Raw genomic sequence first — 72,089 nt, 5'->3', positions numbered from 1 at the left:
AGAGAACTATCCACAATGACTCCAAGATCTTTTTCTTGAGTGGTAACAGCTAATTTAGACCCCATAATTGTATATGTATAGTTAGGATTATGTTTTCCAATCTGTATTACTTTGCATTTATCAACATTAAATTTCATCTGCCACTTTGTTGCCAAGTCACCCAGTTTTGTGAGATCCTTTTGTAGCACTTTGCAGTCTGCCGGGACTTAACTATCTTGAGTAGTTTTGTATCATCTGAAAATTTTGTCACCTCACTGTTTACTCCTTTTTCCAGATCATTTATGAATATGTTAAATGGGACTGGGCCCAGTACAGATCCCTGGGGAACACCACTATTTATCTCTTTCCATTCTGAAAGCTGACCATTTATTCCTACCCTTTGTTTTCTATCTTTTAACCAGTTACCAATTCATGAGAGAATCTTCCCTCTTATCCCATGACAGCTTATTTTGCTTAAGAGCCTTTGGTGAGGGACCTAGTCAAAGGCTTTCTGAAAGTCTAAATATACTATATGCACTGGATCTCCTTTGTCCGCATGCTTGTTGACCCCTTCAGAGAATTCTAGTAGATTGGTGAGGCATGATTTCCCTTTACAAAAACCATGTTGACTATTTCTCAACAAATTATGTTCATCTATGTGTCTGACAATTTTGTTCTTTAGGATAGTTTCAACCGATTTGCCCAGTACTGAAGTGAGGCTTACTGGCTTGTAGTTGCCAGGGTCACCTCTGGAGCCCTCTTTAAAAATTGGCATCACATTAGCTATCCTCCAGTCATTTGGTACAGAAGCTGATTTAAATGATAGGTTTAAATGATGACAGTTAGTAGTCCTGCAATTTCACATTTGAGTTCCTTTGGAACTCTTGGGTGAATCCTATCAGGTCCTGGAGACTTATTACTGTTCAGTTTATCAATTTGTTCCAAAACCTCCTATAATGACACCTCAGTCTGGGACAGTTCCTCAGATCTGTCACCCAAAAAGAATGGCTCAGGTTTGGGAATCTCCCTCACATCCTCAACAGTGAAGACCGATGCAAAGAATTCATTTAGTTTCTCCGTGCTGGCCTTATCGTTAGATGGCCCGCTGTAGGTACATCTACACAGCAGGTGGGAGGTGTGAGTCCCAGCTTGGGCAGATGTACAGATGCTCGAGCCACGGGCATCTAAAAACAGCAGAGTGGCCACAGCAGCTCAGGCTAGCTATGCCTGACCCCTGGGCACATACTCGTGCGGCTAGCCCATGCTGCTCTTGCCAGCACACTGCTATTTATAGGCACTAGCCTGAGCAGAGCTATGCGCATGTACATCTACCCAAGCTGCAAATGATGCCTCCCGGTTGCCATATAGACATCTCTTGTGCTAGCTGGAGCCACGTAAGCAGCATATTGAATTAAAGTAGCTTTAGCGTGGTTAAAGAACAAGGAGGCTAAAATGCTGGCAGCTCATTGACACCGGGCTTGTGTCGCTGCTCACATTGGTGGAGCTGATCCTGTGTTAGCAACTGTGGTTAATGCTTCCCTAGTGAAGACAGGGCAATAGATAGGAGTACTCTGCGTGGGAGAATAAAGAGGAAGGATGATCTTTTGGCCAATTTACGGGCCTAGGCATCTGGTCTATTTCTAGCTCCACCATTCACTGCCAGAAGCTAGGTATGAGCGACAGGGAATGGATCACTTGAAGATTACCTGTTCTGTTCATTCCCTCTGGGGCACCTGGCACTGGCCACTGTCGGTAGACAGGATACTAGGCTAGATGGACCTTGGTCTGACCCAGTAGGGCCATTCTTATGTTCTTACGTTCTTAGTGCATGGTTGTGGGCAACTCACTTTACCCTCCCTATGACCTATAAGATAGAAATCAGAACAAATACCTTCCCGCGCTGGCTTTTGTGAGGCTCCACTCAGGAGTTGTAAGGCATTTTGGGCTCTTTGGATACACAGTGCTACAGAGTTGTTGCAAAGTCTTGTGATTGAAAGGAAACCCCTTAGCCCCACTCCTTCAGCCCTGCATCCTGCCTCAACAGAGGACCTGCTTCCACTGCTTGCAAACTGGGCTCTAAATTCTTTTGCTGGTGAATCTGCCTTGTCTTTCCTGGCTGTCCATTTCCAGTGTATTTTAATTTATTTCTTCAGATCTGTTTCCAAAACTGAATGGTGACCTCCAAAGTGACTTTAACAAATTCTATGTATGCCTCCCCCTTTCGTTTCCTCCTTTTTTTGTCACACAAAGAAGGCCTGAAAGGATATTTTTTAATTCTGCTTGTTTTTATTTAGGAAATACCAGGAATTGTCAAGTCTGATCTTTCTTGGTTTTGTTGGAGTCCTTCGTAGAGGTCATAAATTCATAAAAGCCAGACGGGACCATTGTAATCATCTAGTCTGGCCTCCTGTATAATAAAGGCTACAGAACTTCCCTAAAACAATTCGTGTTTGAACTAGAACATATCGTTTTTTAAAAAGTAATCCAATTATGTATGATTGTAGGATGTAGGACTGGACTGGAAGGGACCTCAATGGATCATCTAATCCAGTCCCCTGGACTGAGGCAGGACTAACTATTATCTAGACCATCCCTGATAAGTGTTTGTCTAACCTGTTCCTAAAAACTTTCTATCTTATTTTAAAAATTGCCAGTGATGAAGAATCCACCCCAACCTTGGTAAATTGTTCCGATGGTTCATTACCCTCGCTGTTAAAAATGTACACCATATTTGCAGGCTGAATTGGTCCAGCTTCTCTCTGGTCACAGAGACGTATATTGTAAGCTCCCAAACTTCTTGCCAGCACAACCCCATTTTAATTGTTTATTTCCTTTCCTGACCCCAGACAGCATGCTGGGTGCCGTTTTATTCTTCAAAATGCCATTCTCCGCAAAGCATCACTTTTACGTATGGTGCATAGGAGGTCACGCTGTGCAGAGGGTGCCATTTAGTAGAGCAAAATGGTGTCCTCCATGCATCATTATCTTGCACATACTGTGCGTGTAAGGTCATGCTGTGCAGAGCAAAATGGCCTCTTCTGCCCACTACGGATTGTTGTGACCCCATCTGCTGATGGGGTGACCCCATTTGATGTTCTGACCCACACTTTGGGAATAGCTGCCTTGCTAGAAGGAACGCTGACTGTTTTAAAAAGATGTCCTTTTCCACAAGTTTTCATTAGGCATTGGCGGTTCAATAGAAGTTAATTTTAAAAAAAGAATTGTAAAGAATATGACTGAAAATTCCTTTTCCTTTGAGTTGAAATTAATGAACAGATGCAACCACCAGCAGGTGACCCACCAGGTAACGACAGCCTGTAGACCTTATAGTATAGGTATTTCCATTGGCTTGACCCACTGTCTCTGCCCTCCCATGCATATCTCAAGCAGTAAAGTTTATCGCCTGCTGTTTCTCCCCAATTCCCTGAAGCACCCATGGCTAAGTGATGTCCTTGGGTGCAAGTGCAGGGTGCCCATTGGCCCTAGTGCGAGCCAAGAGCAAACCTTGGTGCCTGGAGATGTCGAGGGATGACTGGACTTGAGACTGAGCACAGGCTGAAAACAAACCTTCATCTGCTAGCAGCAGCCCTGGTTAGCCAGGATCTTTTTAGCCATTCAGCTCAAAACAGTTAATCTGAAGGACAGTGTTCAGTGTTTGTTATTGTTCTCTTTGTTCCTTGCTAGAGGCAAAGAACCCGGTGATATCCGCCCTCCTAACGCAGGCAGGGAGATTTCTGCCATCTGTTGGACTTGGCCCAGAGCTGCTATTTCATAGGGAAAGTGGAGCAAGATAGAAAAGGCTTTGGGGACCAGCAAGCTTGCCCTGCCTCCTTTGGATCGAAGGGGCAACAGCCCTTGTTCTAATGGCCCGGCCCTGCCATGCAGTGCTAAAAGCTCTGATCATTAACAAATTGGCATGGGGAGTGGCGCTGCTCTTCAGGAGAGGAGGCTGGCTCCGGGCACGACGGAACTACAACAGCAGAGTGGGAAAATACAGACAGGGTATCTCACATCCTGATGCTAGTGCTGTGGACCCCCAGAATGACCAAAGATGTCAGCAGCCCCCATTTAATCCCGGGGAATGAAACTAACAAGGGAGCCAGCTCAAAGGAAGCTATTCAGTCTGGCAGAGGCAGTGTGAAACCATCACCGACATTTATGAATATGCCGAACAGGCACATACATCTCTGCTCCTAATCTAAAGACAACCAGGGCCAAATGCTGCCCTGGGTTACACCGGTGTAAACCCAGAGTGACTTCACTGATTTCAATGGAATTGCTCTGGATTTACATGGGGGTAACAGAGAGTGGAATCTGGCCCTGAAGGTATAACATTTAGCTATGCATATGTTCAATCTGCCATTCGAAGGAGTGCGGCTCATACTCGATTTCTGCCGCCCCCAAATTCCATTAAAAATAGCCCATTTGCTGGAACCACAAAAAGAGATTAAATGTCCTTTGTGTGTGAACGTATCTGTTCCCTGCAGGAAAGTCTGGGACTCAGCAAGCTAGAACAGCATCTTGTCCTGTACGGAGGAGCCGGCTGCTGTTGCCAGCAATACTTTAATTGTATTTCTCCTTCAGAGAGCACTTCAGAAGTTTAGTAACTGGGACTCTCTGATCACACCGGGCAACATTTTCACTGATTTTGGTCAAATTGAGCTAACTGGGGCCAGCCCCTCAGCTGGCATAAGCAGTCAGAGCTCCATTGACTTAAAGGAATGACGCCCATGCCTGATTTGTGAGAGCTGCTGAAGGGGCCCCTTTCTTAATGGTCTCCCATTACTCCTAGCTCCGCCTCCTTGTAGATAATGCCTCTCCTTCCTTTGTGTTTACACCACTCTGGTGTTTGTAGCCTCTTGTGGTGGCATCCCTCTTTTAGTTGTTTCTTAACCAGCAGAGAGAGCTCTTCTAATCTTTCTTCATAAATCCATCACTCCAGCCCCTTGAATATTTGTGTTGCTCTTTTCTGAATCCCTCCATTTTTTTCTGGTAACGAGGTGCAGAGGAATGAATGTGGATCCCAGCTGTGGAATGCAGACCTCCAGCTGTGGATGCCCTGGAACCATGTAGAGAAGGACTGTAATAACCTCTTTACTCTGTGTGGCAATGCCTCTTGCCTATGCAACCTCTTTTTGCTCATCTCGCATCTTTGCAAACTCCTGTCTCATTTACTGCACACACATCCCTAGGTCTCTTTCAGCACCACTGCTGCTCAGGTCTCTCCTCCCCATTGAATATCTGTGCTGGAGATTATTGCCTTCCCCAGACATCTTTTCGAATGAGAGCCTCATTTGGTTATTTTCTGCCTATGTTTAAAACTTTTCTGGATTCCCTGGTGTCATGTCTGTGTCTTCACTGTGTCATGTCTGTGTCTGTGTCCTCCACTATTATCCACTGATCCCTGTATTACCCTCCCTCCGTTCACTACATTGCCGAAGGGGCTGCTGAGTTCCATGCACCCGGGTCGCATCTGTGCCCCGTTTCTCGTGTCACTCCCCTAACAAAGCTGCTGCATACCGACTTTGGGCTGGGTCCAAATCCCATTGAGAGTTTTTTCATGGACTACACTGGGAGTTGGATCAGTCCCCCTTTATGCAGGGCGAGAGAGTGTCCCCCTGAACGACTCAGCACCACAGTGGACTATTTTTGGATGACCATTCAAAGCAATTCCAAAGAAGGCCCAGTGGGAATGTTCGTGCTTCGTGTGAAAGCGGGGCTGGATTCACCCATTTTAGACTGGAGTCACCCTCTTGATTTCAATGGAGTGACACTGGTGTAAAAGTGGAGTAAGCCAGTGGTGAATCAGACCCTTAGCGTGCAAAAGGGCTGACATTTTCCACCCGTGGTCCTGATCAGCTGTAATTGGGATGAGATTCGGCAGCTCAGACCTATCGTGTCAGCAGGGGAACAAAAGCAATCACATAACGTAGCTGAGACCAACATGAACCATCAGGAGACTCTAATCAGACAGAACTCAGACACTCCATGTCAGGTCCTGTCAGGGAACTAATCCCTTAGTGACAGGCAGGGAAAGCAATGGAACAGCACAGAATGTGTCCCTAATGAGACCCCGTCGATAGATTAGTAAATAGACGGCTGTGGAGGGAATAAGTCAGAGACACCTTTGTCACAAGTAATCATCCCACTCCTATTTCAACTTTGATTCACCCGGCACCAGATCTAGGCCCCACTTAACGCATGGGTCAGTCCCAAGGGCCAGATTTTCAAAAGTGCTCAGCATCCCCTGTTGTTCTCACTTAGGACAAAATTGGAGGTTAGCTCTTGTGAAAACTGGGTCCCAATTGGGGGTGCTGGGCCTTGTTGAAAATCTGGTTTTAAGAGATTTAATGGTTCTTAGGCCTCATTCTGTCCTACTGCACAGGAGTGAATTTCACCTGCATCTTCTGGGGGACTGGGGAAAAAAAAGGCACAGCTGAGATAACCCCCTCCTCTCCCCCATTTCTGCACTTAGAAAGTCTTACTAATAGAACCTGAGATTAGTGAAATGGACTGAATTTTTAAAAGCCAATTTGCTCTATCTGTTTACCGACCCACCCTTCCAAAAGCACCAGTCGCTTTTGAAAGTCATGGCCCTGGGTTTTTACACCATGTCCATTGCTGAGCTCCCACCAAATCTGTTTAAAGCTCCATAGCTAAACACAGCTGCTCATCCCTGCTTCTGCTCCCAATTTGAATGAGTTTTGAGTATGGGGGCAGCTTATGGTGGCCAAGGGATGCTGTAGATTCTCATGGTTTTGATCCTTTCAAAACTGTGGATTTAGAGTAGATTAGACTAGACTAGACTGCAGTGGTAAACAAGGGGATGGATGGATAGATTTGGGGGTAGGTATATAGGTAGGGGCCCAAAACCATACCCCACACTGGAACAGCCCTGAGTGTTCCAAGTATTCAAAATATAAACCTGAGGCCAGATCCAGATTTTCCAGTTGACCCTTATCTGGGTATTACCAAACCCCCAGCCCCACACACACTTGAATACTGGGATGTTCAAAATCCAGATATCGATGCTAACGGCAACCTGAGCTCCTCTCGGATAACAGACAGACGCTGTCCATCCTCTTCCTCATTTATTTTGCTGGCAGTCAGTCTGCAGACTGCCCATGCTGGAAGGTTAAGAGAAGTCACAGTAAACTGGTTCCAGGGCTGCTTTGCATGGATGCTGTGGGGGAAGGAGACAAGGGGAGGAATTTCAAACTGGCCTTTAATTAGGCAGCCCATATTGGCCTCCTCCGCAAACCAACCTGCTCTACACGAAGTCTGGCTCCTGGCAGGGACGCTCTGCATCCTTCTTCCCCCTCCTCTGCTTTTCCTTTTCTGATGGTGTTACAGACTCGCAACAGCACATGCCTGGAAGCTTATTAACCTTTATTAATTTTCCCAGGGTTCCCAGGACCGGATTTGTCACCACTCTCAGCCCTTGGCAGCACGCGTGCTGTTTTGAAAGGGCAAGAGGCTGTTGTGTCTCCTCAGGCAGAACGACCCTCTGTCCGGGATATTCTGTTTGGAAACAAACTGGTTGCCCAATCTTAGATTGCAAGGGCCAACTTCTGTTCTCCCTTACACCATATAACTCTGATAGAGTCAGTGGAGTTATCATAGAATCATAGAATCATAGAATATCAGGGTTGGAAGGGACCCCTGAAGGTCATCTAGTCCAACCCCCTGCTCGAAGCAGGACCAATTCCCAGTTAAATGATCCCAGCTAGGGCTTTGTCAAGCCTGACCTTAAAAACCTCTAAGGAAGGAGATTCTACCACCTCCCTAGGTAACACATTCCAGTGTTTCACCACCCTCTTAGTGAAAAAGTTTTTCCTAATATCCAATCTAAACCTCCCCCACTGCAACTTGAGACCATTACTCCTCGTTCTGTCATCTGCTACCATTGAGAACAGTCTAGAGCCATCCTCTTTGGAACCCCCTTTCAGGTAGTTGAAAGCAGCTATCAAATCCCCCCTCATTCTTCTCTTCTGCAGGCTAAACAATCCCAGCTCCCTCAGCCTCTCCTCATAAGTCATGTGTTCTAGACCCCTAATCATTTTTGTTGCCCTTCGCTGGACTCTCTCCAATTTATCCACATCCTTCTTGTAGTGTGGGCCCCAAAACTGGACACAGTACTCCAGATGAGGCCTCACCAATGTCGCATAGAGGGGAACGATCACGTCCCTCGATCTGCTCGCTATGCCCCTACTTATACATCCCAAAATGCCATTGGCCTTCTTGGCAACAAGGGCACACTGCTGACTCATATCCAGCTTCTCGTCCACTGTCACCCCTAGGTCCTTTTCCGCAGAACTGCTGCCTAGCCATTCGGTCCCTAGTCTGTAGCGGTGCATTGGATTCTTCCGTCCTAAGTGCAGGACCCTGCACTTATCCTTATTGAACCTCATCAGATTTCTTTTGGCCCAATCCTCCAATTTGTCTAGGTCCTTCTGTATCCTATCCCTGCCCTCCAGCGTATCTACCACTCCTCCCAGTTTAGTATCGTCCGCAAATTTGCTGAGAGTGCAATCCACACCATCCTCCAGATCATTTATGAAGATATTGAACAAAACCGGCCCCAGGACCGACCCTTGGGGCACTCCACTTGATACCGGCTGCCAACTAGACATGGAGCCATTGATCACTACCCGTTATTTCAGTTTTACCCCAAGGTAACTGAAAGCAGAATTTAGATCCTAGCAAGTCTCTCTTCCATTGTTTGTTCCTCTCTCAGGGCATTTGCAAGTAGAAACCACTGTTCTGGGTGTGCCACCCACTGGATGCCACAGAGGGTATGAATCTACTTCAGGTGACAGCCAGCGTGCTCGGGGCTTAACATGGGAAGTTAAAAATGAGTTAAGCTACAGTGAACCAAGGCCACTTTCTTCTGAATAAGAGCATCCACACATGGATTAAATGCATTTTAACTAACCTGCACTTTAAATTAGTTAATTTGGCATAACTTTCCTGCATGTCCCCATGTAGACAAGGCCTGATCCAGAGCCCACTGAACTCAATGGGAGCATTTACTGGTTTCAGTGTGCTTTGGATCAGGATTTTTGTGCTTCAGCTGAAGCAGTAGAGACTGGGGCTCTTAGCTCTGGAGCTCCTGGGTTCGATGACCGGATGTCTGGTGGTCTCTACCCTTAGCCAGTCATGTGATGGAGGCTGACAATGTTGTGTCTTCCCCTTCTCTGATCCTGAAGAATCCCCTTCCTTTGCAAATTCCCCTCTGCCCTTCCCATCTCCACAATGCCCTGTAGATAGCTGCAGACCAAAAGCAGCTCAGAAAATAACCCAGGCAAGGTGGAGTTTTAGGCTAATACTACACTATCTAGCTCCTATATCGGACTTTCCATCGTAAAGCTCAAAGTGCCTTACCGAGCGAGGTGAGACTCATTGCCAATGCATCTCAAAGGTCAGCAGAACCCTAATGTGTACAAGGAAAGCCACAGAAACTGGCTTGTCTGAGGAACCTAATATGAAGGTGCCTATAGTTCGCAAACCCTTTTCTAGTGTGCCTAGTATTAAACTGCCCTGTATCTGTTGCTATCTGTTGATACCTCCTGGGGGTTTCCTAGAGAAGGCCATGAGAGCCCCACTACTTCACTGAAAGCTATTAAGAGAAGCTTAGGGGATGGATGAAACGGGTCCCAGTGCCTCTAAATGCTCAAGCCCCTGGTTCGACGGCAGCCCAGGCCAATGATCTGGCTCAGGAGCTAACACTGACAGGGGAGGGGTGTGATGTCTGTGAAGCAAATCAGCGGTGCTGGGACTCTGAGATCCATGCTCCCGAACTGGGCTTTGCTGTTGGTTGTTGTTATCTCAAATGTAATTTTGTAGTGAAAGATCTTACTGCGTGAACCCAGGTTTATTTACGTGACCCATTGCCTTGCCATAGCCAATGGACGCTATAATTCCAGAAGCCAGTCGCTGAGGTCCACAGATAACAGAAAGCGAGAGGATGTTGACGAACTGCAGCAGTATGGATACCCTGCACCTCAAATAGGTAAGCTCCGAACTAAGGCAAAAATCTCCAGTTCCTTTGGTGGGGCTGGGACCTGGATTTCCAGGCAGAGTTGGGGTCAGCATAACCCCATCCCACTGTTTCTAAGGGGTTTGTACTGCCACCCATCACCATAGTATCAGGGCATTTCAGTAAACATGCAGTCAACCAAACTCAGTCTGTGTTGCTCACAATCCGCTCTTCAGCAGGAGTGATGTCTGCTTCTGAATCACTGGCTAGAGATCTGACACTAGGCAATGATTCTGATCAGCAGTGGGTCCATTAAGCCAAAGCTGGCCTGACAGTGACATAAAGGGGCCCAACGTGCAGCTGATGTACATGCCAGGCATTCCCATTGACCTCAGAGGACAGGCGAGGGTAGGGGTGGGGGAGAGCAGTATATCAGTGTGGGCATTGCCCTTAGGCATTCACTTCTGTGTGGGAAGGCATGTATGAGCAGGTTAGGTGGCACTGAGATGACAGGTTTTTCCACCCGTATCTTCCAGCAGTCAGGAAAGAATACTGGCAACAACAGATCACATGCTCTAGGAACACAGGAGTTCACTAGAGCTGACACATGCCTCTTTGCCCTGCCACCGCCTTTTGCCCATGTTGTTGTAGGATTCAGGACTTTTGTATCCCACGCACTGCAGCTCTGGGTTTGACCCAGATAGCAGGACAGGGACGATCAACGATTCTGCATCCGATTTTGCATTAGGGCCTGGGTGGTTCTGAGCTCCCTCCATATCTGTTGACTTCAGCCTTCAGCATTTTTCAGGTGCTCCCGGCACCACATGGTTGGACCCCACCTGTCCTGTGATTACACCAGCTGCAGGTTAGAAGCATGTCCTGAGGCCTTTACTCTCGCCTTTGCTTTCAAAAGGCTCAAAGAGACACCAAAGCTGTGACCTAGATTGCAGGGAAGGACGGGAGGTTGGAATAACAAAGAGGGGCCAAATCCTCAGCTAGCCTACATCCACTGAAGTCAGTAGAACCTGCCAATTTACGCCATCTGAGGATCCAGCCCCATGTCAGTAGGCAGCACCGAGCAAGAGTTTCCAAGGTTCCCATGTGTTGGGGCAGAGTTTGGGGGCAGGGTGTGGTCTGAACTTTCTTGAAAGTAGAAAGTGGTGGCTTTGCCTGCTCCATTTCTCAGCAGCTCTGCACCAGCTGACAACGTGGGTGTGGTGAGTTGTGTAGCGATAGAATAAAGGAACCCGAGCTGCCTGGACAGCCTGCTGGTGAGAGTGTCTTGTGATTAAGGAGCTGGCTATGCATTAGAGAGATGATGGTGAATCTCAGAGTGAAAGCTGAGTTTCCAGACACTTATTCAAAGCGCAAGAAAGAGAATGAGAGACAAAGGGTGAGGCAGAGAGGGAGGGGAATTGTAGTCAGTTGCACCTCACTTCCCTGGCCATTTCTGCAGTCACTTGCTCTGTGTGGTCTCAGGTGTTCTACTGCTGGAAAAAGCAGCTCGGTAACAACCCTTAGCTAATGCAGTGTTGTTGGAGCTGTGTTGGGCCCAGGATATTAGAGAGACAAGGTGGGTGAGAGAATATCTTTTATTGGACCAACTTCTGCTGGTGAGAGAGACGAGCTTTTGAGATACACAGAATGCTTCTCCAGGTCCAGGAAAGGTCCTGAGAGTGTCACAGCGAAATACAGGTTTCAGAGTAACAGCCGTGTTAGTCTGTATTCGCAAAAAGAAAAGGAGGACTTGTGGCACCTTAGAGACTAACCAATTTATTTGAGCATAAGCTTTCGTGAGCTACAGCTCACTTCATCCGATGCATCCGATGCAGTGAGCTGTAGCTCACGAAAGCTTATGCTCAAATAAATTGGTTAGTCTCTAAGGTGCCACAAGTACTCCTTTTCTTCTTACAGCTAAATACAAGATCCAACAGATAGTTTAACATGAGTAGTTAGCACATATTCTAAGGGACCATTCAAGGTGAGATGGCCGATTAACACCCTTGTAGTTATAGGACAAAACAAGGAGTTAGTGGGTTACAGATTTTTGTAATAAGCCATAAATCCAGTGTCTTTATTAAGACCAGGATTTTTAGGATCTTTAGCAAAATTCTGAATTTAAGCTCCCAGGCTCGTCTTTTGAAAGGTTTCCTTAGAGGACCAGGCGTGATAGGTCGGCTATAGAGTGATCACTTCGTGAGAGGTGTTCACCCACAGGTGATACGGTGTTCTTCTCGTTTATCATTTCCCTGTGAAAGTTCATTCAAGAGTGTAGTGTCTGGTTTCACCCACATCACTGTTGTTAGGGCATTCTGTGCACTGAACGAGGTACACCACGTGTTGTGATAGGCATGTGCGGGACCCCTGTGTTAAGCATGTGTGGGGAGTGTTGATTGTTGTAGCAGTGGAGATATCACAACATGCGGTGTCCTTCATCCAGTGCATTAAGTGTTCGATCTGGTATTTAGCTGTGACGCTCTCGGTACCTTTCCTAGACCTGAGGAAGAGCTCTGTGAAACTCAGAAGCTCGTCTCTCTCACCAACAGACGGTCCAATAAAAGATATTACCTCACCCACCTTTCCTCTCCAAACCCTTAGCTAAGGCAGCAGGAATATCACATCACTCCTTTCTGCAATGCAGCTGGATCTCACACCTGGCCTGGATGGCAGATCTGTTGCTAAACGCCAGGTGAAATGAGCCTCTCTTGGCAGTGTACAGCAGAGTGAAAGGCAAGGGGAGACAGGGAAGCAATGCACGCAGAAGAGTGATAGATGGGGAGGGAAGTCAATAGCAGTGCTTGGCAAAATGAGTATGCAGATAAATATATCCCCGTTAACATGGGTCGGGGAACTGTGCTAGGAAGAAGAGGGCCAGATCCTCCACTGGTGTAAACCCGCATAGCTGTGGAAAGTTCAGTGGCGCTTCGCTGATGCCGCTGAGGATCTGGCCACGCCGCTGGACCAAATTCCAAAGAGCAAGGACCAAACGCCAGCAGGTACCTGGCACTGTTCCTCCCGACGTGGCCCGCATGCTGCTTCTGAGCGGCCTGTGCCAAAGGCCGGGTGGATTAATGAGGAAGAGGCGACGAGTGGGAGGATGTCAGATCGGCAGGAGTCACTCAAATATCGGGTAGGCTCGTAGGGAAGGAAAAGAGCAATCTGCTGCTTGGGTTCTGCAGAAGGCCGGAGGGTGAGGGAGACGCTGCAGGCACTAAACAGGAGCCTGCAGCCGGTTTAATTTCCCTTCAAGGCCCATAACAGTTTCTCTCAAAGCCAACAAGTCACTGGATAGTAGCATGAATCAACAGTGGAGTGGTGCCCAGTTCGTTCCCTCCGCCTGCTGCCTCTGCTGTGCCCTCAACACCTGCAGAGGTGGCCTCGTACTGCCGGGAAGTTGCTGCAGATGGTCCCTAGAGGCAGCAAGTGCAAATGCCCCACTGGGCCTTTTCCATCCCCGTGTGCACATTGTCCTAGAAGCTCCCCTTGGGCCAGTTTCTAATCTCAATTACATCTATGTAAATCCAGACTAACTCTGTTCAAGTCAATGGACTTACTCTGGATTTACACCATCACCTCCGGGGAGCTACTCTGGATTTACACAGGTGTAAGTGAAGACAGAATTGATCGCCTGGGTTAAATTTGTCCCTGGTGTCAGTGGATTTATTTATAGCCGGGATAAATTTGGCTCTTAGTGCCTGGTTCCGATCTGACATCTGCAGCTGTGATTGCATGGCCTTTCCTGGTATTCCTCCTGATTTGCACCTCTGTAAGTGAGATGCGAGTCAGGCCCTTTCTCATTAACACCACCCTACCCTGCTGAGTGGAGAAAGGCTCATTGCAACAAGGGGGTCTGCCATCACAGACAGCCACTGAGAGCTAGTTCCCCTTCCAGAACTTGGGGTGAGGGTGGGGGGAGTCCCCCCTAGTCTGAGCATGAACACTGACTTGGTTCTAGTAATAGATAACCCACCATTAGTAAGAAAGGAGTCACTCATCGTGTGGTTTGTAGCTATGGAGATGGGAAACACGTGGTCCCAGCTGGTCATCTTGTTTGTCCTCCTCGGCCAGTACAAGATTGTTCCCCGATGCTCTGCCCCAGTACCATTTCAGGTGACTCAAATGGTGAGCCATTCCTATTAGATGTGATGGTTATGGTTCCTTATATTGCACTGAACCCAGATATTGTGGCAAGTGCTCACTGTTTGCAAAACTAAACCTGGACTACTAAATCCATGGAGGCAAAGTCCAAGGGGATTTGGTATTTGAAGAGTGAAGGAAATGGCTGGTTGAAATGGATCTCAGTTCTCCAGGTTGCATTTGGAAAGCTACCTCTCTAACAAGGAGAGAGATTGGTGGAGGGACTAGAGTTTCCAAGCGTTCAATTTTCTTTTTGTGAAACTAAATTAAAAAAAAAATCATTTCAAATCAATCAAAACATTTTGTTGCAATACATTTGAAACGGTTGGTTTTGATTTCAACCATTTTCATTTAAATTTTAAAAAGTGAATTTCAAAATGAAAAGCTGTTTTGAATCAAAAATCCAAAAATTTGTAAATTATTTTTGCCAGTTTTTTAAAAAAGAATGTTGTTGAAATATTTCAGTTTAGACGAAACAGCCTTTTCTGGTGGAAAGCAATTCTGATGAACCGTTTTCGACCAGCCCTACCTACGGGGAATATAACCAGAGTCCAGCTAAGTAGGAGATTCAGTCAGCAGGGCTCGTGCAGTCACAGCACAGCATGGGATCTCTCAGGCTTTAGCAAGCCAGAGCCGTCTCAGCAACAGCCCTTGTTAATCTGACACAAGAGCTAAAGCTTTTCCACCAGGCGCTGGGGAGAGGTGAGCAGGCAGCCTTCACTCCCAACCTCACCTGCTGTGGCTTTCCATTTGATTAGCCTGTTAAGATGCATAACAAGCATCTGCTGGGCTTGCCAGCAACCAGAGGGCAGCACCCCTGTGACACGGTGAAATGGGAGAGAATTATTGTTCCCTGTAGACAGGAGCCCAGCACTCCCCTGGCTTTGCCACTCACTAGGCTCACTGCACCTTCCCTGTAACATGTGCTCACGGATGTACCAGACACACTGGGTTCTTGCCTTCATTTATCACCCAGGATGGTTTATATATATATATATATATATTTTTTTTTTAAATGAGGAACTCTGCAGTTGTCATGGAAAAATCCGAGCTCCAAACACCCTTTAACTTTGCATAATTCAGATCTGGAGCTGAACTGTGGGGCCTGCTGGGAATATGCTGAAAGCAGCAAACCTGCAGGAGCAGGTGGGACAAGGTCACCTCTGTAATGTCTGTGGGACACGTGGGGACCTGGCTCTTTCTGATCTTGCAGTGCAAGGAGGGTAAAAGTCAGGACGTGAGCCACTTTAACTGATGAGACACAGAGCGTGAGCCTGGTCGCTCTGCTAGTTGGAACGTGGTGTGAAGTTAAGGAAGCAAACCCTTGACAGCAGCCTTCCTCCGCTGTCAAACTCGTGAGGTGGGCTGCTAATTTCTCCTCTTCCTTGGAGCACTGTAGCCAGCTGCCAGTGTGGTGACACTGGCAGTCTCTTGATCTGCACCTCTGCTAACTCCCTCCTCGGCTAAGCTTGTGCAGCTGTGAATGAAAAAGGAAGAGAGAAAGCAATTCCCCATAACCATCTGGGAAAGGGGCTGTCAGCAGTCTGCTGAGTGCACAGGCATTTCCAGGGCCCTGCCCATCTACAATGAAGATCGGAGATTATTCATTTGCAGCTTTTGCTTATTCCGCAAAACAAGGAGCTAGTCTGACAAAGCTACTTCCAGTCTGTAGGAAATTAATTAAGCTTCCTGGGCACATGTGTGCACTCACATATTGATTGTTTTTTTTTTTTTTAAATTTGTTTGCCAAGACAAATTCGCATCACAATCAGCACCCGCAGCTAAGGCCACAGCTCAGCAGCTGTGACTGTTTCTCATTGTTAAACCCAGCAAAGTGATGTCCTATACTCCAGCTTATTCTGCCGCTGCAGGATACACATAACTCCCAGTGAAGTCAATGAGAGTCACTCCTATCCCATGGGCAGAGAACAGGACCAGGAGATGGAGTCAGCAGGGTTTCCCACTTTTCTCTCCCTCCCACCTTTTTCCTTTCCCTTTGTCAGTCTCCTATAAAGTTGGGCTGGATGAAATAGAGGAGAGTATACGATGGGGAACAGTATATTGTGCCCAGCTACCATACTGATGGGCACCCTGGAAGTAAATGGATGGATGGTAGGGCCCTACACTGGCATAGATGAAGGGATGATGGATGAGCTAGCCAGGGCCCGATTTAGGGGTAGGTGACTCAGGCGACCACCTGGGGTGCCAGGGTTGGGGGGTGCTGGGCTCGGGGTGCTGTTTTTGTTGTTAGCGACAAAAGGGAAAATAGGATATTTGAAGTAAAATGTTGCAGGTATCCCGTATGCGGCTTCATTTTTCATTAACCTTCTAGAATGTTCTGGACCTTTGTAGAATCCTGTGGAACCTTCCAGACTTTCTGAGAACGACATTTTCCTCAAGCCTTGTAGAATGTTGTCAGCCACGCTCTCGTGGGTATATAAGGGGCAGGGCATCACCAGTCAGTCTCAAATGTCAGGGATAAGTCATGCATGCAGATTGTGCATCCAAGTCATGAAATGGGCTACAAACGCAATAAAAATAAGGTATTCAAAAGTGTAACAAATGCGGGGGGCGGGGGAGAAGGGTGCCGAAGGCACTCTTCGCCTGGGGCACCATTTGGTCTAGGGCCAGCCCTGGAGCGAACCTAACACCAGAGGTCTCCCTCCGTCGCTCATTACTAGGATTGCTCAGCATCAGCAATCACTGAGCCCCGTTTATCCCCTGAGTGTTGCGCTCACCTGGACAGATATCCCCCTCTCCCCGCAGGCATCGCCACTTTTTGAATCTCTTGACCGTGGTGAAAGCGGCTGTGACACATCCTTCCACGTACCACGAGCTGCTGCCGCTACAGGGCCATCTGTCAGGATCCCAGGTCATAGGCCAGCAGATCTAGTGGTTGGAGCAGGAATCAGGGTCAGAATACCAGGACCAAGGGTCAGAACCGGAGTCAGAGAACACAGGAGCAGGGCTGGTTCAGAGGCCATGGTGAGGCTATGGCAGGACTGGAGCAAGGGCAGGTGCGGGGCAGGGTTGAGGCTGGGTGCAGGGCTTGGAACGAGACAGGCACAAGGAGGTGGAGAATCCGCAAGCAGGTGCATGGAGCAGCCAGTCAGCTGCTCCTGCTGCCTGGCTTAAGATCTGGCCTGCAAGCCTCCTCAGCCAGTCAGGCAGGGTGGTCCATGAGGCACAGCTCCGAGGCCTTACACCTGAGGCTTTCCGAGTCCACTCTTCTGCTACAGACCCCACTGTGCTAAGCATCTTCATAGCTTGTGGGGGTCTGGCTGGCCCCCATTAAACCAGGCGCCCTGGTCTGTCATTGTGTGATAGCCTGAAGCTTTCTTCCATGCCAGCACCCTCTTCTAAGTACTTGTTACTTATACAGTAGCAGTTGACTTGGTGTTATATAAGGTAGTTGCATTGGGTTGTGTCATCCCCATTGCTTCATGATGCAGTGGGCACAAAAGGAGTAGGAAATCTGCCTGCATGCCCTTTGATTGTCAGAGGGAGGGTAGAGGCATCAACACGGCATTGCCCTCTCACCTGAGCTTATGGAAACTCCAACATGAAGAAACACAGCTTCCGTATCTTAGTGCATCTCCTTGGAGCAGCATGCCCTTGCCTTTTTCACAAGGGAGAAGCAATGAGACATGTAATGCAGTCATATTATTCAGCCCTAGGTAGCTCTGTGTGCTGCATAGAGTTCCAGGCAGGCTGTGTTCCCAGGTAAAAAAATGAAACAAAGCTGGAACTCAAGTTGTGTGTAAGTCTGCTTACTTGTGACTGTGCTTGTAGCTGTTTCTTTAGGGTTAGGGGCCTAGGGTCCCCGTTAGGGGCTCCCCTCTAAGAAGGTCTGTGATTAACTATAGTTTAACGGAAGGGGAACACAGGACCCTGTGTACTTACCATGGATCATAGTATGCTAAGATGCCACTGTCACGTCATGCTTACCATGGATTAAACTAGTTAGCAGTGACTGGTGAAGTAAAACCATTCTATACAAGGGGTGCCTGGCAGAGGGACCTCTTGTTCTAAAAACAGTAGCAGAGTGTGTCTCTACTAACCTGACCCCCACCACCCACAGGCGAAGTGGTGTAAATCCCAATTAGGGGACAGGCTTCTTTGGAAGCCTGAGCGAAAGGCTGAATTTAAAGGGCCCACAGCTGGAGCTGAAGACAAACAGGTATGTTGGACTTTTGTTACCCTGGAAAGGGTTCATTTTTGACTGTGACACCCAGCTGGAGGGTTAAGCACTGAAGACCTGTCAGCAGGAGGAGCTCCCTCATTACAAGCCCCGAGCAGGAATTCAGGCTGCGTCAGCTGGAATTCTACCCAGGGGTTCCATCTGCAAGGTGGCCCCTCAACACTGGTCCAGTGATCAGGGCAGAATCTTGTCCTTAAATAAGTGGCATTTAACTGACACTAATTAGGGACACGGAATGCAGCGATTAGTAAATATGAACATATTTAAACTATCGGGGCCAGATCTGCAAATGGTGTAAATTAGAGTCGCTCCACTGAAATCAATGGAGCTACACTGATTTACACCAGGTGAAGATCTGACCTGAAAAGCACAAAATATTCTACGGGCAAGATTTCTGTGATTGGCACCCTCAGGATGTGGATAAAGATTTCCTGTGGCCTCATGCCCAGGGGTTCTGAGCAGCTCTGTGGAGCAGGTCCAGAGTGAGTGGAAACCTGTTTTTCAGGGCTTGAGGCTTAGACAGGCAAATTTCCCCAGCCAGCAGAGATAAAACTTTTAAAAAACCCACTCTTTTGAATTAGAAAGTGCGGTCAGGGGAAATGCAAGAGCTGTGATGATAATTGCAAAAGGTCCCACCAGATTCCCTTTCCCATCTAGTCATGGCTCTCCATACTGTGAAAGGGAAAATGCTCAGAATAAGAAAGGGGGAAGAGAGGGAGGAGGTGAAACTTGGGCCACAGAGGACATTAATACCTCTAATAGTGCCATGACGTACAGAAGGCAGCATCCTACCTCTCATTTCAATGTGGCAGTTTCAAATGTGCATCCGAGACAGCCACCGGGATATGATTAGATTGCAGAGTGGACTATTAAATTTCCCATTCTCTATGCACCGTACAATTGACAGAGGGAACACATAAGTCACACTGTGGGCTTTTCCCCCGCCTCTCTCTTTGGAAATGGCTTTCCAGCCTAGACAGATAGTGTTTAAAGAGCCAGTTAAGAGGGATGGTCTGCCTCTTGGTAACAGCATAGATGATGTACAAAAAGCATGAGCTAGGTTTGAGGCAGAAGAAGATAAGCCCCATCACCGTCTACAGTTGAGGGGCCAGCTTTGCTGTGATTCCCCCCCAAGAGCAGCTGGCCCACACCCAACTTTCCCAGCCCTGCCAAGAAGGTCATTGTCTTTACACTCTTGGCTTGGTTGTCTGCTAAAAGACTGGTGCGGCAGAGCTGGGAATTGCTGGTGCAGGGTTAAAAAAAAATCCCTGGTGGTTTTCTGAGCAGCGCAAATCATTAAGTGCCCAATTAACACTGTGTTAGGGTATGTCTGCACGGCGAGTGAAAGGTGTGATTGTGTCCTGGGGTAAGCACACTTATGCTAGTTTAAATCTAGCGAGCACAGGTGATAATAGCAGTGTAGGTGGGCTGGCGTGGCTTCTGCATGGGCTAACAGCCAGAGTACAGGCCCTCCAGGGACCCTGGGTTGGTCCTCTGAAACTTGGGCCACCACATCTATATGGCTATCGTTACCCATGCTAGCTAGATTAAAGCTAGCTTGGGTATGACTACCCCTTGCTACAGTTACACCTTCCCTTGCAGTGTAGATGTACCTGGAGAGGTAGGTCTGAAGGGAAGCCTAGGAGCAGCAGTCCAAGAGCTGGAGCAGAGCTTTCCCTGGATATTATACCGGCTGTTGGGCGTCTTCTAGGAGGCAAGGGTGCTGCTAAAGTGGTGGTGATGGAGAAGGCTGCTCATGAGGAGTGGGACTTGCCGCTAGGGAACTTTAAGTCCAGTAACGCTGTATCTGTCTGCCAGGGCTGTCAGAATGCCGTCAGTTATCAAAGACCTGGCCCAGTTGTCATGACAATCCCATCCTCTTGTACCGATCTCCCAGAGGGTCCTCTACTTCAAAATCGGATGCTGCAGAGAGATGCTCTGCTGCTGTCCCAAGGTCTCTAGACAAGGACTGATTACTCTAGAAGCAGTGACTGAGAATAGCCATTGTCAGAGTTGGTCGAACAGCCACTGGTTGGATGGGTTAATCTCCAGATGCAAATCAACAGAACAAAGTGGTATTGGTCATTTTTGGCTTAATGAACATGGTCAGTTGCATCTAGTATTCTTCTTGTCCCTCCGTCCCCCCTCTTCCCCCCCGTTCACACTGAGCAGGGGAGACAGGACTGCAAGCACAAAAACTCTCCTTTTTTTTTGTTATCTAACCTTGGGGGGGGGGGGAGCATCTGTGCTGTGAATGGGCAGCCCAAGGTGTTTGTTTTACAGCACAGATGGACCTGAATTTGTAGAAGGTAAAGATTTGTCCTAATCTCTCTCTCCTATTTAATTCTGCCATGCAATATCAGCCAGAGCAGGAGTCAGTGAGACGTCAAGCAAAGGAAATCAAGACAAGTCCATCCCGCTTTGTGGTTAAGGTTCTCTGTAAACCTTCCGCCTCCACAAGTCCTCATCCACTGGTAGCTCTTAAATCCAGAGTTACCAATGGCCTTCACTTCATCCTTACAGTGGGACATCATTAAACATCAACGGTCCAAATAGCTTCAATCCTCAAAAGCAGATGAAATATAAGCCAACACCTGCACTGAATCAGAGAGATCTATAGTTCCTAGAATACCACTGGACAAATATACAGATACCAACTCTGATTGGACCGATACGGTTTGCCACAATCCCTTGAAATCCCATGGCCCAGCTACCCTGCTAGTGGTTTGTACACAAAGCTCTCCCTGAGCAGTCAGTGGCTATCATAGTCTGGTGAGTTAGCACTCAGAGCTTTTAGCTCTGAAAGGGAGATGCCACAAGGGGCTTCTGCTAACTATCTCGTGTTGCACTGGTAGGGGGTTGGTGGTCTTCTAACCCTACATTACGGAACTGCGAAGAGGGGCATGTTGGTCATTCCTCATCTCCTCTCTTGGGTCAAAGGATGCTGGGAACTCTGCTCATTCTCTCACTAATGTCCAGCTCTATGGATTTTCTCTGCGTGTTATAGATCCTGTATGGTACGTTACAGGTGCACCAGATGTCATTTTCAACACTCTATCTGAAATAAATGAGGTTTCGCTAAATGATTATTGTTTGGCTTCTATCTGCGGGGCTAGGTTCTCGTGTGTGTTGGAGGGTATCGAAGCCATGGGATGCCCTCTTCCCTCCCTGCCCATGTCACCTGCTCACACTGAGAGATCGTCAGGTAGCCAGCATCCCGTCCTGAGCAGTGACCTAGTTAAAATGCAGGTGACAGGGGTCATTCATTTTCATTAGTGTTGTGTGAGTGATGGAGGGAATATGCAGGCCTGTCTCTTCCTCTCTACTGCACTCCCATCTCGTATCCCGTGGGATGCTTCTTCTTGTCTTCCTGACGCCCTTCCCGTGGGGTAGGTATTGAAAGGCGACGCAGGCATTTGGGCCACGATCTTGGTCTGTTAGGTCTTTGCTGCAAAGGGGCAGTTTGAGCTTTGGATGGTAGGCAGGGATTATAAGGAACAGCTTGTTGGGCAACTCCAGTCAGTGTCCTCACCGGGCTCATTCTCTGCTCCCCTCTGCCTCCACTAATGCAGGCTGGCAGAGGCCAGTGAGAAAGGGGAAAGCCTGGCTGGGTTTTCTCTTGTTTTCCAAAGCACGCTGTCACCCCCACCGGATCCCCGTCTCCGCCCTCCCTCGCTATAACCGTCGGGGTTGCCGCGCCCAGGTTCTGACGCCGTGGCCTCACCTTCTGCTCTGAACCCGACAGGTGACCCTGCGGCAGAGGAGTGGTCCCCGTGGAGCGTGTGTTCGACCACCTGCGGGGAGGGCTGGCAGACCAGAACCAGGTTCTGCGTGTCGTCTTCCTACAGTACTCAGTGCAGCGGGCCTCTCCGGGAGCAGAGACCGTGTAACAACTCCGCCGTCTGCCCAGGTGCGCTACCAACTCCGCGGCACAAACTGCGGGGAAGGAGGAGGCGCGCGGGATCTGGGGTCCCGACACTGCGCTTACGACATGTTCCCCGCATTACCAGGAACTGCTCTGCTGTCCAAATCAGAATGGCAATGAGCATTCCCAAGCTCAGGATCCAAGACCCTGAGTTTGCAGCCTTATGCAATCTCTGTCTCCCAAGCAGCCATGCTGCTCTCATGTAGCCAAGTCAGGTTTCAGAAACCAATTTGTAATGGAGAAACTGCCGGTCTCCTGTGCTCACCCACTCTGCCTGCTCCCACCTCCCCTACTTCCCAACATTGCCTTCTGCTCATATCATAGAATCATAGAATATCAGGGTTGGAAGAAACCTCACGAGGTCATAGCTCTATAATATAATAGATTATATTATAATCTAGGCCTAGATTATAATAGCTCTATAATATAATAGATTATATTGCTCTACAACTGAGCAGTACTGGGAAGCCTAAAATTGCTATCCTGATTTATAACCCAAATGGCTGCTAGGACAAACTTTCAAATTCCTGAAAGAAAAGGAGGACTTGTGGCACCTTAGAGACTAACAAATTTATTTGAGCACAAGCTTTCGTGAGCTACAGCTCACTTCATTGGATGCAAATTCCTGGATGCTGTCCAAACTGAACTGCTGTACAGACCTGTGTGGAGGATGAAAAGTCTGTTACGTAAAGGTTTTCGAGATTTTGAAATCTGTCGTTGTTCCTATTTGGAATGGAACCCAAAAATTGTCCATGAAAGAAAATTCTGAAAAAAATAATGAGTTTTGGATGTGTGAAAACATTTGGGTTTGATTTTACTTTTTAAAATTTTATATTATATTATATTATATTATATTATATTATATATTTTTTTCAAAACCAGAAAGTCATTCCAAAGTGAAAAAATTGAAAGGTTTCATTCAGAAAATGGAAATGGGATGTTTGAACAGTTTCCGAATTTGTTTTTTGTTCTGAAGCAAAATTGATCTGATTTTGCAAAGTGTTTTGGCTTCCATTGAGCCACATTTTCCAATGGAAAATGGTTTTGTCAAAGTGTTTCTGGTCAGCTCCATGCTGCATCGTGTGGTGTCTAATTCTAGCAGTTACCAGGGGTAACTCGTCAGTGCTTGTACAGCTGTACACCGGAGTTTTGCAAGCCCATCTCGATATTCCAAGTCTCTTTAGCACTGCCTGTGACGGGGTCACCACTGAATGATGCATTAGCACTTAGAGTATGCCTCCTGACATTGCTACAACTTTCTAAAAGGCTGTTGCCTTGTGGAGGTTTAGAAATAAAAGAGGAAGCATTGGGTAAAGTCGCATTAGCAGAGGTGTTGCATTTAGTGCCTTTGACATTGGAGCTGTCCAGACGTCACCAGGGTTTTCTCTTTCTGAAAGTGTATTTCTGCTGCTCAAAAAGGCCTTTTCCCTCCAGCACAAAAATGTGAAGGGGTGGGGATGGTCAGTGAAAAGCGCGTCAGGATTTTTCACGTTTGTGAAACTAGTGAAGAGCCATTGGTGGCAATTCATGAAATGTTCCACGCAGTTCTCCTCTGCACGTTCCTGGCTGATTTGTTTTGGTCCTTCCCACGCTGGTTTCTAATGGGTTTCTTACTGGGGGCAAGATACCATGTTCCATGTAATGATTCTTTAGCTAACTAAGACTCCCCGGGAAGGGTTGTTTATTCCCTCTGCTTTGATTTCAGTGCACGGCACTTGGGACGAGTGGTCTCCGTGGAGTCTGTGCTCCTCAACGTGTGGGCGGGGTTACAGGGATCGAACCCGCACCTGCAAACCCCCTCAGTTTGGTGGAAACCCCTGCGAGGGACCTGAAAAACAAACTAAGTTCTGCAACATTGCACTTTGCCCAGGTAAGGCGGTAAAAAACAGAGCATTCCCTCCAGAGGCTCTCAGCCCCATTCCTGGTGGACAGCTCTCTACATCACCCAAAACCACCAAAAAGGTTGGCAGTAACTGGCTCCATAGTTGGTCCTATCAGCAGAGAGGGCATGCAGATTAAGCTACTCTTGAAGTGGCTTCTCTAGGACAGATATGAAGGATAGTGGAGGGCAGTGGAGAGAACGCTTGTACTGCTGCTGCTTCTCCTCACAGCTAGAGGACTTTGGTCTCCAGAGATGTCCATCTGGAAACGTGTCCAGTACCAACTGCAATCTTAGGGTCAGAACTCCCATTCCCAGTAAGTAACCTGGGGCAAACAACATGAAGTAGAACAGGGTTGGTTCTAGTGTCTTACTGCTGAGATTCTGTTATCCTCTCATACACTATTCCACATGGTAAGTTGGGAGCTACTTTGCCAGGTTAGCATTTGAGCTGTGAGGAACTTAGCAGCTTTACAGTGGCTCATGTGAATGCCCCCCATCACCTTCCAGATGTTACTTCTCAAAGATTTGCACTCTACTGAGTTTTGCTTTGAGTTTAAAGTTGGAATGAACCCAGAACCTCCAAGCGAATCTCAGAGAAGTGGCTGATTTATTTATTTTTTTGGTCATATAAAAATAGTTGTACTTGGCACAGCTTCCATTCTCAAAACCATAAATCAGCCCTGCGCGTGTCCCAAAACGTAGCCCATGTTAGGGGGCTTATTCCTTCACCCACTTACCTCCCTGGTCCTTCTCACATGAACAGAGAGCAACAATACCCGAAGTCCAAAGGTGCAAACAATTCTATGTTTATTGGGGTGAACTTCCAGCAAGCATGATTCCAGTTTCCTTCCTTAGTATCCTCCTTCCCAGCTCTGACACCACAGAGCCTTACACCTGTGTCCCTGTTCCCATTCCTGCCCTTAGCCAAACATGATTCCAATTTCCTTACTCCCATTCCCTGTTCCATTTCCCCCTTTAGCAAAACATGATTCCAATTTCCTTACTCCCATTCCCTGTTCCCATTTCCCCCTTTAGCAAAACATGATTCCAATTTCCCCACCCCCATTCCCTGTTCCCATCTCCCCCACCCACACACCCACCCCTTCACTTCCTGATTGACTGCAGACTATATCGTAAAACTTGAGTTCTGCTTAGCTATACCTTAACCAATCATTTTCCTGAAATTTAACTAACCAATTCTAACATATTGTAACAAACAGGAACAATCACAGAACCAGACAGAGATTATACAGACAAACAATAGCAAAGTGGTAACTATAATGACAAGACAATACAGAAGTGAGGATTTCACATCCCAGCTATTGATAAGTGAGTTCTTGCCAGACAGGATGCTATCAAACTAAGTTTCCTTTTACATCTTTGAGGCACTTCCCTTCTCTGGAGGCGATAGGCACTATCAGGACAGGATTGTATCCTAACAGCCCAATAGCACCTTCTTTCAATGTGACTAGTTTGGAATGTGAGGAGGTGACTGGTCGCTTCCCAGTTTATGGCTGCCTCTGCTGCTTAGCCAAAGGCCTTAGCCTAAGAACAGGGCCTCAGACTGTCACAGTAAGAGAAGGCCCTTACACCAGCAGACAGTGATTTTGATTCTTTTATATCTCTATAACTAGCCAAGTGATAAGAATACACCTAAATTCTTAAAATATAGGCCTTTGCAGACAGGCCTGAATATCTATATCCTAACAGCCCATGTTAGCTTAGAGGTTTGCAAGTCCTGAGGAAGCTTCTGAGTAACACAGTCCAAATGTTGGATCTGTAACCAACCCTCCCAAAATAGGGCTGGTTGACATTTTTCAAATTTTGACAAAAATCGTCTTCAAAATTTAATATTTCCATATGGGGGGAGGGAAGCGTATGTGTGTGGGTGAGAATTTTGTGAAATTTCTCCCCACATTTGCTGTCACATTTTGCTACCCAGTTCCCAAATTAGGTAACTATCCTTGGATTTCTGGCTTTGTTCCTAAAGTCTCTGCTTGGAATTAGAACTTCGCAGAGACCAAGTTGGCTCTCCCATAAAGAGACAAATTGAGGAGGTCAGAGCTGGCAATGCTAGGGGAATAAAGCATATCCCTAGTTAACATTGATACATAATTAATGGCTCTGACAAAAATAAATACATATACTGTTGCAAATAAAATAGCAATGCAAATAAAGGCAGCCCAATTGAAACCTTTCAGCTTTAATTAATCCACAAAGGTAATCCTTGGCTCTTCTGTGCCAAACGAGGGCTGCATTGGAGGACTCATTGAAACACAACAATGGGAGCTATTCAGTGCTTTATACACTTGACAGTCATATCAGTTATTACTGCCCTACTCCGAGGATTCATCACTGCACATGGTTACAATGCTCTGCTAATGGCACAATGATACTTTATTCTGTGGGGTCGGTGGCACAGAGTGACCCCTGCACCACTTTGGAAGGAGAGGAGAGGACAAGCAAATTATCTACATAGACTCTAGAAGATGAACTTCTAATGAGATACACTGTTATTTGCTTTTCATAAGCTCTGGCTGTTTGTGGTCTCGGCTGCCAGCTACCGAGCACCCTCAGCTCCCAGTGATGTCAATGGGAATGAAGGGTTCTCAGCACCTTACAGGATTGGGGCCCTTTATGATTGGAGCTATGAGTAGGGATGTAACCTGGAACCACAGCCAGCTTTGCTGGCTTAATTTCCTAAACTACTGAAAATACAATACATGAATAATCCAAACACATGACCATCCCGTCTCTGTATAATATGACCTTATCCCTCTCCCCCGATTTCATTGGTAGGTGCCAAAGGCAGATCCCTATAGACATGTTCCCATTTTATCTCCCTTACACCAAAAACGCTACATTCCTCTGTGACAAGAACAGCCCCTAGCTTTGCAGTGTGCCGTGGTACTATAGCAAAGGGGGCTATTGTGGTAATTGCTGCAATATATTTCTTATTTGGACTGTAAGAGACATGGGACCAGATCCTCAGCTGGTGTGAATCATAGCTCCGTTGAGTTAGGAACAGCTCCACAATTATTATGACTGTTATTCGGCCAGTTCCTGGGAGGAATTGCCTCATTGACTCCAGTGGGGTTTGCAGGTGGTGAGCATCTCTTAGTATTCACTCCTTGGTATTAATATGCATTTATGTAATGCCATGAACATAGGTGTGTCAAAGCCTTTATTCTGGAGTGGCTAAAGCCGGGCCTCTAAATCCATAAATAGGTACTGAACTAAGGTGCCTGATGCTCTGATCTGCTGAGCCCTGCAACTCCCATCGACTTTAAAATTGTACATTTTGGCTATGATACGTTTTCTTTCATGTGCACAAACAAAAAGCAATGAGACCCTGAGACTAATTTGGTGCCTTTTGAGAGCTTGTAAATTACAAAAGGAACCAGATGTCAAATAGTTTTTAAAAAATCAATTTGCGCCTGGGACTGATGAGCCAGAGAGAAAGAGTTTTAATTCGTTAGAGAGCTGAAATCTCCAAGAAATGGGGTTCAGAAGAGAATAAGAACCTTAATAATAGGGATACCACTGAGCCTTGCTTGTTCTCAGCCAGAGAGATAACAACCGCCATTGCTAATGAGGTAAAGCAGGAATGGTAGAAAAGTTAGATGAAATATCTGTTGATTGGGGCTAATTAGAGTAGGACTGCCAGTCTGGGGAATGCTTTAAAATATATCATGCTAATAAAATCCATTCATGTTTCATTCCTAACCTGTGCTTTTCGTAATTTTCCTTTGCTGTTTTTTGCTCATTAATTATCCAAGATGTTTCCGTTCAGAGACACGCGAAGCCTGTCAATGCTAATTCAGCAACAAGAGAAGGGCATTGGTACATATATACAAACATACTCATGGATCTTTATTAATTTCCACTCATGCTAGAGGGTATGTCCTGATACACGGAGTGAATTCCATTGAATAATAGTGAGTTCCTGTAAAAAGATTCTCTCTGAAAGACAGATGGAGTTTTAGGGTTCATCCATCCATCTTTCTTTCCTTCCACACATGCTACTTTGAACTAGACCGGGTCAACATTTTTCCAAGTTTTCCATTTTTCAATTGGAACATGCTGATTTGGCAAAATTGAAATCTTCCACAGGAACATATTGGTTTTGATTAAATGTTTTGATGAAAAATTATTGGAACAATTTATCTCAATTGGGTCAAAATAGCTGGGTATTTTTTACTTTATCATTTTGATTGTTACGTTATATTTATATTATCATTTTTAATATTACTATGAAAGTCAAAAAGTTGGGATTATTATATGCCATGTTATAATATCACATGTCATGTCATGTGATACTGTCATAGTCTATGTTCCTAAGGTTCCAGATGAATTGGTATTGCAACCCTTGGTTGGGCAGAGTTTGAGCTCTCCTTCTCTGGGGTACCTGTCTACATCTCTTTGTCAGTCCATGCAGGATGGCTCTCTCTGCTTTGGAGCACTGTATTGTGTCCAGTGCAACAGGACCTTCGCTTCACTGGCCTGGTCTTGCGGAACAGGCCTCACTCCCGGTGAAAGGGATTTTCACATTCTCTGTCTCTTTTTCTCCCTTTGGGCCACTCAGTGGATGGGAACTGGAATGAGTGGTCGAGCTGGAGTTCCTGTTCTACAACCTGCTCCAACGGTACCCAGCAGCGAACGCGGGAGTGCAACGGACCTTCCTATGGGGGAGCAGAGTGCCAGGGGCACTGGGTGGAGACCAGAGATTGCTTCCTAAGGCAATGTCCAGGTCAGTGGCAAATGGGTAACATTTTCAAAAGTACCTAAGTCCCATTTCTCAGATGACTTAGGAACTGAAATCTCATTGAAAGTCAATGGGACTCAGACTCCTAAGTGACTTTGGTGCTTTTGAAAAAATTACCCCCCTTATCCATTAAATCTCTTCTATGGAATTCTTTCTATGTCTCTATGGTATTTTCACATTCCTCCTATTTTATATTAGTTGTTTCCTTGTCCAATTTATGGTTGAAACTGACATAGTATTCACACGTTTGAACCTTCACCGTGACTAGGCTGTGAGGCTGGTTGGGGAGCAAGATCCGTGGCTTCTAGGTCATTGTGACCAGCCCTTCATAGTTAGATATAACCACCCTGATTTTATGTCATGGGGGATAGGACCTAGGACAGGCCATTTCAGAAAGAAACATAAACCAGAATGGAAGCACATGTCGGAGAAGCTTGATACCAGTGGGTCTCAGTCATCTGTCTTACCCTGACTCTCTGGAGTCAGCTGTTTTCGGTCTGGGTACGCTTCGCCGCTCTCTGAGGGAATGGGCTTTGTGCAGGCTACTAAGAAGGGCTTGTGGGATAGCAGAGAACATAAGAACATAAGAGCCACCATACTGGGTAAAACCAAAGGTCCATCTAGCCCAGAATCCTGTCTTCTGACAGTGGCCAATTCCAGAGGGAATGAACAGAACAGGTAATCATTGAGTGATCCATCCCTGGTCGCCCATTCCCAGCTTCTGGCAAAAGAGAATCCAGCTGCCTGGCTTCCACATCACTAAAGGTTCAAAGTCACCCTTTAGATAGGTGGGCTTAACTGAGGGCTTTGCAGGGGTGCTGTTCCTCAGAGAATATCAGAAGGTCCTGGGGGGACTACTTTCTCTAGCAGCAGAACACCACAATCACAAAGCAGAGCTTAGGCAGGGCATTGTCCTTTCCTACACTGAGACCAATAGGCCCTGCTATCTTTTTTGAGTCGCTGAGCTTCTGTTATCATAGCTGTTGTTAGAGTGTCATGGGGACACGGCCCAAACTGCAGGTGCAGTTGACATTGGTGTAGAAAGGCCTAGAGATTGTGGCACAGCATATGCTTTGTGATAATGGTGTTCTTCCACAGTTAAGGAAAGAAGAAAAGTAATCCCTCACCTCCCAGGATCCTGTTAAATTAGGCATCCTAAATGATTTGCTAAAATGTGATTAAAATGAGGATTCAGGACTCCTAGGTCCTAGTTCTCATTCTGTTACTGAGCTGCGGCATGGCCACAGACAACGCACTATTCCCCATCTGTGACATGAAGAGGATATTTCCCTACCTGACAGCCGCGTTGGGAGGATTAATTAGCAGTTGTACTGTGCTTTGAAGATGTTAAATGTCATTATTAATAGTAAGAAGTGAACTACGAAGCAGCATGTCCACAGAGCGTGCAGAGGCACTCAGAGAAGTTACAATGGAACTAGACAACCTTACAGTCCATTTCTCAGAGCGCTTGCAAATCCCATTTCCAAGGCATGTGAAACAACCATACGCACTGAGAAAAGACAGTTAAACTGCAGCCAAAATCTTTTACATGCGAGGCCCAGAATGTAAAAACAGGTGACTTGTTCCAGGAAGGAATGTGGCCAATTTAAGTTCTTGAGGGTTTATGCTGCACTTACATGGCCTTGAGGTAGCTTCTTGCACAAGAGCGAATTTCACTCAAAATGAAACCCAAAGTGGGCAATAACACAACAGCTGGAGGAGGGCTTCTTGGCTGTATCTGTGTGGTTTCTCTGCTTCTCTAAATCTGCTTTGTTGGTACCTCCTCACCTCCTAAGCTGAAGAAGGGAATCTTTGTCTGTCTGCTTGTGAAATGGTCATTGTACTGCACTGAAGCTGTAGACTTTGGTTATTAAATGGTAATATAAGTGCATGCAGTGTTGTGGTAGCTGTGTTGGCCCCAGGATATGAGAGACACAAGAGGGATGAGGTAGGATCTTTTATTGGACCAACTTCTGTTGGTGAAAAACAGAAGAGTCAAGGTTTTGAGCTTACCCAGAGGCCTTGTAAGAGCTGATCTCTTTCACCAACAGAAATATCTCCATAAAAGATATTACCTCACCCACCTCGTCTCTCTAATATAAATGGCAGACAGTCCCTGTCCCTGTCTATATTCAGAGCTTCCACAGCCAGACCCCAAAATCTTAGCCCAGGGTGAGATGAGTCAGGAAGCCTGGATGTCTCAGGTAACTGGAAATAGAAACATAAGGACAGCCACACTGGGTCAGACCAATGGTCCATCTACCCCAGTATCCTGTCTTCCGACAGTGGCTGGTGATAGATGCTTCAGAGAGAATGAACAGAACAGAGCAATTTATTGAGTGATCCATCCCATGTCATTCAGTCCCAGCTTCTGGCAGTCAGAGGCTTTAGGGTACCCAGCGCATGGGTTACGTCTCTGACCATCTTGGCTTATAGCCATTGATGGACCTATCCTCCATGAACTTATCTAATTCTTTTTTGAACCCAGTTATACTTTTGGCCTTCACAACATCCCCTGGCAAAGAGTTCCACAGTTTGACTGTGCGTTGTGTGAAGAAGTACTTCCTTCTGTTTGTTTTAAACCTGCTGCCTGTTAATGTCATCGGGTGACCCTGATTTCCGTGTTACCTAAAGGAGTAAATAACGCTTCTCTAGTTGCTGTCTCGACACCACTCATGATTTTATCGACCTCTCTCATATCCCCTCTTAGTCGTCTCTTTTCCACGCTGAACAGTCCCAGTCTTTGTAATCTCTCGTCATGCAGAAGCTGTTCCAGACCCCAAATCTCTTTTGTTGCCCTTCTCTGTAGTTTTTCCAATTCTCATATATCTTTTTTTTTGTGATGGGTCAACCAGACCTGCCTGCAGGATTTAAGGTGTGGGTGTACCTTGGCTTTATACAGTGGCATTATGATATTTTCTGTCTTATTATCTATCCCTTTCCTAATGGTTCCTAACGTGCTGTTAGCCTTTTTGACCGCCACTTCACATTGAACAGATGAAAAATGGGATAGGGGTTAGCAGCCCAGGTTCAGAAGTGAATTAATGCTGCTTTTCGGTAGTTGATTTGAACTGAGCTGATCGCCTGAGCCTGGTTCCTACCAGACAAGTGTCTGTAGGGAGACCCCTGAATGTCACCCTTAGTAGCAGTTTCAGGAGAGAATCCAAGGAGTGATTGCGCCATGGAGACTGCACTGTCCTAGGGTCCTTCCAGGCTGGGGCTGAGGTAGGAAGACGAGACATAAGGAGAAGCCTGCACTGGAGCAGAAAATGTTGTATGGTTTACTTTGGGCATAAGCCTACGATTTCAGGGTATGTCTAGATGGGGAGTTAGTGCACAGCAAGCTGGGGTGCAAATACATAGTGCACGAATGTGGCACATATTACCTGGCAGTGTGCTCCCTGCTACCATGCACGAAAAATTCCTCAGGATGGTTTAACATACTCCTGCTTCAATCAGCAATAGGTCAAAGTGCACCAGGGAACTTGAAGTACGCTGTAGCAGGGTCCGCATAGCCAGTGAATTCGCAGTGTGCTAGAACGCAGGCGATTTACGTTCCAGCTTGCTGCATTCTAACTTTCCGTTTCGAAAAGGCCCCACTCTGCAGGGTTCACATTTCTTCCACCACAACTAAAATCATTTAAAAGCAATCCACAGTTCTCAGGTGTGATTATGATCCCCTGCACACTTTACACGGTTGACTGCAAGGAAGCTGCTCCTGAATTCTCTCATGCACGTGAGATCAGAATTAGGCCATCAATGTGCAGAAGCAATCAAGATATGAACTGTCATATCACTCCTACGCACCCTCTCCTCCTCCTTTTAACTTGTGTTAGAGCCTTTTCAAGGCAGGGAGCCAACACCTAACATCCAGCCGTGTCACTGCAAACTGTATGTCCAATGTTTACCTTGAGGACGAGCTGCCTCGTGTTGCTCAGGAACTGTTTTCTTTCCTCTTTTGCTCTCCTGCAGTGGACGGAAAGTGGCAGGCGTGGGGGCCGTGGGGGAGCTGTACGACCTCATGCGGGGGCGGGACGCAGAGACGTGACCGCGTGTGCTACGGCCCCTTCTTCGGAGGAGACTCTTGTCAGGGGCCCAAGGAAGAGTATAAGCAGTGTAATGACAAGAAGTGTCCTGGTACGTATCTCACACTCTTCCTGCTTTCTGTTCAGATCGGGAACACAGACAGTGGGGAAGGGCTGCTGCTTGTATGAGTCAGAGTTTAATACCACGAGGGACCTCTGGTCTGGCCTTCTGCATAACACAGGCCTGCTGGTGGGGCTTGGTCCAACACCTATCAAGCCAATCGTGAGGCTCTCCCTGATTTCAATGGGTGTGCGATTGGGCCTACCGTGAGTGGATGGGCATGCTCAGTGCTTCTTGACTGGCATGTGGTTGGAGACAGGCAGCTGATGATTTATCAAGAGGCAAAGAACTGGTGTGTGAGTACCCAGCGAAAGCACTACCGGAGCATCCCCGATGCTCTGTCATGTTCACACTGCTCCCACTGGGCCACTAGCTGCTGGAGTTACCCACATGCCATTGCACGACCCAGAGCAGGGTTAGACAGCACAGTGCTGGCCGAGCCTATCTGAGTCCTGGCTAGTCTATAGCTCCCGCTGGTGCTATTGCCAGGGGAGAAGAATGTGCTGCAAATTATGGGGCTGAAAAACCTGAGTGAGGTCAAGGTTGGAGAGTTTTGCAGGGCAGACAAAATCTGGGTTTCTAAATGTGAAACACAAGCAGAAGCAGGTATTTAAAGGGCTTAAAAGCAATGTTTATTTTCCTTTGCAAGCCAGTCTTAGAGCCCCTCCTTGGGAAATCTCTGCTTGAAGTTCTCTCTCCTGTGTTGTACAGGAGGTCAGACTAGAGAGCCAAATTGGTTCCTTTTGATAAGATTCAGAGTTTTTAATAGTGAGGGTATTTAATCATCCAAACTGATTACCAAGGGATGTGGTGACTTCTCTCTCACTGGTGTCTCTTGAAAAGACGCACTCTAGCCTAAGCAAAAGCTATTGGGCTGGATGCAGGGGTCACTGTGGAAGTGCGATGGCCTGTGTTATACAGGGGGTCAGACTAGACGATCATAAAGGTCTCTGTGAATCAAAGGGGAAAAGACCCAAACGGTAGCATGAAGATGTCACCTAACTTCAACTATTGGTCCATCCCCTGGATTCTCTTCTAATTCAGCCAACAGCATTCCCTGACCATAGGAAAATTTTGGGCCTGATCCTCAGCTTCACAGACTTTACCTTTGATTTATGCTGGCTGAGGATCTGGAGCAAACCAAGTCATTTTGTTAATTTTGGTAGGGGCTTGGAGCTGTGCTATCATATACAAAAGGAGGCACATCTCAGTAGTGCAGGTGTTTCACATGAAAGGAGCTTGTTGTAATTATTTTTGGGGGGGGTGTGGTAAGGGAAGGAGGGCAAGGGGGACTCTGCAAGTCAATGGCTACAAATAAACCTCCTTGATTATTATTCTCAAAGAAAACTCAAATACCAACCTGATTTTGTTTTAACAGAAGGATTGAGCTTAATTGAGTTTGATATTAAAATCTCCCAGTGCAACTCGCTTCCTAGAGTAAAAAGGATTTCCGTTACAAAGCGATATTAAAAATTACAGCAATCAACTGATTCCCTCCTGGCCTGGGAATCACTCCTGCGCTTGTAGGCAAGAAAATGCCAGGCAATACCAGGTCTTTCTAAGGAGCATCCCTGATGCACTGCATCACATAGCACTTCCTGGAAAGGGCTGTCACAAGCGGGGGTGACAAGAAAGGGTTGGAAGGTTGGCATTAGGGAGAGAGAGCGAGGGGGTTGGCGTGGGGGAGCCATTCTCCTGAGCCCTTCCCCGTCCCCTTCCCCCTTGCTGCTTCAGCTCAATAGCTTTGCAACAAAGAATGCTAGCAGCTCTCCATAATCCTTCTTTGAAACACTGAGTGAACCAGAGCGGCACAAGGGGTTTACGGCTAAGGCACTGGGCTGGGACCCAGGAGATCTGGGCTCAAATTCACAGCTCTGCCACAGTGTAACGTGGGCAAATCACCTAATCTGTGCTTCAGGCACTCTTCGGTAAAACAGGGCCAGTAATACTCCCTTTCCCCCCCACCCCGCTGTCTGTCTTGTGTATGTAGATTGTAAATTCTGTTGGGAAGGGACTGTTTCTTGTTGTGCCTAGCACAATGCGGGCCTGATCTCAGCGGGGGCCTTCAGGTGCTACTGGAATACCTACAACAGCAACAGCAGGCAATTAAAAGGAATGGGATGAGAGCTCTTTATGAGTGAATATCATGGCTAGTGGTTGGTAGTGGTCTTCCAGGAAGCATGGGGAGGGGGGAGCTGTGTTTCAAGTACAGACGGATTTGGATGTAGGTTCCATTCTGAACTGGGTACCTGTGGGTCACTCCTCCTGTCTGGGGCCTTTGTAGAAATCGGTGTTACCCACAAGATCTGGATGTGAGCTGCCCCACTGTCAGAGGTTTGTCAGATACAGAATTCTGGCTCCAGCCCCGTCTTTAAATTCACAGCCCTGCCTCCCACCCGGAGGAATCTTGCAGTCAGCTCCAAAGCAGCACATGTGAAGATGGACACCCACAACCCAGAAGCGGATCCCCGAGATATTCCATACCCCCTGTAGTCATGCACCATTTAGGACTTGTGAGCTCTCCCTGTGCTGAAGATGCACTTGGGGGCTGCAGGCTCCGCTAACTCCCCTGAGCTCACAGTAAAACTCAGGACCTAGGAAATGTACTTATTTCAGTCATCTGCAGCTACTGCCGCCCTCCCCCGCGGCTCAGCTGATTGTGTCCTTGGCACACCACTACTGGCACTGCTGAACTCTGGCGAGGAGGAGAGCCCGGTGAACAGCTGCCGAGCCCAGTCAATGACTGGCATTGGCTTGGCAACTGCCAGGCCTGGATGGGAACAGCCGTGCACGCAGCCGCCTGGTTTATGGGTAGTGTTACATGCACAATAAATAGAAAATGTAATTGCAAACCATTACATATAAGGCTTTCCCTCCCCACCCCAAGGAGTGATAAATAGTTTTAATACCAGATTCACAGCTTCCCCAGTTTTATGTACCATAAGTAATCTTTTCCCACATAAACCATCACTCACGTAGTAGATGTGCTTCCAACTCGCTGACAGCGCGTTGGCCATTTTGACTCCCTCTGTGGGCTGACACAGCTTCACCCCACTTTGCAGCCGCCCCTTTCCTCCCAAGCCTGCGTCCGTTAGACCCAGCTGAAGCCGGAGGTTGGTGTAACCACTGCACGGGGTGCTTTCCGCTGGTGCCGGGAGCAGCCACATCATTTAAACATGGCAGCAGCCTGCTGGGCACTGCAGTGGTCGTTTCTTATGAGCAGCTGATGGAAACCCAGCTTCTTGGCATTATGGGGTGGTGCTTACACCCTCTGCTTGTCCATATTCGCCTGGCAAAGTAAGCATCTGATACCCAGTGCCCCAAGAATAGCTGCCTATGCAGGGCTTGAGGGGGCTCTCTATGTGGTCCAGGTTCAACCTCGTTTCTGTCTAGCTGTGTCTCCTTTCCCTTTCTTTCCTCCCCTTTCCCCTTCCAACCTTTCCTGGTCTTCTCCTCTAGGATGTGGCAGTTCTACATAGCAGTGTTTTAAACATACATAGCCTAGGACAGGTGTAATGCCTCCTAGGCATGGGTCCCAAGCAGGGTTGGCTCCTTTGCCACCAGAACCCCAGATCCCTACAATGTGAGCTAAGCACAAGCAGGTAACACACTTTGCATTCACCTGAGGTGGGCACTAGTTAATTAACCCTCACAGGGGATCAAGGCTCAGTTTTCGGATAGGCAACGTGAGCTATAGACAGGTCAGGTGGCTTTGCCCAAGGCCAAGTGATGAGGCAGCTGTGGTTTAATCTCAGGAGCTGCTGGCTCTCTACACAGCACGCTTTTCTCCACACTGCCAGGTTCTTTTTCTGCCTCTCCCTTTAATCTTCCCCCTCTCTGCTACTTGCCCCCTTACTTTCTTCCCATCTTGCCCATGCTGAGCAGCTGGCGTCGTAGCCAACCCAGTGCCTTTGTCCTTTACAGAGCCCCATGAAATATGCGATGAAGATAACTTTGCTTCCGTGGTTTGGAAGGAAACGCCTGCCGGAGAGGCTGCGGCTGTCCGGTGTCCTCGCAATGCCACTGGTAAGGAGAAGGACGCGCCCTGCCTGTCGAGTCAACTTAAACTCATGGAGACCTTGGTCTCGGGGGGGACTTAATAAAGTGCGTGACTGCTGGGGAGCTTTCTCCAGAAGCACACGGTGGCTGCATCTGTTTTCTCTTGGCACCGCTGTCCTCCGGAGGCGGTTTAGCCTTGTGCTGCTGGGCAACGGGCAGTTCAGAGGCAAAGCCGCGAGAGGGCTCAGAGGCAGCTCTTAGGTGAGCTTCTCAAGGTCTTTCTTGGTGCTTGATGGGAGCTGAGATGGGGCGGGGGGATGGAGGAGGCACAGGATTCATCTGTGATGAATGTAAAGGGTTTTTTTATTGAGGCTGCTGGACACTGACAGCCCCTGTAGTTCTCTTTGGATCGCTCAGCCTGTGCTGCCTAGGGTCATCCACTGGCACGGTCTCTGCCTAGGTCCCAGCCTGGAGTAAGCAGTCATGGGAGGGTCTGCGGAATGCACCGCAATCAGGTTACAGGAAGTGTATCCAAAGGAAGTTTACTAAACCGATTAGCAATAAAAGCCTGATTGTGAACTTAGCCACACCTGCTACTGGAAAACTCTCAAAGAGGGAGAGGGCGTGTCCACTGTGCTGGCAGGAAGGGTCAGACAAGATCATAGAATCATAGAAGATCCGGGTCGGAAGGGACCTCAGGAGGTCATCTAGTCCAACGCCCTGCTCAAAGCAGGACCAACACCAACTAAATCATCCCAGCCAGGGCTTTCTCAAACCTGACCTTAAAAACCTCTAAGGAAGGAGATTCCACCACCTCCCTAGGTAACCCATTCCAGTGCTTCACCACCCTCCTAGTGAAAAAGTTTTTCCTAATATCCAACCGAAACCTCCCCCACTGCAACTTGAGACCATTGCTCCTTGTTCTGTCATCTGGTACCACTGAGAACAGTTTAGATCCATCCTCTTTGGGACCCCCTTTCAGGTAGTTGAAAGCAGCTATCAAATCCCCCCTCATTCTTCTCTTCTGCAGACTAAATAATCCTAGTTCCCTCAGCCTCTCCTCATAAATCATGTGCTCATGTGCCCCCTAATAATTTTTGTTGCCCTCCGCTGGACTCCTTCCAATTTTTCCACATCCTTCTTGTAGTGTGGGGCCCAAAACTGGACACGGTACTCCAGATGAGGCCTCACCAATGCCAAATAGAGGGGAACGATCATGTCCCTTGATCTGCTGGCAATGCCCCTACTTATACAGCCCAAAATGCCATTAGCCTTCTTGGCAACAAGGGCACATTGTTGACTCATATCCAGCTTCTCGTCCACTGTAACCCCTAGGTCCTTTTCTACAGAACTGCTGCCTAGCCGCTCAGTCCCTGCAGCAGTCTGTAGCAGTGCATGGGATTCTTCCATCCTAAGTGTAGGACTCTGCACTTCTCCTTGTTGAACCTCATCAGATTTCTTTTGACCCAATCCTCTAATTTGTCTAGGTCCCTCTGTATCCTATCCCTACCCTTCAGCATATCTACCACTCCTCCCAGTTGAGTGTCATCCGCAAACTTACTGAGGGTGTAATCCACACCATCTTCCAGATCATTAATGAAGATATTAAACAAAACTGGCCCCAGGACCGACCCTTGGGGCACTCCGCTTGATACCAGCTGCCAACCAGACATGGAGCCATTTATCACTACTTGTTGAGCCCGATGATCTAGCCAGCTTTCTATCCACCTTATAATCCATTCATCCAGCCATTCATTCACCTCCTTCATCTTCATCACTGATTCATCTCTTTCTCCATGGCAGGAGGGATGGTATGAGCAAAGGAAAGGCCACCAAAGCGGCAAATCACTGTAAATTAGGAGGTGACTGGAGTAACGAAGGACAATGGACAGGACTCACAGAGGAGGCAAATGGCCGTGTTTGCAGTTTCAGAGTACCTCAGCTCAAAGGCGGTGCTGTTGGTTATTTATCCCCTTTTGACATCTCTGGAGAAGCCTAGCGGCCATTGCTGCTTTAATCCCTCAGCTTAGAGATACGGAATCAGGCACTTTTGTGAGATTCTCTGGGACTCTCTGGGTTTGCCTCCCATGGGTGCAGACATAGAGTTTCCTTTGTTCGAGTTAGCCTGATCTAAATTGCCAGCCAAGTGCTTCCACTGTGGTTTTCTTTGGCTCTCATGCCCCTGGGGGATGCAGAGAAAGGAGATAAAAAACCCCATCCAAAGTGCACGTGTTTGTTGTATGCGCTCAGCAATTGTCTGTGGCAGTTTGTGTGCATCTCTAGCTAAATCAGCTTGTTGTGGGTACCCTCCACGAGAATGCTCAGGGTTTCCATAGGAACATAAGAATGGCCATCCTGAGTCCATCTACCCAGTATCCTGTCTTCCGACAGTGCCCTGTGCTAGATGCTTCCGAGGGAATGAAGAGAACAGGGCAATTTACCAAGTGATCCATCCCCCATTGTCCAATCCTAGCTTCTGGCAGTCAGAGGCTTAGGGCCACCCAGAGCATGGGGTTGCGTCTCTGACCATCTTGGCTAATAGCCACTGATGGACCTATCCTCCATGAATTTATCTAATTTTTTTTTAACCCACTTATGCTTTTGGCTTTCACAACATTCCCTGGCAATGAGTTCCACAGCTTGACTGTGCGTTGTGTGAAGAAATCCTTCCTTTTGTTTGTTTTAAACTTACTACCCATTATTGACTCCTGGTTCTTCTCTATTCACAGTCTCCACACCCGCCATGATTCTATAGACCTCTGTCATATCCCCCCTTAGTCGTCTCTTTTCTAAAATGAACAGTCCCCGTCTTTTAAATCTCTCCTCATGTGGACACTGTTCCAGACCCCATATCATTCTTGTTGCTCTTCTCTGTACCTTTTCCAATTCTAATACATCTTTTTTGAGATGGAACAACCAGAACTGCACGCAGTATTCAACGTGTGGGCATACTATGGATTTATATTGTGGTATTTTGATATTTTTTGTCTTATTATCTGTCCCTTTCCTAATGGCTCCCAACATTCTCTTACCTTTTTTGACTGCCACTGCACACTGAGCAGATGTTTTCAGAGAACTGTCCACGATGACCCCAAGATCTCTTTCTTGAGTGGTATCAGCTAATTTAGAGCCCACCATTTTATATGTATAGTTGGGATGATGTCTTCCAATGTGCATTGCTTTGCACTTATCAACACTGAATTTCCTCTGCCATTTTGTTGCCCAGTCACACAGTTTTGTGAGATCCCTTTGTAACTGTTCACAGACAGCTTTATTCTTGAGTAATTTAGTATCGCCTTCAAACTTTGTCACCCCACTGTTTCCTATCCCTTTTCCAGATCATTTATGAATACCTTGACCAACACAGTACAGATCCTTGAGGGACCTCGCTTTTTACCCCTCTCCACTGTGAAAACTGACCATTTATTCCTACCCTTTCTTTTCTATCTTTCAACCAGTTAGTGAGAGGATCTTCCTTCTGATCTCATGACTGCTTACTTTGCTTAAGAGCCTTTGGTGTGGACCTCGTCAAAGGCTTTCTGAAAGTCCAAGTACAATAGATCCACTGGATCACCTTTGTCCACATCCAGCTGTCCTCTCTTCCATGCCCCTTTCATTCTCCTTTAGGGTTGATCCTGCGAAGATGCACTTTAGATGAAGAGGGGATAGCATACTGGGAGACTCCGACATACATCAAGTGTGTTTCCATTGACTACAGGAATATACAGATGATGGTAAGAGAGATTCACTTCTCATCTGAATGGAGCCATTTCCCCCCATTGTCGCTTTTTACTTAGATGGGAGATTCCCCAGAGAAACCCAAAGTGCTTACACTGACCCACTCTTCCCTCTGAGGCAGTAGTGAGCCAGTGACCCATTATTGTGTTAGAGGGTGCAGTGGTGCTGAAGGCTCTGTCTTTTGGACTAATCCTACAACAGAGGCCTGGCCACTTGTGATTATTTAAAGGGCTCCTAGCACTTTTTGCAAGGGTAGAGGGTGTTAACCTCAGTATCCTGGCCAAATTCCAGTTTCCTTACATTCACCCTGCAGTGTTAAAAGATAGGATGTCATCTCTTTCTGCCCTAAGCCCTTGTGCAGTGTTGCTGCTGCATTTCAGCGGCCATGAAAGGAGAGTTTGTAAAGCATTTTGGGATCCTTTGGGAGGGAAGCTGTTGTAAATGGAAGGCATTACTGTCCCCTCAGGCCGTTATCCTGATAAGATCTGTGCACAGAGAAAAACACAGTGCTCCAAGCTGTAAAATGGGGATAATAATTCTTCCTTCTTCCCCCTTTGTCTGTCTTGTCTAGTTAGATTGTAAACCCCTTGCGACAGGATAGTCTCTCGCTGGGGATTTTAGTGTCTGGCATGATGGGGCCCCGTTCTCGGTTGGGTCCTTTAGCTGTTATCATAATAATAAAAACTGTAAATACTTGGCCTGCCTCTGCCAATCTCCGGTGGATTGTCTGGAAAGTCAGTGCCTGCAGCAGAACCATCCTCGTTCCTGTCTGTGGGCTCAGATGGCTGTAACTCAGGTATAAGACAGCTACAAGACTGATTGGTGAGCAGATCTTCCATTGCAGGCAGGGGTAGCCAGCAGCAAGGTTATGAGGCAGAATAGCCTCTTCTGAATCTGCTGGGACACTTCCCTTTCTGGTCACAAAGAAAGTGGGAATTCAGTTGTCCTCTGATAGCCACCTACAACCTTTCAGAGATATCACAGTTTGCATGGAGCTGAAGTCCAGAAGGGGTCATTAGATCATCAAGCATGAACTCCTGTATATCAAAGCCATTACATTTCACCCCGCTACCCTATACTGAACCAAAGTCGTCAAGAGACTGAACTGTCATGTAGAGGTAGAGAACAGGAGAGACCAAGGTACCACCAATGCCCGAGATCCCTGCAATGGCAGGGAATTGATTAGGTGACATATGCCCAGAAGGACCATGGTGATCATCTGGTCTGTGCTCCTGAGGCCTGAGAGCTTCACTGATCCCCATTAACGTGTGTTTGACTCATTGTGCTCTTCTCTCATCTCAGACAAGGGAGCATCTCTCCAAAGCTCAGCGGGGGCTGATGGGAGAAGGGGTATCTGAAGTGCTGCAAAACCTCGTGGAGATCTCCCAGGATGGGACCAGCTACAGTGGGGACCTGCTGTCCACCATCGACGTACTCAGGAATATGACCGAGATCTTCCGTAGGGCATATTACAGCCCCGCTGCTGGGGATGTACAGGTGAGCTGAGGAAGAGAGATGCACGTCATGATGGGATGGGTGCCAGTGGGCAAGTCTAAAGCATAGGCACATACACACAGGGTTTGGGCTACCACTGTATGCATTGGAATCTACTTATACTTGATGAAAGCCCAGAAAAATCAGGAATGTCTCTGCTTACCTCCGTGATGTGCCTCATTTCCCAATGTGCATTTCCCAGGCTAATGAGCTTCAACCCCCCTTTCCCCCCCCGCAATCCCCACTGGTTCATGAACTAATAACTTGAAGAGCAAAGTCATTTAGAGCTGATTCAACCCAGCTGCACTTTCTGTGGAGTCCTATTGATTTTGGTGCCTTATTTGGAAGGAATTTCAGTCTAATGGCCAAGAGGGGAGTTGATCCTTGGGTATTAGGTGTCTATGTTTTGATGTGGGAGAAGGCTGAGGGTTTCTTGCCCTGGGATTTACTTTCAGCAGTTGCATACAGACTGGCTACAAATCAGTCCTCAGGAGAGGTCATCAGCCCACAACTTGAAACATTAAACTTGTCCTCTAGGATCTGCTTCCTCATGGTGTCTGCAACGGCGAGGAAAATGGAGAGGAAAATCAATGGCTTTGAACTCTGTATCTCCTGCCTTCACATCTCTCTCTCTCTCACACACACACAGCAGAACTCTTGCCTGGATAGCCCCTCTTCCTCTGATAGTCCATTCTGTCATTCCCCCTAGCCAGTTATAATGGAGATGGAGCTACCAGCAGCTTTCCTACCACTGGAAGTAGTTTTGTCTTCTTCCATAAAGCCCGGCGACAGGGCTGGATGAAGCAGTGGCTGATCTAGTCTGGCAGGCCCTGTGCTTGCTGGCTTCAGAGCATGAATGCACTCCCAATACTAGCAATGACTTTTCATTGGAAGGGGGATAGATCTGCTGGAGATGGGGTCTGCTTGGTACCTTGGCTTCTATATTTCCTGCATGTTACTCACTGGGTGAAATATCTCAGCCTGTGGGGCTCTCTTAGCAGTAAATATTTGGTCAAGTGAAACTAGCACCCAGCACAGTGTGCAGAGAAAGTCCATTAACTCACAATGGCAAGACATGCTGAGACTTTTGCAAAGGTGGGGAGGGACAGGAGTGGCTGAGCTGGAGAAACCTAACCTCTCTGTTTGTTCGAGATAGGGCCAAAAGAAGGTTATGGATAGAGCGCTGCACTGGGGCTGGAGAAACCTGGGTGCTGTTCCTCGCTCAGCTTTCCTGTGTGATCTTGGGAAAGTCCCTTAATCTGCCCTGTGCCTCCATCCACACTTTTGTACAATAGGGATAATATGCCTCTATATCCCAGGGGTAGTGTGAGGAGAGAATCCATGAATGATGGAGAAGTGGTCAGATACTCTGGTTATGGGGGCCAGAGAAATAGCTGGATAAAATGATGGATGGATGGATAGATAGATAGGTTTTCCATTATGATAATCTAGTCTGAGCTCCTGTACAGCACAGGCCAGAGAACCTCAACCAATACTTTCAGCAGCAAGCCTATAACTTCAGTATGAGCTAGAACAGATCCTTTAAGACAACATCCAGTCTTGATTTAAAGACTACAAATGATGGAGAATCCATCATGTCCCTTGGTAAGTTTTCCCAGTGGATAGAACACCCACGAATTCTGAACCTGGTCCTGAATTCTGAACCCTGTCTCTGTAGTTAGCTGAGCTAAAACTCCAGATCCCCACTACTCCAGGATGTTGAGATCTCCAAAATCTGGGCCTGCAGTCTGCAGTGTGAGTCCGCCCCCCTGTGAAAGTGAGGGGCTCAGAGAGCAAGCAGGAGCCAGGTGTACTGTTGGCAACCCTGCTGCTCTCCACACCCCCCATAGTCAAAACCCCTCTTGGCATTTTATCATTGCCTCATGTCTGCCTACGCCCCTTGTGCTCTCCATGGCTTGCAGAATCCTTCACTTTCTGCTGTGGCCTGGTGGGTAATGAGTTGTGTAGTGCTCACTGGCTGCCCTATTGCACTCCGGTGGTGAGCAAGGTTCTGACTCTTCTCCCCAGGAGAGGCAGTAGGGGTTTTGCTCCTTATTTCATTAGGAGCAGGACTTTGGTTTGTCCAGTGTTTTGGGATGCTTTGGGAAGAACGTTGCTCTGTGAGTGAGAGCAAATCCTCTTCTTGCTAAAACTATTGTTCTCTGCTCTTTCACATGTTGTGGGGCACGTGTCCTTCCGCTCTGTCACATTCTGACCATGACTTTCTTTTCCTTTTTTGGCTCGCCTCTCTAGAACTTCGTCCAGATCATCAGCAACTTGCTGTCAGAGGAAAACCGGGACAAGTGGGAGGAAGCTCAGATGGTATGGACCTGCTGCTTAAACATACAACCCAAATAATCATAGAATCATAGAATCATAGAATATCAGGGTTGGAAGGGACCCCTGAAGGTCATCTAGTCCAACCCCCTGCTCGAAGCAGGACCAATTCCCAGTTAAATCATCCCAGCCAGGGCTTTGTCAAGCCTGACCTTAAAAACCTCTAAGGAAGGAGGAAAGCAGCAGCAAATAATGCTGGCTCTCAGTCTGTGGCATGGGGGGAGGGGGGGTTATTGGCATTTCCCCTAGGGTTGGGTGATCTCACTGCTATGTGTGCCTGACAGGTGCTGTGCTCAAAGGGCATCTGTTTCACCCAGAAGAGATAGAACTCATCTGGCCACACTGCTAGGCATCAGTGACTCAACTCCTTGCAGTGAAAGAGAAGTGAAGGCTGAATTACTCTGCTTAGAGAAATCAGTGGTGACCAGGAAAATGGATCATGCTAGACTTCAGAGCCAAGTGCAGTCCTGGCCCTTTAAGGTTCCTCCTAAGTCTGAGTCCTGTATGAAAAGACTCAGGCAGGACAGGTAAGATTTTAAAGGGCCAGGACTGTGCTCTGCCATCTGAGCTCATGCTTCGGCTCAGCTCGAGCTGCACAAGGGTTCATTTATATTTCAGCTACCTTTTCCTCACGAGGTTGCCTTGCGTCTCCCCAGGGATGCTGCCAGTTAGGGAACATGGTGGATAATTCAGCAGATAAAGCACATCCTATCTGGGCATCGGGACTGCTATTTGTCCCGTTGATGTCTTACCAAACCCTTACCCTGCCTCAATTGCATTTTCTGCCTGTGTATGTAGGTGACTTACCCACTGTCCCTATCCTGGACTGAAAATGCCATTCTTCCTCGCAGCACTCACTGCTCAACAGCGCTGATCCCTCTGCCGCCCCAGGGAGCCGCATCAGAGTGAAATGATACTGCCTTGAAGGCAAAGCCTGTTCGCAGGCGACTCTGACTGAGGGCTCCCTGTCTGTAGCAGTTCCTCCCTTGTCTCTTCCATGTTACTGCGTCTCAGAAACACCCCTCCTGTGCCTGCATCTCGGAAGTCAACATCACCACAGACAGGTCTGGTTTCTGACAGGCGTCCATCAGGTGGAGAGCATTCCCCTGAGGAGACCACAAGGCATGGGTCACAATATGGCGGCTCTTTTACCCGCTTTGTTGTCCGGTGAAGCCCCTCAGAAGGGGCAGCAAACAGCAAAGGAGCGAGAGACGATTGCCCGGCACCAACATGAATCCTTAAAGGTCAACTTTCTTCGGAATGGCCACTGTACGTCTCTGGCAGCTAACAAGCTGCCGGTTTAATCTGAGACCCCCTACGTCAAGGGGCTGAGTGAAAGACCCTTGCATAAAGGGATGAGATACACTGAAATGAAAATAAATAGCTCCAGGCAAGGTTTGTGCTATTGGCGGATAGCAGGCACTGAATGTTGATTGAGCGGGGAAGGGATTGGTTCCCCTGCAAGAGGTCACACGTTGAAAGGTGGGCGAGGTCAGTAACGTTACCACCTGATGTCTGTTCGGAGACTTCTCTGAAATGAGTCAGATGGGGGAGGGGCGCATTCCCTAGGTAAAAGGGGATAGACCGAGTATTGAACAGACCTCGAGACTGAGCTCCCCTTTCGCCCCTATAGCTGATGTTTCCCCAGCACATCTGGAAATGGATGACCCTGGCTGGTTCCAGAGGAGGCGAAGAACCGTATGCTCAATTTAGCAAATACGTGTCTACAGACACATTTCAGAATAATCACTGTGGAGTGGACTCTGCTGAGTCGTCATGACAACGCAGAAACCCAGTTGATCATCATAAAAATACTTGCAGTTTTCTCCAGGCTGCAGTTCGTTCCCAGTGGTTTTCCCTTAACAGCTTCCCTGTGTTGTAAATCTGGCCCGCTGGCCTCTGACCCCCACCTGATGTTCATTCCTGTGGTGTCACCTATCTGCCCTCTCATGGCAGCCGATGTTATTTTATGCACTGCTTTGATATCAGTCAGGGGGTCTTTCATCTTTTGACCACTGCCACTATTATAGACAGCATGAGGACCATGGCTGAGATGGCCTATGTTGCCTAGGGGATATGGATGCCCACTTTCCGTATATTTGAATGAGAAATAGGATCTCGGCCTAAAACTTCAGTTCTAAAGCCGGAGTCTGTTCTCCCATGAGCACCAAGAGGAGAATCATTGGTAATAGCTTTTCTAAAATCCTCCAGCCGCTAGAGGGGAATACAGGCTGGATCTGGTCTCAGTCCACCTAGCAGAGGGGATAAGAGCAGGTACACACTGTCTACCATGCCATGTAAACAGATTCCTTTTAACACAGGGCTTTAGCTCCCATCTCTCAATTTAAAAAAAAAACACAAACAAACCCAAGAACTCTATTATGGTAGCCCTGGATGTTTAACAGTATTCTCTTCCTACACAGATCTATGGGTTGGTTGGGGATATTCCCCTATAAAGATGGCTACTTGTACAACTGCTTGATCACTAAACTGTCTGTGCAATCAACCTATGACAGATCTAAGATGCAATTACTTTGATATCGAAGCACCAGACAAAATTGTGACAGGGTACATAAACAAAACAAAACAAAGCGGTCCTTATTTCTCTCCATTTTCATGTGCATAGGCAGGTGTGAATTTTAAGTCTAGGAGTGTTTGGGGAGTTAGGTTTAGTCATTGTGGTTAGAAACATTGTCCCAGAGTCATGCCTTGTGTCACTAAATACAGCCAGGCTTTGGCAAGGAGACCTCTAGCAGCTGGGGTCCCGCCACTGGGAATGAGCCATGCAGTATGCATGATAGTCTAAGCCAGGGTCCCACTGGAGGGCTGTTGGAGGGAGCAGCAGTCTCTGATGGAGCTAGGATCAGGCTATTCAGCGACCAGTACTGACCAGTACTCCTCAGTTCTCAATAGAGAACTGTACATAGTAAAGAGTCAGAACATCCTCTCCAACAACAGCTCATGGTGGCCCCAGTTTTCAGACATATGGGCCTAAGAGAGGCATTTCCCCACCTAAATTCTGAAGTCTGCTTCCCAGCTGGGATTTAGACATGCTCTTGGGGTGCCCAGATTTGAGGAATGGGCTCCCCCATTTTTGTAACAGCTGTCCTCAAATAGTGGTGCTGCATCCTGTTTCACAGCTTTGTGAAAACGTTCCCTTTGCTTAGCCTGGTGGGTCTGGACCGGCCTAGCTGTACTCAGCCCAGGAACAGCGGTGCGAGCAAGGATCCTCTGGACTCCCTCTCTTTGCTCAGTGTATTTCCAGTCATGTCGACTCCTAGAGCTGAGCACAATATTCCAGGAGCCGGATCCCCCCGAGTCCTCAAAGTGAAAGGGAGTTTTGAATGAGTAAGGATCTCAGGGTTTGCCTCTGGGCGCAGATACGCCAGAGCTTGCATAGAGCAGGTCTATTACCTCTGCATGTGCAGCGCCAAATCACATTGGCCTCGCTGGTGGACACATCAGGCCAGATCCTCCACCGGACGTAAATGGAGCAGTGCTGATTTACACCACCTGAAGATAGGGCCTGGCATGTCTCATTTGCTGACCACGTTAAGCTAACTGCAGGTCGTGGAAAACTGTCGATGTCTGATGTGGCTTTCCCGGGCCAGACTGGGACCTTGAGGAAGGAGGGTAGGTTGGTAGGTCACTATCAGAGCCCTCCCGTTGTGGTTTTGCCCTCCCGTTGTGATGAGGACTATTCTCCTCCAAGCCCATTAGCTGCGTTTTCCCAAACTGAATCTGATACTGTCATTTCCTGTCCATGTTTCTATCTCCGTGGATCAGTTCTCTGCCCTCACAGTTGTTCCCTACTCCTCGGTACTGCAGCATGAGCAGAGAATGCTTCCGGCTCTCTGTGTGTGGGATAAGCCTGGCGGGAACCCTGGCCATTGGAGAGGCCCAGGTGAGCGCATTGCTATCTGTGCTGCTAAATATTTGACCTCTCCTTATTGGGTTTGCAGGTGGGGCCAAATGCTAAGGAGCTGTTCAGGCTTGTGGAGGATTTCATTGATGTCATTGGATTTCGCATGAAAGATTTCCGGGATTCCTACCAAGTGACGGACAATCTAGGTGAGTCGGTTTGGATTCCGCTCCTCTCCCCTGCTCCACTGGCAGATTCAAACCATGCCATCGCTCCTTGCAGTTTTTATGAGCTGGCTGTGAGCCTGGGCGGGGGAAAATGCTGGTCAGGGCCTGGGAGGGAGCAGAGGGAGCCACGCAGCGACTTCTTCTCACGTAAGAGACACGTGATACAGATGCAGCCCGGGTCCTTGGGATCAGGCTCCCCGCTGTTACTCTTTGTAGGCAATGTGCTAACTCGGAAGGCTCCTGGGGTAATGAGGTGAAGTGGAGCAGTGTTGTCCTCAGCTGTCAGCATAGTTAGCGCTTCTCTAAGGCCGAGGGAGGCTGGAGCAGGGAGGTCAGCTCTCCCTTCAAGAATCAGCAGCTGTAAAGGATGGGACTCCAGGTCAGTGGACCGATACCAGTAACAGAAGCTGTGTTCTGTCAATGCCTAGAGATCTCAGCTGAGATTGGCCGTGGTGCAAGCCCTGGTACATACACGTGGGAAGAGGCAGTTTCTGCCCTCAAGAGTTTACAAGCTCAATAGACAGGACAGGCAAAAAATGGGGGAAAGGAAGGGTTGTTCTCCTCACGTCACAGCTGAAGCACAGAGTGATGAAATGACTTGCCCAGGGTCCCAGAAGAAGTCTGGCAGAGCTGGGAATGGAACGGGGCTCTCCTAAGTTGCAGCCCACTCATTTAAACCCAAGACCACCCTTCTTCTCCCTGCTCCCTCCAGAGTTTATCAAAGGGATGGTACAAGCATCTCCAGCTGAGTGCTGCATTCATGCTCCCCGGAAGGCAAATGTGTTCTCTGTATGTCCCACCCAGGTGTGACGGAACACATGGTGCAGGGTATAAACCACCATTGGCCAGGCTAATGGCCCCATTCACATCAGTGCAAGCCCAGGGCCATCTCTAGGGTCACACGTCTGGGAGCAAGGGCAGTATTTGGGTTAAGGTGTCTTGAGTTTAATCTGAGGGTGGAGGAGGCTGAGGAGGTATGGAGGGACAGAAGGATGCATGGGGGTCCTGCTCAGTGAACAGCAGCTCCAGCTTCACCTGCCTACTGCTATCACCTTGCTTTATGTACAGACGTTAGCTGAACAAATACCTCCTGCCATGCCGGAGATCTCAGCTCTCCTGGACATGATCTGGCTAATCCAGAGGCTCCCAGTCTTCCTCTGCTTTCATCACACTCTTGGCCACCAAGATCACAAAGCCTTGCACACTCACAGCTCATCCCTTCTCAATCCCCGGTTGCCTCAGCTCATGGTCGGCAGGGAGAGACATTTCCCAGAGCCCTGCTTGTTCTTACAGGCACCGTCCCACCAGCTAAAGAGGGATTTGCCCCAAGGCGCTCCATTAGCCAAATAGGCGAGGAGGGGCTTTCTCTGAGACAATTCATGTATGGCCTTGACCTCTCTCCAGGCTAATGGAATGCCATTTGTCTGGTCTGAGCTACCCCTTGCGCCGTACATACGACATGGAGGGCCGCATTTTCAAAGAGTGGAAAATCCAAAATGTTGGTCTCTGAATGGTTCATAGTCTCTGAATTTCTATTCATAGTTGCAGCAATGTGAATTAAGTCATTGGAGTCACTCTGGATTTGCACTGGTGTAAATGAAGTAATCAGAGTCACTCTGGAGTCACGCTGGTGTAAATGAAGTCAGCAGAGTTACTCTGTATTTACACCAGTGTAAACTTATTGTTTCTGTTTCCCCTCAAGTCCTCAGCATCCACAAACTCCCCGCCAATGCAGCCACTGACATCAGCTTCCCCATGAAAGGCTGGAGGGGCATGGTGGACTGGGCCAGGACCTCCGAGGACAAGGTCACCATCTCCAAGAGCATCCTCTCTACGGGGCTCGCGGGTAAGGCAGTGCTGCTGCAGCATCATTGTTCTTCAGCGTCAAGGGGGCTTCAATCATGTATGCTCTCTCCGCAAGCTCTGCCCTCAGCTAGTGAGGATCTGCCCAAGAGGAACGGGCCTTGAACGCAGCACTGAGCCTTAAAGATGAGGTGTCGTTTAGATCCAGGTCTGAGCTCCCCAGCAAGTTCAGGAGATTAGTTCACATCCCGGATTTGGTCGCAGAACCATTACTAGACACAACGGCTTCTTGCTTAGAAAACAGTGGAGGCAGAGCCAAACCCCAGAGCAACAATGCACCTGGGGCACATTGCAGACAATAATAATCTACTCGCTCCACTTAGCCTGAAAGGGACCTGATTCGCTGGGTTCCAGGCTAGCCATCAGCTGGGCAGGATGTCCCCTCCCAGTGCAGACTGGACCCCGAACTGGTTCCTTCCAGCCCTCGGTGGGGGTTGTGTGTTGTTTTCTCTCTGGTCCATGGCATCAGTTCAGTGCCGTGAGCCAGCGCTCAGAAAGACGCTTCTCTGGGAGCGAACGTCTTGGCATTCGGAACGGTTTGGGAGCAGTGTTACCAGTTTAATGATCTGTATTTTTCATGAAAATAGGCTCCCAGTGCCAAGTGGCAATGGAGGGAGTTTTTCGGGGGGAGGGAGGGAGAAGAAAAGGTTGCCATTCATCGTGCGGTGGATATGAAACATTCTGGGTTATTCGTTTGGCTGGCTCTGGCGGCCGGACAGGCAGGCAGTTCTTGGCCGCTGGATGGGCAGTGGCTATGTAGCTGGAGTGATGTCTGTGGCTCTTGTGTGTAATCCTCTGTAACCATACATCGGCTACAGGAAAGGGGGCATTAATCACTCGGGGGTCATTTGCTCTGTGACAGTCTATTATCAGGCCTGAACAGCATGGGGAGGGAGAGGGGGAGCAAGCAGAGCAAATCCAGCCGCCGCTTGAGCATAAGCCAAGTCGTCCTGAATCTCAGATCTTAAAGGAAAACTGCAGGGCTCAGGGCTCGGATCCTAGAGTGCTCAGCCACGGCCTGATTCTGTAGCTATTCCGTGGACCATCCATTAGCTGCAGCAGGTCTTCTGAGGTTGGGATTAGCTCCAAACACTTGATCCTGTGGGGTACTGGGTGTAGACGCCACTTACTGAAGTCAGCCTTGGTTCTCAGTAAGCTTACAGAGCTCCTCTTTGCGTGGGCCGTGTTCGGTTCTTTGCAGGACTGGGCCCTAAATATTTAAGACTAGTATTTCAAAAAGAGGAGCCTAAATTGTGCCTGCAAAGGGGCACCTTGTCCCTTTCTCTGTAGCAGTGCCCAGTGCGGGTTGGCTTAATCAGCGAGAGCAGGCAGTTTGCGCTTTCTTCATCAGACTGCACCGTCCTCTGCTGAGACAAAGGCAGGAGACTGTCCGAGTTGTTGACATGATCCCTTGGCTTCCCAGTGCACCTTTCACCCAAAGATCTCCAAGCACAGCCATTCATGGAGCTGCAGAGTCTGTCCCATTGGGTAGATCAGCATTAGAACCACCATTCTGTGGATGGGGACACTGAAGCGCAGAGCAGTTAAGTGACTGCCCCAAGGTCAAGCAGGGCGTCAGTAGCAGAGAAAAGACTAAATCCAGGACTGCAGCTCAGGCTAGATCACTGCCTTGTAAACTGCTTCACGTCCTTTACAACAAGCACAATAAATGGTTAAATACACCAAATTAGGACTTACATTATTATCCTTTTCCATTCCATCCGGAGCTGCATTTCCTGGAATCATATCAGTAAAAGATGGTCCTTCTTGATATATTACTTGTGTGGGAGACACGTTTTAATTCTTTTTAGCGCCTATCTCTTCTTTGCAAATGCATACGGCAGGGAGAATACTAGGGCATGGTTTGTCTTTATAGCGGTGGTGGCCAAACTGTGGCTTGTGAGCTGCATGCGGCTCTTTTACAGTTGAAGTGCAGCTTGTGGTACCCCCTACGTCCCCCACCCCTCTGCCTAGCAGACTCGGGGGAGAGCTCAGGGCTTTTGCCCTGTAGCAGGGAGGTGGGACTAGGGGTTTCTGTCAGAGATGACTGGTGCTTGCTGAGAGTGGGGGCGGGGGAGACAATTTAAAGCTTCTGCCCCCCCCAACAGCTTGAGTCACACACTCCTCTTACCCTCAGCAGCCCCCACAATGCATTGCTTCTGGTTTCTGCCCAGCAGGATGGAGGTCTCAGGGCTTCAGCCCCACAGGGTGAGCCTACTGGGGTTTGGAACATCAGCAGGAGTGGGGCCTCAGCCCCAAGCCCCGGCAGGCACCTCCAATGGGGCTGAAGCCCTGAACTGTGGCAGGCGCGCCCGGCTCTCGAACTTCTGAAGATTGTCATATGCGGCTCGGAGGGTCAGTAAGTTTGGCCCCCACTGCTTCATAGAATAACAACTTTGCAACTTGCTAAAATAAAGACCCGATCTTCAGCGGGTGTGAATTAGCTGTTGGTTTCAATGGAGCTATACTGATTTACACCAGCTGAGGAGCCAACAAAATAGTTTTCAAACTAGTCATGTGCAAATGGGCATGCAGCATGCCTGCAAGCTGCAACTACAGCCGGGCGTGCAATCTTTGCAGCTCCGTGTGCAGATGCTGCAGGTGTACAGCTTCCAGTCACTGGGCTACTGAAGAATGGATGATCAAAATAAAACACTGTGCTAGACCAAGTAACCTGCTGGTGTAATTTCACAGAATTGTAGACTATCAGGGTTGGAAGGGACCTCAGGAAGTCATCTAGTCCAACCCCCGGCTCAAAGCAGGACCAATCCCCAACTAAATCATCCCAGCCAGGGCTTTGTCAAGCCAGGCCTTAAAAACCTCTAAGGATGGAGATTCCACCACCTCCCTAGGGAACCCATTCCAGTGCTTCACCACCCTCCTAGTGAAATAGTGTTTCCTAATATCCAACCTAAACCTCCCCCCCTACAACTTGAGATCGTTGCTTCTTGTTCTGTCATCTTTGCACATAAATAAGACGGGGCAGTTACGTCGCTAAAGTCTTGATAAAGACCCAAGAAATTCAGACCTGAGTATCATTTACATGACAGCCTCTTTGCATTCCCAGAAGGGCGTAAATGAGAATCAGGCTCATGGGGTTAAAGTTTTCTGCTCACCCATGATATCACGTGAGTGTGAGAGCCAGGGGTGGCGGGGGGTTGTTACCTGCTGCAGACCTACCACAATGGGGGAGAAGGGGCTCTTGTCTGTGTAGGGATCTGCAGGACCAGGCCAAACACCAATGAAATGTTTGTACCCATTAAGGTTCTGTTCAGATGTCGGATCTGTTTTTTCTCAGCTGGGTTGTGCGAGGGAGGCGGGGCGGGGTGGGGGTGCAAGTGACGTGCCCAGAGGTCACACAAATGAGTCGGAGGCTCATCAGGGATTAGAACTGAAGGGCCTGTGGCCTCTCGGCCCTTTTGCCCCGGCTGTGCGGTGTCAGATAACATTAGCATCCATCATGCCAGTGTGAGGGAGCCAGCCCAGTGGAGCCGGGCCCAGCCGTTCAGCGTCCGTGGCTCTTTCACTGACAGTGGCAACATCCTCTGGAGACAGCAGAGAGCTGATGTCAAGTGCAGAGTCGTGCAGGGATGGAGAGGGGTCTGGGTCAGGCTGGGGCTCTGCAGCCTGCGGGTGCAAATCTCCCACGCGCAGCTGCTAGTGTCACCCTGGTGCAGCTCGGCTCCCTGACCGTTCTTCATCGGCTCGGCTTCAGAACTGATCCTCAAGGCAGCCAGGTGGGGGCTAGCGACCTCCTCCTCCGAGCCACTCAGCGGATTTGCTTGCGGAGCCCGGCTAGAGATCTCCAGAGGTGAACAAACCGCTGAATCCATCCAGCCTCTGCCAGGGCGGCTGCTGCTTCCGATTAGACTCCCAGCACGTGCCTCCTGTCCTGGCCTTGTCAGAGGAATTAACTGGAGTTCTGAAGAGGAAACCTTCAGTCCGGCTCAGTCAAGTTAAAGCTCAAGGCCCGTGCATGGGCCTCGGGCCTGTGTGATTATAGAGGGTCCAAGTCGGCGAGGTACCGAGTGCTGCCTGTGGGGTGTTGAGTGGTGCGAGCTGGTGCCGCGGCTTGTGGGAGGGAGGCAGTGTGAAATTCAGCCTGCCCCAGGCTACGCACCACTGCAGCAGCCCCGGTGAAACTGATAAATGAGACCTAGGCTTTGCCTGGGCCCTCAGCACAGGGGGGAAATTTCAGCCTGTGGGGAGGTCAAGATCCGAGGAGACGCGTTTGGCCCTGCCTGAGTGCAGCAGCCTCCACAAAGACCCCCCCTTCCTGTTGTGTTCGTTACTGCCATGCCCTGTCTCCCCTCTTCCCCATTGAATGTGTTCCCGTTGAAATCTAATGCCTGCAGGACGGGCCCCACATAAACTACCCTCAGGCCCTCTCCCCACTGCAGTGCCATGGTGCTGACAATGCTTTCACCGTCCCTAATCGTCACAGTGCTGTTGTGTTTCTCTCCCCTCTCTTTGCCGCTTCGCAGAGACAGACGACTCGTCCGTCTTCGTGGTGGGCACGGTGCTGTACCGGAACCTGGGGAGCATCCTCTCGCTCCAAAGGTAAGGACACCCTTATCCTTCCGGAGCTCCTCACCTCGGATGGCCCCAAACCCACCTCCTCGACTGGAAATTAAAGGGGCCAGGCAGGACTTGCGCAGCCAGTGGAGCTACTTGCATAAGAGGGAGAGGATTTGGTTCTGCAGGGATAACTTTTGCGCCACAAATAACTGGTGCTGCACATGAAGTTGGCTCAGTCCAAGTTCATGCTTCAGGGCATAAGCTGATCCTTGTCAGGGTGGTCAGGAAGATATTTTCCTTTTTTTGTGCAGCATTGCACACCACATGGCCAGCTGCGCCAGGGGAGGGTTTTCCCTTCTGCTCACTGAAGCGCTAAGTAGTAGCTACTTGCTGAGGTGTTATGCTCCTACAAAGAGGCATTCAAGAATCCTGACCTCTCAGCGAACATCCCCTCTGGTGCTGAGATCATGATGGTCTGCCATGTTCCCTGGGATCATAATTCCTTGGGATCTGTCTGGATGAGAGATGAAATAGCTGTGGTCTCCCTCCAGAGAGACACCAAGGAGTGGGGACACAACACCTATGTGACATGGACACTGTCCCTGACGCCAGTGCTGGGCATCATGCAGCACCTGTCACAGGTGGAAAGAGCTGGTGAGTGAACCCTTACAACCCACTCATCAAACAAATTCTCAAATCCTTGCCTTGCTGCCCAGACTCAGATAGGACAATAGGACAGCTGCGGGGGAGGCCAAAGAGTTAATAGTCCCCTCTTTCCCTGGCACACTCCCTATTTCCTCCCCTCAAGGAGGTGCTGAATGCCCCCACCTCCCTGGATCTCAGTGGGCGCTAAGGGCACTCAGCATTGGGCAGGTACAGGGCATATGATTCAAGAGCAGAACTGTGGCATCGAAATCTCCTCCCCATGATGGATTTTTACCCAATCACCCCCACTCTCCCTCACCGCGGTGAGCCATTTCGGGTCGCCGTGTTCCTGACAGATCTGGGGCTGCGTGCTTGGGAGAGGAGCTGCCTGCCACACGGTGCCATTCGAGAGCAGTACTGCTCAAGACGGGCTCGGGGAGTGGAGCGGAGCGGCACGGATGGCTGCACATGTCTGCAGCATTCCAGGCCTCTGCAAAGTGCCTCAGGGCACTGAAGCTTTTGTGCTCAGCAATGGCTTTTCTTTTCCTCTCTATTTTTTTTTTTTTTCTGAGGCTGGTACTGAGGCAGTAAATTAAGCATCCTAAGGCACCTTCTAAATCTGTTCTGGACTGATTAGTGTGAGCCCATTTACCATAAACGCCAGGGCATCTCTCCTCGCTGATAATCATTTAAATACCTACAGATTTAGCGCTGGCAGTGGCGGGTGGCTAGCGAATTAGAATTAGTGAGCAAAGGGACTGTATTCTGTAATATCTTCCATTACAGCCCTGGGAATGAGACTGGAAGGGCAATAACCATCCCGGGCGCAAATGATATTTCAGCTTGCACTGGCTGAGTGGTGAATAAGCTTTGCTAACCAGCTTCCGCAGGCGTTTCTGCCAGGGCATTCTCCCCTGGGTCCTGATTTACGACATTGCTTAATTAAGGCCAGTTTCCTTTAAACAATGCACAGCCCTGAATCTCCTGTGGCTGTATGGAAGAAATGCTGGATCAGAGGAAAAGTCCTTCATTCCTCTCCAACAGCGATGTTGCAAGGAGATAGGAATAGCCCCAATAATGTACTTAGTTGTGCAATACCGTACTATAGAGTAACTGTCTTCCTGACCCACAACTGGTGATCAGTCTATTTCCTGGGAGCAGGAGGAATAAGGATCAGATTTTGTTTTCAGTAACGCTGGTTTAAATCCAGAGTCACTCCATTTAAATAAAATTAAATACACCACAGATGTACCCTGGTAAATAACAATGGCTAGTCTTATTCATGTATGGGTCTCCTCTCTATTGACTTGCCTTGATTATCTCCTGGAGCAGTGAGTTCCACAGGTTAAGCACACATAGCATTAAAGACATTTATTTTTAACTATTTTAAATTTCTTCTTCGATCTCACAGTTCTTGGATTGTTGTGGCCTTGGAGCTGGGGTTTATAGGAGATCCACCCTGAGAGAGGACTGGCATTCCAAATGGAGGCCCTTGGTACCAAAGCCACAGTCGGGAGTTAAAGTGGGCGGCAGGACAGAGGGAGTCAAAGGGTTAAAAGTCTGACCCAGTCACTCCAGAGTAGAAGCTAGCTGCCCAAAGCCTTTCCCAATAGTTATTGGGTAAATAGAAAATAAGACCCTGATGAGAAGCAAATGATTTCAAACATGCCTGGGATAAGTGAGAATCAGAATGGGGAGGGAGTGTTTCCTAATGATCAGTGCAGTGATGACTGGGAGTGTCCTGGGATCTATTCCCGGCTGTGCCACCATGGGCAAGTCTCTTAGGCAAGTGTTTTCAGACGTGGTTGTCTGAAGGTAGATGACTATGGATTCACCTGAGCGCTGCAGCTCCCGGCTAGTACATGAGGACCACGATTCACTTCTGATTTTACGTGCCCAACTCGGGACACCTTAAAGGGGCCTGATTTTCAGAAATGTCTGATCCCCCATCCTCCGAGAATCAGGCCCCTTTATGGCATCTCCAACTGGTACCCCCCAAATCACGAGTCACTCGTGAAAATGTCAGTCTAGGCACCTAACATTAGACACCCCAGGCTGAAAGTTTTGGCCTCTGACTTCTCATCCAGTCCAATAAAAGCTTTTACCTCACTCCCCTTGTTTCTCTATTTTTCCATCTATCTGAGGACAACACTGTACACGCCCGTTACCCAAGGCGAGGTGAGGGTTCATGGATTCAGCGAAGGGCTTTGAGATCCGGGGGTAGCTGGTGCTACTGAAGTCCCAGGAGAAGGGCTAATGCAGCCACCCGAGTCAGTGCCAGGGAGTTGGTTGGTTAGAGGGAGCCCTGCTATCCCTGCTATGTAGAACGCGGCTCTCGTTCCAGAGGGAGCTCAGTGGAGCCGGCAGAGGCTCCGGAACAGCAGTGGGGCGGGGTCTGTCAGCAGGAAGTGCCTTGGATGCTGTCTACATGGATTGGACCGATTCCATTCCTAGCCTACTGCTATGGTCATAGCTGGGCTTATTTCAGGTAGCCCAGTGGGACTCTCTCTGGGTAACTGTCTCCATCCTCTTTAAAGTGCTGGTTTCCTTCTCTCCCCAGGAACGCCACGGTGCTGAACTCCAAAGTCATCTCTGTGACCGTGAAGCCGTCTCCCCGCACTCTGCTCACGCCCCTGGAGATCGAGTTCTCCCACCTGTACAATGTAAGTCCCCTGCCCTCGGCGTCAGGAGTTACGCTCTTGGTTTGGGTGTCGACAATAGCATGATGCCGAGCAGGCCTCTCTGGAGGGGATGGGCTGTGAACATCACCGCCAGACCCTTTGTCGTCTCCTAGCCCAGGCTCGTGGGTCACAGGTCCGGTGCAGTGAAATTAGGTTGGCGTTGGTGTCCTGCTGTCACTCCCTCCCCATGATTGTCCTTGGGAACTTGGACTGCACAGTGAAACTCGCTACAGGGAACACAACCCACTTCCCTAACCCAGAAGGCAGGCGATGTAACAGTTAGTGCATGGGACCAGGACTCAGGAGACAGGGGGTCTTGTCCCAGGATTTGACTCCGATTCACCATGGGACATGGCAAGTCACAGCCTCTATGGGCTGCGGTTTCCCTGCTCAGAAGATGAGACTCATGATACTGACAGTCTCAAGGCAGAGGCTTTATTCATGAATGTTTGCAAAGGGCTTTGCAATTCTCAGGCAATGCTAGAGAAGTGCGGGTTGCTGTTTTCATTGGCTCCTTAAAAGCAAGTCCATTGCCAGATCAGGATATCTGAGTCAGGCCTTGGATGCACAGGAAGGGTATTTACATGTCTAAGAGCCAATCTGTGCCTCCAGTCTCCCAGTCTGGATGTCCCCTTACAGCCCCCGCATGGGACTCCTGCATCCTGCAGGGGGGGGAGTTTCGAAAGCGCTCAGCATCGGCCTGGCTCGAGCCCTGACGCAGGCAATGGTAAATCTCCCGTTGTCGTCAGTGGGCATCAAGGGCATGTGGCATCTCGCCAGAGGTTCCCCCCCAGGATCGACTCATACCTCAGACACACGGTCCTGCTTCCATTGCAGCCCATGGACTTCAGCGGGAGCAGGACTGAGGCTAGCGAGAACAGGCAGCCCTGCAGCTCCAACAAAAGAGGGTCAGATATGATTCTGGGTGGGGAGAAGAAGGGGAGGATCTATCAGACAATGAGCCACGCTCCCTGCTTGATGCTCTGATGACTGTGAGTGTGATCACTGGGGAGTGGTACAGTCCACTTCTCCCCCGGCCTCTGAGCCACAGCAGAAGATGGCCATGCAGAGAGCACATGTCTAGGACTGCATGTTTGGAACGCCACTGTGTGTTAATGCCACGTTCAATGCCATGCCCATGTCAATTCTGTAGATATCCTTTTGGCAGCACAGCCGTAATCTCCTTTTCTTTCCCTTCCCACCCCTTTCTTCTTCCTCTCCTGCCAGGGAACCACCAACCAGACCTGCATCCTGTGGGACGAAGCCTATGTGTAAGTCCAGCTGGTTTTGATTTGCTCTCCTCACCTCTGGAGCACGTTAGCTTTGGGACTTGGCAGGGTGTGTCTGTTTTGGGAGGCAGCTGATGAGATGTCACTGTCTCGGGCCCCTCACTCTCACCATTCAGCTCTGTCTGGCTTTGTCTGTCAGCTTCCTTGGCAAGGGAAGGCGAGATTTTTCTCCCACTTCCCTCAGCAATTTCCATTCACAGCCTTGCAAGCAGGCTCCAGATAAGGACCTGCTGCTAGTCCGTTACTTTCTTTGTCAGAAACATCGTGGAGATAAGTCGTATATTTGAAGGCTGTAGATCACTTGTTTTCAGAGTGTGACCCAGATTCTGACCCACTGAAGTTCTGCAGAATGCTTCCAGTCTCTCCATCGAGCTGTGTCTGTCACCACGGTGTGAAGCCTCCAAGCAGTGATGGGAATAGCTTCCCGCTATGAGAGAGGCAGTTGCATTTGCCATGGGAGCTTTGGGGACTGGCCATAAATTTTCAAAAGCGGCCTCGGATTTTGAGTGCCTCTATTTTTGGGGTGCCCAGGATGAAGAATGTTGAGCCTGACTTTGCAGAGGTGTTGAGCCAGAATTGTAGGTGCTCAGCACCCTCTGAAAGTCAGTGCAAGTTGGGCACCGAAAAAGTCCAAAATTAGAGGCCAGTTTTGAAAATAAGGCTCAATATATGGAAGTAGGTGGTGCATTGGTCTGGTGTGGTGGGATGAGTCCTCTGAGGAATCATTTTATCTGTAGCCCTGTCCGGGTCTCTCTTAGGGTCTCCTGATGTGTTGTTGTTCAGCTAAGTGAAAAACCTGATAGTTGCCACAGGGAATTGGGACTGACAATTTGGGAGAGGAGGTTTCAGTCAGAGCATCTTTATTATAAGAAGTAGCTGGTGAAAAAAATGTCTTTGATTGTGAACAAACCCAAAAAGAATCAGAAACATCTCACTCACTGGCACTTTTTGCCACTTCTCTGGTTTATTTTTGTGTCTCAGTCTGCTGGTCGGTTGGTTTCATTTTCTGTTTATAGTCAGTTTCACTCGGGTTCAAATGCGCTGGTACAAAGCTCTGTATTTATTAGTATTATTTATCATCATCATCTTGAAAACAATTCTGATCTTCCCCCATTAGGCTCCATTAAGTCACATATACTTAGGCACATTTGCAGCTGGCTGATACACTTCTGGTTGGACAATTATTAGCACAAATGAATACACAGGCTAAATCCGATGAACCCAGTGATGCCTTCAGGCACGTCTGTGAAATCACCCCAGTGTACCTCAGGGCAACCTGGAGCCGCAGTGCACAGTGTAACCCTGATGTGATGAGACGGGAGGGCTGCTGTGGCGTTTCAGTTAATATGCTCCTGGCGGGCCAGCAATGCCACCTGTCGGCATGGCAGAGGCCTGAACAACCAAATGCGGCTGATCCTGGGACCAAATGCAGCTGATCCTGGGAAGGGCTGCATCAGTGCAGGTATCGTGGTTGTTCCGTTATGGACCTGGAGACTCATGGGACAGGGCCAAGGATTAGAACGGGGAAGAGCTAGAAATCGGAAGCGGCAGGGACAGCCATGAAGCCGAAGGCAGCCGAGATGGGGGCAGCGTTCAAGGCAGTATTGTTCTCTCAGACAGCCTTTGGGGTCTGGCTCCCTGGTCCATCCAGGTGCTTCAGATCACGGCCCACCAAGTGATCAGACCAGAACAGTTTGTTCTACTGCCTGTCCTGTCTCTTGTCAGCTCCTATGTTAGCGGTGTTTTCACTCCGCCACACCAGATCATGTGCCGTTAGCTAAGCAGGCGTGCTCTAGGTGCTAACGTGGGGGGTCTGTTATCAGTACTATATTCCAGAACCTCCAACAGATTTGTTGCCATCCGGCTGGAAGATTGTTTCTCAGGCCCTGGTGCATTGTGTTTTCATCCAAGGGCATTTTAAAGCCAAACTGGTGAAAAGTTCCAAGAAGTCTACAACTGGAGGAAATTCCAGAGCTAGATCTGCCTGTGTGCGCGCCTGCAGAAGGAGCTGCGAAGCTGTTTGCCTCACGTTTTCAGGCTGGTTTGCTGCCCTTGATGACGCCTGGGAAAGTTTCTGCGGTGGGAGTATTCTCCAAGTAACCCGTGTCCTCTTGTGTCCTTGAGGCTTGACCCTTCACCCCAAAGTTCAGCTGAACTCCTGAACTTCAAAGGGTTTGGACAGCTGTTTCTGACAATGGTATTGTTTGCAGCAAAGACTCCTGCATTGTTTCCCTGGCTCTGCTAATGAGTACAATAGTTGTGTGACCTCAGATTAATACTTCCAAAGTTAGCTGCTTGTTCATGGTATAGGCAGCATGTACCGGGTCTCTGATAACGTAGCAGCACCAAAAAGGTTAATCAATCTACTGTACAGTCTAGCACTTCGATTGTGTTTTAGATCAAGCCCAAGAATTGTTTTAAAGGAAAAGAAAATCCCCATAGCAGCAGGTGCTGAAATTCACTCTGCTGCAGCTATAGCCACTGAGGGTTTTCTGTGCATAGACTGCAGCCGCTGCAGGTACCATAGACTAAAGGAATCACACTGTGTGACTGCTTCTCTTACAGGCAATAGGTAATTGATTGTCGATGGGTGGCCAGTGGTCTGAGTTTGGTTAGGAGCACACTTTGGGAAAGGTGGTTGCTTTCAGTGTGGTAGAGGCATGGTCCGTTGGTGTGAGCCCCGAGCTCAGAGCCAGGAAAGCCTGAATTTTAACCCTGCCTCTGACGCAGATTCTCACTGTAGCCTTGGACAAGTCACTGCATCTCTTTTTCCCCTCTGCGTTAATAGGGATAATGGTACTGGGTGGTCTCACAGGAGTGCTGTGCAAGTGTGAAAGTATAAGGAGGGTCTTGTAGTAAATGCACTGGGCTGGGCATCAGGACAGCTGGGTTCGATTCCTAGCTCTGCCAGATACACCCTCTGTGACCGTGGACCAGCCATTCAATCCCTCTGTGCCTCAGTTGCCCATATGTGCAATGGGGATAATACTACTATTTCCTTTCTCTCCCCCTTTGTCTGTTCAGACTGCAAGCTCGGGAGGGATCGGGACTGTCTCTAAGCATGTGTCCTAGAGTTCCAGGCCAGAGGGGAACACTAGATCACCCAGGCTGCAGGCCACCACCACCACCCTGTACCCACACACTAAATGCAACCGCCAAAATCAGACCAAGGTATCACAGCCCACAGGAGACTAGACTGTTCTGTGCCTCCTGCAGAGAATAGGAGGGACCGAGGTGCACCTGAGGCCCCCAGAATGGCAGGAGAATGATTCAGTGAAATAGACCCAGTTAATCCTGCCAAGTGACCTGCACTCACATGCTGCAGAGGATGGCAAAAAAACACCCATGATCACTGCCAGCCTGAGCCGATGGAAAATGCCTTCCTGACCCCACGTGTGGTGATCCGTTAATGTCTGCACAGCACCTAGCACCCGGGGCCCTGATCTCAGTGAAGGCATCTAGGTGCTATTGGAATGTGAACAATGTGTGTGACCCACAACAGGTTCTGTCTTGTGTAAATTCCTTTTTAGTGCTCACGCCCAGGGTGCTGGTGGGGTCTCAGGGGTACTGTGCAGGCTGGCCTGGGTGACCTGCTTCTCTTCCTCCTCTCAGATGTCTTCGATCAGCTGGGAGTAACTTGGAGGACTCTTGCTTCTCCATTAGGCGAAGCGTGATACGTGATACGGATCAGTTCATTATATAAAGTCCCTCTTGAACTTTGGGCTGTCACTTAAGAGCCACTTCTCCCTTCCCGGCAGCTCTCTGTAGTAGCTTCTCCAACCCCTGTAAACAGGCTGAGACCTTCTCACTTTGCTGGCTGACACTGGAACTTAAAATATAGGCCCTCAGCTCCCCAGGTGTGATTGAGGGCTGCCAGGCAGTCATTTCTGCTAACCCCGGAGTTATGGATTTTCAGGGTACGCACAATATCAATGGCTGGGCCCCCGATTCCACTGTAGACGCTTTCACTTTTCTGCATCCGGTACCTGCCCCTCCTGCAGCATTTCAATGGCGTCGTCTAATCATGAGTCAAACCCCAGGCCCCCAGGTACCGTGCCCTCAGAAAATGCCCCTCCCTTAGGATGGGGGCTGACTCAGCATTTTCCAAGCTTTGCTCACATGTCAAGATTGGGGCAGCTGGTCTTTCTTTGGCTCAGGAAGTGGACAACTCCTTCGCCAGTGTTCATCCTGTGAATCAGGAGGCTGTGGGGGCTGGATCCCTGAGACTGCCAGCTTCCATGCCTATTTCACTCGGGACTTGCGAGGGTTTCTCAGCTCCTGGCAGCTCGCCTATTGCTGCAGGGCACCATCCTCGCTCCTAAACATAAACTCATGTGCCTTGCTTCTCCCAAAACATCCTAGAGTTATGTAGAGGGTGGTTTTGACTGACTCCTCATTGTGGGCCCCTGACACCCCTGTTGTTGGAAGAGATTTCTTGGGGTCTACACACATCCTCTTACACCAGTACTCCAGCAGGGGGCTAGAGGGTCTGATCGAAAGCCCATAGAAGGCATTGGAAAGACTCCTCTTGACTTCAGTGGACTTTGGATCAGGTGCTTAATTTGCCAAGAAAGAAAAGGCAGATAGAGATTCCCTGGGAGATGTTTCAGTGGGGAAGAAAGGTGTGCTCCTGACAAATGCAAACGCTCTGGGCCCACTTCTGCATCCCACTACATGCATAGGACTTCCCCCGGCTTCAGGGCAAAATCGGCATGAGATGAGCCCCCCAGAGCAGTAGCCTAGGAACTGCTCATGGGCAGGGGAGTTAAAACAGTCACATATCGCTGATCTACAGCCTGCTTCTACCTACCCTGGGTGCTCTAGTCATGGGCACATAACAATGCAGAGCGAAAGAGAGAGAGGTAAGGCATGATTCTGAAGGGTGCTGAGCACCTGACACAGCAGCTGAAATCAGTGGGAGCTGTTGGTGCTCAGAATCAGGCCAATAATATAGGGAGAAGGACAGACACCAAAAATAATTGATAGATATTTGCAGTATTGCTGTATTTAGCGGAGACACTTTGAGTACCTTCCCCAGACCTGAAGAAGAGCTCTGTGGAGCTTGAAAGCTTGCCTCTTTCACCAACAGAAGTTGGCCCAATAAAAGACATCACCTCACTCACCTGGTCTTCCATAGATAGATAGATAGATGAATGAAGAGGGCATATATAGGGATAAGTAAGTAGGTAGCTTGCTTGAGGGGTTGTATGGGGATACATATGTAGCTAGCTCGAGGACTTCTTTGAGGATGGCTAGGTAGATAGACAACCATCTCTTTCTGGTGGATGCTAGTCTTACATCCTTGCCCAGTGTTCAAAGAAATCCAGCTCACTTTATTCCCCTCTTTATTCCAAGCAAGCCAGCAGTCAATGGTCTTTTGGGTTTATACCTGCAGACTTGGTGACTTAACAGGTGCCCCTTCAGGCTCGCCTGAAAAATCAAAAAAACTCCCTGCTAGAGTCCTTGCCTAAGGCACCAGCCAGCTGAGCTTTAAAACACAGCCAAAGCCAGACAGTGGCCCTTTAAAGGCCACTTAAAATCCATGGACCATGAAGGGTTGAACCGTAAAATTGCAATTAGAGCAGACAATTGTCATCTGTGTATCTGCTTCCCCAAGATGGAGTTGTTAGGCAGGGCACTTTAAATAATACAAAAAAAAAAATCCAGGGTTTGTTCATTTGCATTTAGATAGATATTTAATCTTGTATTATTAATAACGGATTTTTGATTTATTAATCCTAGCCCGTTTGGGTGACTGTCTGCGAGGCCCACTAGTCACCCACCCACCCAGCTCCCACTGGGGCCCCAACCCTTCACTTGAAGCATGAAAGGGGAGAAGATCACATGCTAATTTTTGTTGTGCTTGGTGCAGCGAGTGTGATTAATGAGCTTGGCAACAGCTGGGTAAATTGAAAGCTGAAGTTGCGGAATGATTTGGGCTTGGCTGGCTTTATTCCAGGGGCATTCATCTGAAGTAATTATTAGCTGCTTAGCAGCACTGTTCAAGTTAAAATTGAGGCAGGTTCTTCTCTCTCTTGCTTTCTAAGACGGGACGCAGGTTGCTGATGGATGGAGTCATCATGGATTCTGTTCATTGTCTTCTGCATTCAGGGAATTTACTTTCCACCTCCCTTTGCTCCTCCTTTTTAGTGCCTTCACCGCCACAGCTGCAGAAGGGCAGTGAGAAGGAAACCGCTGGTGCTTACATTTCCATGGCCAAAGTATCAGTGGGCTGGCAGTGTTGGTTCCCGGTACCACTGGGGACTGGGCACCAGTACTCCTGGTTACGACACCCGGCTGTGCTGCAGAATGGTTCTTTGATCCTGGACAAGTCACTTAGGGACCCCTTCTTTCCCCCTTCCACTGGTAGTCTGACTACACGAGGAGTAAAGCACTGCTCTGTGTAAGAAAGGGTGGCAGAATGAAGCCTTGACTTTCCGGTGCCTCTGTTTTCCCAGCCAGTGAGTGGTAAGATAATAACGACTTTTACAGAGTTGCTGGCAGGCTTAAAAAATGTTTGTAAAGTGCTTTGAAGGTAAGGTGCGCTAGGTGTGCATGGTTTTAGTTCAAGGACGCTGTCATCTGTCCTTGGGGAAGATCCTCTGTTCCAATACTTAAAGCCTTTAACCTATATAACTTTTGGAATGCGGATCTTCCTTTTACGAAGGTCCCTCCAGTGGGCTAAGGTTAGGCATTTATAGGAACAAGGGCAGCTCCGCAGCTTGGCGAGCCAAGAGAAAAATATCAAACCTGTGTCCTCCAGAGCCTGGGGTCAGGAAGAAATCTGACCCCGTGGTTCAGTATTGTACCAGGTGTTTTATGCAGCTGCCGGAGGAGATGGACCATCAGCCTGTTCTGGTTCGGAAATGTATATCTTCTGAGATATAGTTCAGAGCCCCTGATAGAGGCCTTGAACACGGGTTCTTTTCAAATAGTAACTTCACTGAAGTGCAGACTTGTGTTCCCAATCCTTTCGGAGGGTGGGAGCACAGGGTTGGAATAAGAGCAGGTGTTACAAAGTAGAATTGAGGTGCCTTGGAAAGATCGGTGTGGTGTAATCGTCAGAGACAATGTAGCTCTGGGACGGGGTATGTTGGTAGAAATGAGCGGAGCCCCATAATGGGAATGGCAGGGGATGCAGCCAGGTGAGGCTTGGGGGGCATTGGCAGAGGGGAGGCTGGGACCAGAGTAGCAAGGGGCACAGCACAACAGGTCAGTCATGAGAGGCATTGGCAGAGTTCTGCCAGGATCTCAGAAATTAGCGTGTGTTTGCAAGACAGCCCCTTCAGCCTATCAAGTACAGGCCGTGGAATCTCCAAAGGAAAAACCATACCTATTTTGAAGCTGCCTGAATTCATAATTGCCTGTGTAATGTATGTCATCTGTTGGAGCAATCCTTGTCTTCAGCAACAACCCCTGTCCCCAGAACTCCCTTTTGTGTAATGATGGGCTCGGATTTAACCCCCGATGACAGGAAGCAGGGTTAGCCCAGTGCTGGGTGCTTTAGAAAACCCCACGCCATGTGTCTTGGAGTGGGAGCAGCAGGGAGCACCCCAATTAATGTTACACAATTGTTTCCATTCTTGCACCCTGTTGTAGCTGTCGAAAACTTGCACCGTTGGGGCTGAACTTTGGGCGGTGGGTTTTTGTGTTTGAAGTTTAAGTGTGTTGTACAGTGCCGTTCTCCCCCTTCCCCGCCCTCCGTGCCATTGCATAGAGGATATGGGTTGTTATGGATGTCAGCTACAGAGCTTTAGCAGCTCTCGTTTTTAGCTCTGGAGGTCCCTGGTCAGTCCCTGGTGTGTCAGCCAACAGCTCTGATACCTTCCTCTGCTTTGGAGGTGTTTGCTTTGGAGTCGATCAGGCTAGGACCTTTGAAAGTATATCCTAAGATTCCTAGATTCCAAGGCCAGAAGGAACCAGTGTGATTGTCTAGTTTGACCTCCTGTCTAATACAAGCCAGAGAACTTCCCGCAAATAATTCCTGCTTGGACTATCTTTTAGAAAAACAGTCAATCTTGGTTTAAAAAATGCCAGTCCACCACCACCCTTGGTAAATTGTTCCAGTGGTTATTGACCCTCACTGTAAAAAATGTATCCCCAGTTTCCAGGCTGAACTTGCCTAGCTTCAACTTCCAGCCATTGGATCTTATCATACCTGTCTCTGCTAGACTAAAGAGCCCATTAGCATAGATTGTTCCCCATGTAGGTACTTATAGACTATGATCAAGTCACCTCTTAACTGCTTAAATCTGTCACTATAAGGCATGATGTCTAGGTATTTAATCATTCTTGTGGCTCCTCTCTGAACCCTCTGCAATTTATTAACATCCTTCTTGAATTGTGGGCACCAGAACCAGACACAATATTCCAGCAGTGATTGCACCAGTACCAAATACAGAGGTTAAATAACCTCTCTGCTCCTACTGGAGATTCCCATGTTTATGTATCCAATGATCGCATTACCCTTTTGGCCACAGTGTGTCTACATTGCAGTTAAAAACCCGCAGCTGGTCCACAGCGTAGTCGTTCAGGCTCCGGCTGGAGCCCAGGCTCTAGGACCCTGTGAGGAAGGAGGGTCCCAGAGTGCAGGCTGCAGCCCAAGCCTGAATGTCTACACCACAATTAAACAGCCACTTATCCTGAGCCCCTTAGCCCAAGTCAGCTGGCATGGGCCAGCCAAGGGTGTCTGACTGCAGTGTAGACATATCCAGGGTTGCCCTCCTTCACAGGAACCAGCCTTCCCGTCTCCTCTCTGTGGCTTCTCTCCCTGAGTGACCTCTCTCAGCTTCTTTATAAGGCCCAGGTGTCGTGTTATCACCTGAGCCTTTTCATCCTGCCCTCTCTGGCTGACAAGTAACTACCTAATTACCACCCAGGTAAAGTGTATATGACTAACTGGGCCTTTAACCGTTTCTCATGTATGACTGGGGCTTTACCCCACCATACCATGTTAATTGTGTTACCCTCCTTTAATTCTTATTAATCAAGCCCTATATCAGCCACTCCAGTATCTTGCCTTGATTTGCTATCAGACAGACAGGTTCATTTTCCAGGTCATCCCATTTGCCCTTCTAAAATATTGGCACATTAACTTTCCTCCAGGCTTCTGGAACTTCGCCGGTGTCCCAAGACTTACTGAAAATCAATATTAACAGTCGTGTTTGCTCCTCAGAGCTCTTTTAAAACTCTTTAATGCAAATTACCTTTTTTGCTTTATTATTGATAATTCTACCATTTCCATCTAGCAACGGACCTGTATCGTTGTTAGGATTCTTTTTGTTCCTAATATACTTTAAAAACTCCTTTTGATTGTCCTTAACTCTGCTGGCCATAGAGTTCTCCTTGTCTCCCTTTGCTTCCCCTATCAATTTTCTACAATACTTACCTTCTGGTTTACAGTCATTACTGTGGACTTCCCCTGTTTTCTATTTGTTATATCTTGAATTTTTATTTTTCATAGCTGCCTTCACTTCCGCTCTAAAACAGATTAGTTTTTTAACCATTACGGCCGCCTTTCTTGACTATGGGATTGTGGCTTTTGAGGCCAGATACAGTAAAATATTAAATACAGTAAAATATTCTTGAATAATTCCCAATTTTCATTCACATTTTTCTGTTTAAATTCTTCCTCCCAGTTGATTTGGCTCAGAATAGGGTTTTCAGCTTTGTAAACTGACCCTTTTAAAGTACCAAGTATATCTATCACTCTTTTGAATGTTATTCTGTTTGCACATTACCAATATGTTCAAGTCATGACACTTGTACCATTCCTTTTTAGTTCGGGTGATCAGTTCCTCTTATCTGACAAGGTAAGCTCTCATGTAGAGTTCCCCTGTGTTGGAGGCAACACTTTTTGAGTTCGGAAATTGTCATCTATAATATTTAGAAATGCTGAGGATGTTTTAGTACTGGCAGCAGGAGAGCTCCAGCATCTGTCACTCAGATTGAAGTCCCTCATGATCTTGCAGCTTCCCCCCACCCCCTTCCACACAGATGCTTACCCAGCTGTCTAACCACGTGCAGTAGATGGTTTTTGTAAAGACCAGCTCGCTGCTGAGCCTGCTCCCCTCCGCCCCCGCCATTGTTGGTGAATGGGGAGTGGGTGAGACTGGGCGGAGGCTCTGCTTCACCTCCTGCGACATGTCAGCCACCAGCTATGAGCTGGCATGGAGAGTACAGCCATTCACTGCCAGCAATAGATCCCTACACCCCAGAGCAACGGGAACAGACACGATTCCTCTCCTGAATTACCCTGGCGGTGGCTGCAATCCAGCCCTAAGCCTGCCAGGCATGGAGGAGGATTCTCTGTGCATCCTAGCTGTGGAGTGGAAGGTCTCTTCAATTACATGGCTGCTGGTTGAGCAGCGTCACTGGGGCTAGGGCTGTGTAATGGGCGCAGGAGATGAGGGAGAGATAGGACGTGGCCAGGTAACAGGAGACTGTACTGCAAAGGATAAAGCCGAGTGGGGCAGTGTGAAGGCTGCATATGCAGCCTCCTCCCCACAAATTCCCTCTGAACTCTGCCTGGCTGTGTTATATATTGGGGGGGAAAAACACCCCCTTGCCTTTAGCTGGAACCTACAGCAGCCTGCTCCTCACACCAGCTGTTAGCACTCTAGCTTTCAGCCCCAGCTGCAAATGCTGCCTTCTTCAGAGGACTTGGGAATGCCGGAGGACATCTGCACTACCAGTAGCAGCTGCTGCTGTCCCAGTCAGCTCAGCGGATGGCTTGCTCTGGGAGCCGCAGGTAGACCTGATGTCATGGTGCTATTGAGAAGAGAGGTGATCTGGTTAAAGCAGAACTCAGGCAAGGGGGAGCATGAGAAAACGTCTGCCTAGGTCCTTCCACAGCATTAATGAGTTGACCCTCACAACAGGTGAGGAACTAAGGGACAGAGGAGGTAGGGCCTGGTTCCTCAAAGGTATTTATTGGCGCCTAATTCCTATTGATTTCAGTGGAAATTGGGCACCCAAAAACCTAGGAAGAGCCGAATGATTAGGTGAAGGCTGCACAACAGATTGGTGACACAGCTGGGATTTGAACCCAGATCTCCAAGGTTCCACTCCCGTGTCTTTAGCGCAAGACCATTCCTGCACTTGGGGGGGGGGGGAAGCGGGGGGGGGGGGGGTTGTTAGTTGAATGAGACAGGTGCTGCCAGAGAGAGACCAAATGTATGAGGTCAGAACTTTTCTTGGCCCCTCTTCTGTTGGTGAGAGAGATGCACTTTCGAGCTTACACCGAGCTCTTCTCCAGCTCTGTGTAGCTCATTGAAAGCATGTCTCTCTCACCAACAGAAGTTGGTCCAGTAAAAGATCTGACCTCATCCACCTTGTCTCTCTCATATCATGGGCCAAACACAGCTACACCTAGGCTGACCAGATAGCAAGTGTGAAAGATCAGGACAGAGGGGTGGGGATTAATAGGCACTTATAGAAGAAAAAGCCCTGAATATTGGGACTGTCCTCATAAAATTGGGACATCTGGTCATCCTAGCTATACCAATGCTGCAAAGAACAGGTGCTGCCAGTCAGCGGAGCCTCAGTTGCCTTGTTAGCATGACTTGAGATGTACAATATAAACCACCGCTCACAAATATGGGTGAGGAAGGCGTCCTCGGCTTACCTTCCAGCCTGGAAAGGAGCGACTCAGCCCCTGCTTAGCTAATCTTCGCTCGCCAGCATTGTCCCAGGGGCTGGGAATGGCCTACAACAGTGGTTCTCAAACTTTATTACTGGTGACCCCTTTTACATAGCAAGCCCCCTTATAAATTAAAAACACTTTTTAATATATTTAACACCATTATAAATGCTGGATGCAAAGTGGGGTTTGGGGTGCAGGCTGACAGCTCGTGACCCCCCATATAATAACTTCACAACCCCCTGAGGGGTCCTGACCCCCAGTTTGAGAACCCCTGGCCTACAAGAAGAAACTGGGTTTTCTCTATCGCCTTTCCCAGGCTGTAGGAGAACCAGGTGCTGCACAATACAGGCCATCTGCTGCCTGCCAAATGTATCATGGTGAATGGCACTAGGCAGAGGGGAAAGTGGAGATGGGGAAGGTTTCAAAGGGTCTGAATCAAACACTCTTGTCTCCCCCTGCTTCCCTCCAAGTCATTGGGTGAGAGCAATTTCCTCTTCTCTTCCCCATTCCGGCGTGACCCCTCTCAGCCCCCTTCCTGGGCTGTGCAGGCCAAGCCAGCCCTGCTGATTCTTGGCTGGTTAGCAATGCAGCGAGCCAGCTGGCTGGCTCGTTCCGTTCAACAGCCCCATGCCATGGCCTCTGTTCAGTGTGAGCGGGGCTCTGGTGGCTGGACTCACCACTCAGATCACCACAGCGCAAAAGCAGGTGGCCGGTGGAATGGAGCCCTGCTTCTCTCTCTCCAGTGCTGCCTTTGTTGCAGCAGGAAGCTGAGTGCTTC

Source organism: Eretmochelys imbricata, chromosome 2 (genome assembly GCF_965152235.1).
Source record: "Eretmochelys imbricata isolate rEreImb1 chromosome 2, rEreImb1.hap1, whole genome shotgun sequence".
Classification (NCBI taxonomy): domain Eukaryota; kingdom Metazoa; phylum Chordata; order Testudines; family Cheloniidae; genus Eretmochelys; species Eretmochelys imbricata.
This window is presented reverse-complemented; position numbering follows the sequence as displayed.